The 67,881-nt window shown below is 41.4% G+C and overlaps 3 protein-coding genes across 3 annotated transcripts; all 3 read left to right on the forward strand.

Annotated features, from left to right (window-relative positions):
- Positions 1-29: 29 nt before the first annotated feature.
- On the forward strand, positions 30-4,183 carry LOC117438503 (transmembrane protein 45B-like; the record flags this gene model as incomplete). The annotated part of the gene is made up of 3 exons (XM_034073994.1): positions 30-156; positions 2,236-2,381; positions 4,132-4,183. Coding segments are annotated over 3 exons (325 nt in total), but the record flags the coding sequence as incomplete, so codon positions are not given.
- A 28,409-nt stretch (positions 4,184-32,592) lies between these two features.
- Positions 32,593-43,502, forward strand: LOC106023520 (adhesion G-protein coupled receptor G7). Its single transcript, XM_034073996.1, is given in 9 exon segments — positions 32,593-32,602; positions 32,974-33,123; positions 37,241-37,403; positions 38,821-38,968; positions 40,240-40,286; positions 40,288-40,341; positions 41,457-41,818; positions 43,287-43,434; positions 43,436-43,502. Coding segments are annotated over 9 exon segments (1,149 nt in total).
- Positions 43,503-44,571: 1,069 nt separating this feature from the next.
- Positions 44,572-59,676, forward strand: LOC117438504 (uncharacterized; the record flags this gene model as incomplete). The annotated part of the gene is made up of 5 exons (XM_034073997.1): positions 44,572-44,587; positions 45,787-46,056; positions 46,156-46,393; positions 49,674-49,754; positions 59,468-59,676. Coding segments are annotated over exons 1-5 (814 nt in total), but the record flags the coding sequence as incomplete, so codon positions are not given.
- Between the last annotated feature and the right edge of the window lie 8,205 nt (positions 59,677-67,881).

Genomic DNA, 67,881 nt, shown 5'->3' on the forward strand with positions numbered 1-67,881 from the left:
AGCCATGCTGGATGTTTCATGTTCATCAGTTCACCTCTGTTTGCTATCTTTGGAGCTTGCTGTTTGCATATTTCTGGAATTTTCTTCCGTGGCAGTATTGTGCTAGAGATGCTTCGTACAAGCCTTTGCATATTACAAGGCAGCTGGTTCTGGCAGGTAGGTCTCTTTTCTGCCTTAGGAACTTCTTCTTTCACCAAAATTAGTGATTTAGCCCTTCGGAGATGTTTCATAGGGGATGTAATACTCCTTTTAAACACAGACCGAAAAGGACTCATAGAAAACAATGCCCTCTTAATGTCCCTTTAAAGAGATAAAAGTATTCTTTGTATCAATTTTACAGAAGAAGAAGCAGAAGCCATTTTACTTCTTGTGCATTTTATCAGTAAAAAAGCTAAGGAGGTTTTCTTGAGCTCTCCCTTGTTCACTGACCATTCTTTCTGACCCCTATAATATCCCACTCCAAATCCAAAGCCAAATGGCAGTGTTTTTAGAGCCAGGCAATATATACTGTTTATGAAGACTATCTCCAGTCAGCTGCTGGAGCAGTGAATAGATGCCCAGCGGGGTACTGGATGAGTGGAACAATGCGCTCATTGACATTGCCCAGCTCAAAAGATATTTAAGCTCCCAATCTGTATTAAAAAACTGGGTGATGCAAAGACTCCTTCTTTTCCAGGGCTCTGGAAACTGAGCAGAATTAAAACCAGCTGAAACTGTGATATTTCGAGATGTGGCTCCCAAAAGGACTCTTCAAAATGCAGCTTCCATGCCCTCACTTGCTTGTGATTCTATCTAGTTAACAGATATTTGATAGTGACCCTGTCTCTACTGTCAGACAAGAGAAAGAATTTAATGAATCGCTGTGATCTCATAACAAAGAAATAGGAGTGCTAGTGCTGATGTGTGTTTCATCTTACAGTGGAGAACTGAGGTCACTCCAGAGGTTTTTCTTTCCAGCATGTCTAGACTGGCTTTCCTTTTTTATATGCTGGCCAGACATGATGAAAAAAAAAATGTTTGCTGTTTCTTAGGAGAACTGGATACTCAGCACCAATCAAATACCTAAATACTTGCTCTGGCAAGAAGACAGACCTCCTCAACAGCAGTATTTTTCTATAAGTGAACTCAAGAACCTGGTGCTGAAGCACTTTGTGGTTTTTTTTCTTGTTTGTACACTTTTTTTTGTGATTTAAGAAGCTTTACATAAGAGGAATTAGACACAACCATTTATTCTTTGCTGTCTGTCCAGTCTAATTTTAGAGCAATTCAGACAATGTGTTTTTTGTTTAAAGTGAAAAATTGAAGAACTAAAATACGAGCAATTTAAAGTGTGGCTTTTTTCACACCCGCAGGAGACTTCAATCATATGTGTGACTGAAAACCATGCTGGCTGCAGCATGACAGATTTGTAAAAAGTAAAGGGACCTTCTGCATCACTAACTCCCTCGTTCATTGAATTATCTGCATGGAAATGCAAAATGCACTCATTCCATCCTCCTTCCTCTTCTCTTCCCAGGTCCTAAATTCTCAGCTGAACTGCTGAGCCATGACTCTGAAGAGTATTAGTCAGTACAGGGACTAGTGCTTGCCATGCAGACCCTTGTGTAGCCACAGGATTCCTAGCTTCCCACCTTATGCATTAATATAAATTTGATCTTTTCCAACTCTGAATATACAAATTAGCTATGTATTTCACATGGCCTTATAGCCTTGGGTGACGGCTCAATTTTGAGTAATTTCAAAACTGACCTTTTCACTGGATGGCCTAGAAGAAATAGACTTATGTTCACCTTTATTTATTAATTTATTATTCATCTTCAGAACCATGTAGCACATTCCCAGACACTTGGGAAGAAGTGAGTCATGCAAACGGCTGGTAGGTTTTCTTGTTATTGATGTGTTTGTAGTTCAGACCACACAAGGCTGAGCACTGGCCCTTTCATACAGTACATAGCTGTGATTGTTGTGGGAACTTTTTGGGCAGGGTCTTTAATTCTCTGGGCAAGAGCAGGGGTTTCCTGGGACAGGCTCTGCATCTTCAAAGGCACTTCTGCACAGAACTGTGTAAAATAATCCATTGCATTCGAGTATGACTGCAAAATAGTTTTTAATTATAACCACGTCAGCACTTATTAAAAAAGAAATGTCTGCCTTGTGATAGGTAGCATAAAACATGATACAGCAAAGATACACACATCAGATGACTTTTGCTAAATATCTGTTATTTTATTACAGATTGGCTTTGTGCTTTATCCTCCAAATGGGAGGCCAGAGTGGAATCAAATGGATCATACCAATATGATGTTCCTGACCATGTGCTATTGCTGGCATTATGCCTTTGCTTTTCTTATACTTGCAGTCAATTATACAATCGTCAACTGGTAAGTTATTTGAAATACTAAAACTTTGGAAACTTGTCTATTTAGTCTAGCAGAAACTTAATTTTAGAAATGTCTCACTGACAAATCAAGTTTTCTACAAAGTAATTAATTGTCTTGCAAGGTAAAATAAAAATAGGTATTGCTAATCAATGAAGACAACATGACTCACTGCTTCAGTAGAAAGGGGAAAATATTCATGAAGCATAGCTCTGAAAGGATAATGCTTCTCACTTAAAAGGAGCTCTTTCTTAATGTGTTCCATATATGTAAGTGCATATGAAGTCAGAAGTAGGAGAAGTCTTTTTCCTACAGCATCTTCTCTCCCAGTGGTCATCTCTAATTCCAAGTGACTTAGTCAGCAGCTTCATGACTTTGAAGATTATTGGACAGGTTTCATTGCTAGCAATTCCTGTGATCAGACCTGATTTCTTTTCCACTAGCCAGTTTCATCCCCCCATTTCTAAAGTTAGCCTTTTTTCTCGTGTTAATGCTGATAAAATTACAACCACAGTGTTAAATTAGTTATGAAAATGAGCCTGATTCTGCTATGTGTGATCACCTGCCTGCAGGACTTTACCAAGCCTTTGCCTGCACTGTTCTAAACATGCTTCTCACCCCTCGGTTTACCTTTACCATCCTAATAGCCCTGTGTTATCAGGCTTTGGTCACATGCAGTTCTTGCAGTCTTGCGAGAACTGAGAAGCCAGTTCTTTTTGGATCTTTTGTCTGAAAGGCACTGGCATTCAAGGCTGAGTAACTGGTTTGTTGTGTGAAGGATGGCAACTATAGAGTAGGTGACAGCAATCCTACATCCCTTCTGATGATGGAAATGGCAGCTGCTGCAGCATGTCTTACAAACAGTATGTTCAGGTAGTATCATTAAAGGTAGCACATACTAATGTCATGGTACATGTTTGTTTTATTTAAGTTGTCACTCATGCTAACATACAGCTATTTACAACCAAGGCCTGTGGTTGAATACTGCCCAGATTCTGCTTGAAAGCAGAAGCCATCTTTACAATGTCTTCACAGTGTCCCACTACAAGTCTTCATACACCAGTCACCCTAACTCCCTGATGAGGTGCAGGAGTTAAACAGTTTTTAACCATATAAAAATGGCCAGATAAGCCTTTGAGTTTGTCCTGGTTTCAGCAGTAGCAGTCATTTGTTTCTCCTTAGTAGCTGGTGCAGTGCTGTGTTTTGACTTTCGGCCTGGGAACAGTGCTGATAACACCAATGTTTTCAGTTGTTGCTAGGTCATGTTTACTCTGACCAAGGACTTTGTGAGTCTCTTGCTCTGTCAGGGAGGAGGGGAAACCAGGAGGAAGCAGAGACAGGACACCTGACCCAAACTAGCCAAGGGGTATTCCATACCACAGCACGTCATGCTCACTATGTAAACTGGGGGTAGTTACCTGGAAGGGCTAGATCAATGTTCAGTCAGACTAGGTATCAGTCAGCGGGTGGTGAGCAGTTGTATTCTCTTCCCTTGTTATTTCTCATTATTATTATTGGTGGCAGCAGTGGTGGTTTGTGTTATACCTTAGTTACTGGACTGCTCTTATCTGAACCCATGGGAGTTACGTTCTTTCAATTCTCACCCCCATCCCTCCAGGAGCAGGGGGAGGAAAGGGGGGGGGGGAGGTGTGTGTGTGAAAGAGCAGGCTGTGTGTTTTTTTTCTGCGTTGCCAGTTGGGCTTAAACCACGACAGAGTTACTATTGACAGCTCTCATTTTTTGTTGTTTTCAGGGCAGTTCGTTCAAAGGTTAAACAGTCCCAGTCCATGAAATGGGATTACTGAAGACATCTGAACGAGATCAGGAATCAGAAGATGAAATTTAGTATGAATATGGCTTGACTAGTTTACCTGCTCCACCATTAGGCTAACTGATACCTCATTTATGGAATTTTTCAACATCTTATTCATTCTTTACTACAACTTGCTATGCAAATATCATCCACGAGTACTGTCTACATCTGCACAGTTACATCTTTATTTGTGGGGGTAAGCTTTGTATTGATTTGCAGCAGTTGCACTAGTACCTAGCTTACCACATGCTTCAAAGAAAACCAGACTAATATTAGACAGACTGGAACTGATAAGGTGGCATGATGAAGTCTGTGTGTTTGCCTCCTTAATAGCTAAGTAAAATGCTTTCTGGCTGCTGCTGAATGGACCCAAGTTTCCATAGTTAGGGTGTTCAAGTAAGTATGTTTGTTGCTCTGCAAGTAACTGTGCATAATAACTCTACAGACCTGGAAGGAGTAGTACAAGATGAAAAATCAGAGTTTTGCAGCTGTTTTATGTAACACTCCTGTGTCTGCTTGTGGCTTTATGCTGAAGATAGTCTGTTGAAAAGCAGAGGTGCTCTCTCCTGTTGAAAAGAGAGGTGCTCTCCCCCATGCTTGCTATTGTTTGGGATGTGCTCCAACCTCAACAAAAGGGAAATAACAGATACGGCAAAAGTCATCAGAAGATGATGTTGCATGTAAGCACACTGCCTCTAAAGGGCAGACTTTCGAATCATCACTCTCTCTCTAATATGTCTTTTCAAAAGACTGCCATGGGCAGCTTGTGGTACAGCAGCACTTACACTTTGTTTTCTGAAGGATTGAGAATGGAATTTATGCTGGTGGCCAGTGGCCATTTTACACATGCATCAGTGATAGGTGGTCATGGTAAGATGGTCATTCTGGAAAACAGACTCTTCCCTTTAAAACTCCTTCTAAAGATACTATTTTCTTATTATTTTCCGAAACAGGCTAATGTAGGACAACAAAATTCTGTTCAAGTAATGCCTGTTCATCAGGTTTGGTGCTGTGAAAGTGTGTTTCTTTTATTATTCAAATGTTTCCAGATGCTCCTAAGGGAACGCAGAGCTGAACTCTAATAGATGAATGAGATTTGTAGGATCTGGTCCCTCCACTTTTCAGCTTCCTTTAAATTTTTTCAGTGTGAACCAGAAAAATTAGTAGCATAGAATTACTAATTGCAGTGAGAAGGTTGCTTAATTTAGGTAATAATATAGTTTGTAGCTCAAACGGATCTCAGGACTCAGAGAAAAAAAGGAAAGAAAAATTAAAGGCTTTTTCTAAAGCTGTTTAACCTTCAATACAACATAAACATTCACTTCATTTTAAAGATCTGCCTTTTATCTCCCATTTTTCAAGGAGTACCTTCCTTAGCTGCATATGCTATTAATGCTGAATTTTAGACTGCCAGATTTATCAATGTGTTTCTGAAATCAGTGGTGCTATTTATTTTGAAGGACATCTTCAGAAAGTGCTTTGTTTCTCATATGCAGGAGCAATACAAGTTTCTTCACTGCTCTTCTTGATAAATATATTTGATACTGTGCAAATATTAAGGTGCTGTATCTCTAAAATAAAGGGATAGCCTCAGAAGAAAAGCATAATAAACGGAGCTTTCTTAGAACATTTAGAAGACTTCAGTTGGTAATTCTTTAGATTATTTTAGATATTTGCCAAGTATTGTGAAATGACACTTGTAATCAGTGTCAAATTGTCCACATGAACCTATTTTGGAAAGCAAGAATAGTTGGCTTACAGGCATTTCTACATTTACAAATGTAAAATGGGAAACTGCAGTTTGCTAAGCAAAGATCACCACTTTTCTTAATAATTGTTGTCCTTTTCTAAGTACCTTTCTCTGAAGGGTCTTGGAGATTGTGGTGAACTTTAAGGAAGCCCATCTCAGGACACTCTTGTAAGCTAGGTTTTGGTATGGCATTTTTGTAGCTCCATGTCTCAGCTTTACAGTGATCTCACTATAAACTCTGAATTCTTTTTTACTCCACTCTGCAAATCTAAGACTTCAGTTTCATTGCTGTGGCTCCATTAAAACTGGATTTTCTGTTGGCATAAGCAAGAGGGAAGATCCGTGGCTTTGCTGAGGAGCTTATCTGTTAATTGCAGCAGGGATACGCTGGCAAAATACAGTGTGTTATTACACCCAACTATAATCTTACCTTCATTATACCACATTATTCTTGTTTGTAAATTGTTGGGACTATTGTAAAGGGCAGATTTTTTTCTGGTTAGAATGCTTGGGGTACAAAGCTTCTGCAGTGCTGTGAAGACGATGGTTATGTACCAAAGAGAACTTGGGAATTATTACAGAAGTCTGTTGTGATAAGCCAAAATCAGTTAACAAAGTGAGCCTCGTGGGATTCAGTGATCTGAGTGAACATGGAGAGTGCTCAGCAAACTCCTTTTGAAAAAACTGCTTTTTCAGAAACAAGAAGTGCCAGTACTTGAATGTCATGGCCAGAAGAGTGGCTGCCTGACACGGTTCCCTTGTGACTGCCTCAGCCTGGTGGTTCTGGCTCTGTCTGTATTTAAATTCAGCAGTGGCTGCAGGGGTGTGCATTTTCTTTGCAGAAAACATGAGCAGGACTCTCAGCCTCCTGAGAGGTATCACTTTTGTCTCCCTGCTGTGAATCTCCCATAAACGATCGGACAACTGAACAAATAAGGCCATCAGACGCATCTGCTGGTTTTGGTGCAACCATGCTTTACAAAGATGCTTTTGAAGAAGCTCATCCTGGAGTCTAATGCAGTCTGTGACACAGAACTGTAGGGCAGGCTTCTTACAAAAACTCTCTTTGCATTGAGGAAAGTGGTATTGCATTATTAAGCTTGAAGAAATGCAAGGAAAAACAAATCCTGAAGCCTCAAATAAATGGTAGTCTCTTGGATTTTACTTGTAATGCTCTTGTGCCTGCTATATTTTTGGTGCCACAAAGGAAAGAAACACCCCCGTTTCATGGTGGGTTTTTGCTACACAGAACACTTCACCCATTCTTCTCAAGCACTGTTCAAAAGAGATGCTCAGGGACAGTAAGGTAACTATTACAAGTTAGAAGGTACAACATTCAGCATTTCACTGGCAACAGATTTTTCTTGAGTTGAATGAGTGAAGTCGGACAAGTTTACAGACACCACTCAGAAAAAAAGTAGCTGCTCTCAAGAAAATTGACATTATTGTGAAATATTGGTGCTTTTGAAAAACTGCATGGTAGTTTATAATAGACAAGATATGCCTATAATATTATTTAAATAAAATTGATTTATTCATATAAGATGTCTGTCATGTTTCAGGGAAAAAATATATGCATTTATAGGTTATGATAGACGTATTACTCTCATAGCCAGAGAACTGTTGCAGTCAAATTCAGGAAAGGTCAGTGCTGCCTTGTCAAAATCCCTTGATTCTGTTATTTATTCATAATTTACAACACAGTTGAAAGTAACTCTTCTTGAGGTCTGGGGAGTACAATCCGTGAAAGTCAAATGCTGTGGAAAAAGGAGGACCCAGATCTGGACCTGGTCTCCTGTATCATACATAATGGAGCAGCCAGCAACCGAGTAAACAGAACTGCATGAATGGATCTTTCTGTTTTGGCAAGCTTTATAATAGGAATATTTATGATTTTATTTGACTTTGCTCCCTTTTTCTTTTAAAGAAAAAAACACTTTTTTTTCTGCTGTAAGGTGAAAATGCATTCTGAAAGAAAAAACTGACATACTTCAAGAAATGTTGGCAATTACAGATTTTGTCATTTTCATATTTTTCACCAGTTTCTAAAATTAAGACTAGGGGCCATACCTGACAAAAAGTAGCAAATAAATTTGTCCACTCTCAGACTGCATTTTAGGGATAAATTCATTAAACTTTATAGTTCTGTGGGCTTGATACCACTTTGCTACATATTTGACAGAGAGTGTTTTTTAGAATGGGATGCACTTACCTGTGTGTAAGAAACTTGTCTAGGGCCAAGTAAGGGATAGAAAGTCAGCACTTCCCAATTTCCCATTTTATCTGGTTGTTCACAAATCTGAAAGAGCCGCATAAGACTTCTGAAAAACTATCAGTCAAAAACTTTTAAAACTAGAAGTAGCTTTAAGTAAACCAATTTGGGAATTAACCAGTTTGCATTAGAAAGTCAAATGTACCAATGTCACTGTACACCCTCTGGCTATCTCCAGCCACACTGCCAGTGTGACTGCTTACTGTCATGGTAAACCTTGAAAATCTGGTGACAAGATACATGCCCCATCCCTTTCAGGCAATTATGTAAAATGCACATTTTTGCATTGGCTCTGGGTGAGACAGATTAACTTCAGTGTGTGGCAGAAGCTTGGCTCACAATGGGAAGGTGTTTCTGCCTGTGTGGATGACTCAGGACCTCATGGTTACATTGGTATTGGGGTGAGGCATGGAGTGAGTCCCTCATGCACCATATGGGGAGTCTGGTCTTGGAACAGTACTGCCTGAGCTCAGGAAGTTCACTCAGTGTTGTCAGTGGGCTGCAAAGAAGTCAGAAGCCCAAACGAAAGGGTGCTGAAACCACCCCCTGGACAAAAAGGGAAGAAGATGTCCTGGGGGAAAAAAGAGAATCTCCAAGGTGGCAGCATAAAGGCAAGGCTGCTCTTGCAGTTCCTGGGCCCATGACAACAACACTGGCATTTTAATCTGGATCAAGAGAGCACTTTGGATCTTAGCTGCTCATCCTAACTTAAATGTCCAGGTTTGCATCATGGAGTGGAGTCAGAGCATGGGATCCAGAGTTCCTTCACAGGAAATGAAGTTCAGTGGTGGTGTCCAGCATTGATCCTTGTTTGCTTCAAGCACTAACGGGGATCTGCATCCCTGGACAAAACTAGAGTTTCAAAATGTGTGGAATGTTTGTGCTGTACAGGTATACTCCTTTGGCACCACTGATGCATAAGGTGAGGAGTTTGGTTAGCAGAAGGGAAGGGAACCTGTTTAAGTTTTATCATGATGGTTAAACATGACTTTCTCTCATTTATGCTACCTGCGTGTCTGGAAAGCTCAGTAAGTGTGATATTTGTTTTATATTGTGTAAATAACCTTTTTTTTTCCCTTGCATCTAAACCTAGCTTGAACTAAGAGTAAATTTGAAGCAAGGAATTTCAATCCTAGAGGCTCATTCACCCTTAAAACTGAGGCACACCAGCACTTAGGTGTATCTGGTACCTTAACATCCTCCTTCCACATGTTTCAGTTCCTCTGAACTAAAACAGTTGGGGTAGGAATTACTAGTACAGAAGTTGGTGGAAGAAAACAGAAGAATTTTTTATCCAAAAAGCTCTTTAGCATGTGCTGTAGCATAAAGAAGCCTGACCAAGGACTGAGCAACACACAGCATCTGTGAAAAGGGAGAAAGGCAACTGGAAAACTGCTGGGCACTTGCTTTTAAGATCTATTCTGGGTAAAATATGTGCTTGCTCAAAATATGCGGAAGTAAAAAGCCTAATATTTGTCCAGTAAGGCATATTTGTTGTCAGATGAATTTTTCAGAATAGTAATTTCTAACACTTTTCCTGTGTAGTTGTTACAGTTCACTGATTTCTGTATTTGATACACTTCTTAGAATGAAAATGCATTTAAAAAGTAGTTTAAAAAACATTATCTAAATACTAAAGAATACTTCAGTTTGATTCAGAAGGAGAGCTCTTGCTTATAGATCACTACCATTTAATGGCAAAATATTCTTCAGGGGATGGTACCTTAGAGGTCACAGTAAGACATGAAATTGGAAAATAAATGGTTTCATCTACATACCAGACAGTGCCTCCCCGAGGAGAAGAAAGAAAAAATGGAAAATACACTGCAGATCTATATAAATGAATAGCAATTAAGAAAATAGAAAACATTCCCAGCACTCTTTGACTATGGGAGGGAAAGCTGCATTCATGGCCTACAGCATTCCAATCTGCCTTCAGTGTTACTTATCAGGGACAAGGTTCTCAGACACACTCTGGGATTTTTTATAGCTCATGTGTGGCAGGCGCAGAAGCAGTAATGCTCCTGATGGGAATGACAGCAGGAGTGAAAGCCTGCACTGCTTTGCTAGAATTTTACTGGTCTGTGACTCCAACTCAGACAGATGCAATTGAAACATAAAAAAAAGTCAAAGATAATATTCACTGTTGGCACCACATTTCATTCAGGCTTGAAAACAAACAAATAAAGAAAGGATATAAGAAACATCTGGCTCTAATTAAGGCTTAAAAGAAATGGAGGAAAGCAAAAAAACATATCTAGCCACTCAAGAATGGTTTGTCTCCTTGCAGCTGCATCACATATACAAATTTGCAAGTAATAAGTTTTTTTTTTTCCCTTTGATTATTCTATCATATAAACATAGCTTATTATTTTCATAAATAAAAGTGTATTATGAATTAGGATGTATTTATTGATTTGTTTTGGTTTTGCCATCTGGTTCCTATGCTGCTTTTTTTTTTTTTCCCTTAGGATTTATACAAAATATCCGTGTGAAGTTAGAAGTTCCCAGTCGTTTTAGCTCACAATCTTACTTCCACTTCCCAGCTGACAAACTTGTCTTCCATTTGCAAACTTGGGCTTGCAACCCAAGGTTTTGGACTCATGGTATTTTATATATCTAAACACAACATGCTTCTTGTTATAAATTGAGACCACAGCGGATCATAATCCAATTAGGATTTTATTAATTATAGCAAGTAGAATATGAGCAAAGACAGCGCTGGACGGCAGGGGAGTCTGCGCTCCGCCAACTGCCGTACTGAGCAGTTCAAAAAGCCCTCCCTTATACATCTTTTACTTCCGTGTTCATGACGTAGTTGAGGTACTCTGCGCATGCTTCAGCTGTTGCTAGGGGGTCGACCTCTGCCTCCCGGTGGTCGGTGAGGCCGAAGTAAGAAGTCTTCCTCCTTTGTTCCATAGTTGACCCTTCATTTATGTCCTTATATGGAGTGGTTTGTCTTATTTCTGCCAGTTCCTGGAACATCTTGCAAGCCAGTTTCTGTAACACCTTGTGGTCATCTTATGTTTGCATAAACGGTTTCTGGTTTAATTGGTGTAAGCGATTGTGGTTCACCTTATCTTGCATAAACTGTGTCCGTTAACTGTGTGCATAAGCAATTTCATATCTTTTGTTGTCTAACCTTTATATTGGGCTTAACATATATATATACCTAACATATATCTTAATAAACAATACCTTATTCTTTAGTTTTTCACAATCCCCCCTTTTTCTTTTTATCCTATTATTGTTTATTAGATGCTGCTTTCATTCTCAGCACTGCAAATAAACCTTTTTCTACAATCCCAACATTTATCAGAACACACACAGGGTAATACCTCACAATTACAATCAGTGTAGCCCCTACGTGACATAATATATTCACAACAATCTTCATCCTCATCAATAGATACACTCTTATAATTTGCCCCAGACCTCATAGTTAAAATAAGCAGTTTAGCTATGTCAAATCGTTCCCTAATAAAGTGTAAAATATAGCATAATATACAAGGCCCAAATATAAGTCCCAAAATCAACATGATAAGCAGTCCTGCTAAAGTGGACAACAAAGTGGTTAGCCAAGGTGAAACATTAAACCAGTTTTCATACCATGACCTGCCCGCCTCACGATCTTTCTTACGTTGATCTAACCTTTTCCGGAGTTCAGACATGGTGTCCTGGACTACTCCAGTATGGTCAGCAAAAGAACAACATTCTTCATTGAGAGCTACACATAACCCTCCTTCTTTTAAGAACAATAGATCTAATCCTAAACAGCAATCACTAAGATTAAATTTTCCACAGACCACTCCTTCTTGAGCCAACAGGCAATCTAAAACCACACGATTCTGATATATTGCAGTTTTCATTTTAGTATTTTGCTTTGCAATTAATCCTAATACATTTTCTGTTTTATTTACTACTATTTCTACCACAGTTTGTGACCTTATAATTCTATTCAACATACATATAGGAGTTCTGTATCCCCAGATGCATCTTCTGCCCAAGTTGCCAAATCATAATAGATTATTCATTCAGGTGGCCACTCATTGTCTTTCCATTTTGTAACTCTCTTTTATATTGTTTTCTCCTTAATAAGAAGAAATTAGGTCTGATCATTCCTAATATACATGAACCTGTCCAATTTTGGGGTAAAAATGCAAAAGTTATTTTACCACAGATTCAATAATATCCATTTGGAGTAGGCCAACTGTTTGGTATGTTAGTTTCATTAGTCCAGTTACTGAATTGGTGATTTATTTCTATGGGATTTCCCCATCTTCCCAGTCTTTCTTTGCTCTCTTCCACATATAACCCCCTTCACAAAGTAAATTTCCTATTGGTTTTACACCATTTTCTAAATTTTGCCAACAACTTTTTCCGATTATACCCATTTGCAAGATCCATTGTTGTCTCCTTTTGTTTCCTTTTCGATTTTTCCAGATTGTAGGGTCGCTTATATTACTCTCCATTGCCTCCCAGGCCCATCTCTTTCCCTGGTTAGTTCCCCTACAAACATAGCAGTTAGTTACATTCAATGCTTTAGATATATTTTCAGCAAGATTTACAAGGAGATTTTTAGCAACTGTGAGAATTTCATATTGGACTCCAGTTTTTTTTTTTTTTTTTTTTTTGATCTTAATACTAATAATCACAGCTGGGTCTTCCCCAGTTCCATATATTTTAAGTCCAATTTTAGTTACTTGCTTCTGTTTCCATTTTTTTTTTTTTTTTTTTTTTTTTTTTTAAATCTATGAGAGTTAAATTTATTGGATTGCAGGCACGGGTTGTACAGTTATTGTTTGTTTGCATTCTTGCTATTGAAGCTTGTAAAGTCTTACATTGATAATCACATCCCTAGCCTGCAGTATCCAGCATACACAAGACCATCCTTTTCTTCCACAGAGGTGTGATGACTGATACCTAGCTGTTTGATTAGGTACATAATCAGGATTTATATGACATTGGTATCCACCTGGGCAAATATATTTTGGTTGGCTACTGTAGTACTGCCTCCACTCTGAACTTCCACTATTAGTATCTAAATCATCATCTATAATATCACATGCATCAAAAATTATTGACAGTGAGGTACTCAAATTGGTTATAACTTCACTTGTTCCAATTAATTTCCCTTCTTCTGAATTTGTTCTCATTTCTACCCCAATACAAGGTTGGAAGTTCCTTTGGATCATAACACACAGTTTTGCTTGTTTTTCCTGACACAATTCATACTGGGTTTGATTATATATGCAACTGCCTATCTTTGTTCCTTTGCATTCATAAACAGTGTGATATACCAAGGTTTTAGAGGTTATTCTCCCTCATCTAGGTGTGGTAATACATTCAACTATAGTTGTTGTGAATGTTTTTAAAAGCCACCGCATCTTCCCATATGGTTCCTATCAGAACCGACACCAAAAGAGGTCCGGTCAGGATCATAGTGCTCAGCGGTCACAGCCCCAGGGGTTGCAGCCCTCGGCAGACCTTTTCAGCTGCAGCACCGACTCCCTCCGGTCTTGCCCTCTCTGGTAGGTTAAAGGTATATTCCCAGTCGGCTACTATGACAGTAGTATTTGACCCACAACAACTGTTCCAACGAGGTGGTAATTCACATTCACACTGAATGCAAAAAGAACTGTAACAGATTTCTCAAAAATTGTTCATGGTCTCTCCTATGAGTAATAATATGCTTCAAACAATTGGGACACTTGGCTCTAATATACAAATTGCAGTGTTTGCATATAGGAGGACATGGACTAATACTGGCCCTTATCCTATGGTTTCTTAAAATAATTTCAACTATATCTTCATTTCCATATCAGATTTACAGGAGTCAATATGAATTCTCTCAGTTACTTATCCAAGTCCTCTAGAGGGTCAGCTTGGTGTCTCTGGGTTCAGTCACAACTTTCCATTTTTTATGGGTCCTTTTACTCGAGACGCCTGTGTCCACCTTTTTTCAGCAGCTCTTATCGCCGTTTCTGTAGTTAAAAGAACAAGAAATGGTCCCTCCCAACGAGGGGATAAACTCTCTTCTTTTCAGCTTTTATGTAATTCTAGTTCTAATTCATTCACTGCAGCAGCCCCATGGCACTCCCCTCCAGGGCAGTCTCACTTCCAGGGTCCAGATTCCCCATAGCACACACACAGATCCGGTTCCACAGAAGAGCCTACTCCCCCACCTCTGTTCAACATTCCTTCTCCACCAGTTTTAAAGCAACCGCTTTCTTTTTATCCACTTTCCATGTTTCCTCCTTTACTCCCAGTCCACATTTATCCAACAACCCTTCAGTCCCATCTATCAACATGTCTGTTTCCATTTGTTTGCCTATCCCGGCACCCATCCCATGCTCAAACACAGGAGCTGCTCGAGCTTCCTCCTTTCATCTTAACTTCTTAACATCTTTCCCCAGTATCACAATCTGAACAACATCTCTTTAGCTTTTAGTTTTTCCTGTCCTTTTCCAAATCCAAAATTAAGGGATCAGGAAGAGGTATATTAATTTTGCACTCTGTCATATCTGCATACATTACTTCATTCCATTTTCCTTATCACCTCAAAAACAACATTAATTATAACAATGTATAATAATTCAAAGTTCCATTTTAGGTAATTTTTCCTGATCTTCTAAAGTGTATGAATGTCAGCATTGGTTATAATATTTTACCAACGTTTTTCTTGTTTACAGAGGCCCCAGAAAACCCTCTCAGTTCTTTCCAATGTGCCAAAATGTAACCCAATGGGCTTTTCTTCAGAATTTCCTTGTCTTGACCGGCTCCCATTTCAGCCAATCTTTTACAAATCTCTATAGCTTCTCTTTCCCAGTACTCTGCAAATGCACTTATGAAAATGAGAGCACCTACACACAAGTTGTATGATATTTTTAAGGGGGTCAGTACAATAATATCTCTGGGTTCTGAAGATCGGCTCCCCTGTTGTTAGATCATAGTTTCGGTACAGCAAAATTTCCTTTACAATCATGCCTCTTCAAATTTTCTTTGATACTTTTTTTTTTTTTTTTTTTTTTTTTTTTTTACAAACCCTTTCCCATTTTCTTTTTTAACCTCCCAGAACTTTTGTGGCTTTTTCCACAAAATAATCATTTTATTTCTGTTCTCAGAGAATTACCGATTGGGTATCTATAATTTAATGGCTGTACACACACAAGAAGATGCACAGGACAGAAAAAAAGCAGCGAGAGGGGCAGCCGGACACTCCCCCTCCGCCCTTTTCTAAGCTGCTCACAGACAGGACACACACAGGGTTACACAGACAGGACAGCGGGAGGGCAGCCAGGCCCCCGCTCACAGACAGGATACACAGGTCCAAAAAAATATAGACGCTTCGTCCGTCTCCGGCCGCTCTCCCCGCGGAGACACGGAACCGCGGACCGGGACTCCACACTCGCTTTGTAGCTATGCTACGTCTCAGTCACACAGAAACACAAAGTTACACATGGGATCCCTCACTCACACTATGGTTCCGCTTACTCTCCTCACGGTTCTCAGAATCTGAGATACAAGAAAACCTGGTGGGTTCGCTTACCCTTCACCTGCCCCCCTAGCAGGTCCGTCCTGGCTCCCAAAACTTGGGATACAGCGAAAACCTGGGCTCACCCGATCCGCCTATACATATGTATTATCTATCCCCCCTTCGTATTATAATGAGCCAGAAGGTCCTTTGCACTTGCGCAGTGCCCCTTCTGATCATGGGCAGGGGTTTCAGGATGAAGTAAATGAGTCTCCCTCTTTTTAACCTTTACACCTTTTAATCTCCAGACATGGACTTAGGGTTAGTCGGCGCCCAGTCTGCTTCTCCTGCCGCTTATTAATAGGACCAAACACCTGTGTTTTTGTCATGGTCTTAAGGCTTGATCGCCCAGTCTGCCTCTCCCGGCTTATCAGCAGGACCTTTCATCTGCTTTTGTCAATAGAATTAGCATCTGCTTCTTCCCCTCCAGCAGTAATCAATGCCTTGGCAAGATGGCAATGGCAGGTATTTAGGACAGACAATACTTTTGTTTAAGCAAAGGAATTCCTTAACTCCCTTATACAATTTCTCTGTATTACCTCCCTGTACATTGGTTACCCGTGTATCAGTTTCCCCTTTTTTCTATAAAGTGAGTAAATTCTTTTTACTCTATTATTTATGACAGACCTATCCATGTTACCTGGAGAAGGCCTTGTTAAGTATATCTCTGAACCATCCAGTAACTCCTTATCCAATCCACTTCCAACAATTTTAAGCTTTTGCATATTCTCCTGCAGTTTTCCCAGCTTAGTATGGATTGATTCAGAATGGTCAGATTACTTTCATGCAGCACATACCTTTGAAATCCTCAAACCTTTTCTGCAAGACACCCACTGTATCTTGCAGGATTCAGACCATCAGATGTCTGCTGCCTAAAAACCAAACTTTTTCTACGAGACACCCACTGTGTCTTGCAGGATCCTAACTACAAGATGCCCACTGCCTCCTGTGATTGTAAACCATAGGACGCCCGCTGCCTCTTGTGCATAAAACCTTTTTGTACAAGACACCCACTGTGTCTTGCGGACCCAAATATCGGGTCGAATTTTTTTTTTCTTTTGCCCATACTTTCATACAGTAATTGACCATTTTTTTCCTTATTCTTTTTTCCTTCCTGGGACGGCTGAATGTCCCAGTACTTTATCATTAACCCCAGGGGACCGTCCGGTGGTGCATCCGGTGGGCTGCTCCCTGCTTTATTCTTAGGATCTCTCCTTGGATCCTTTTCTGGGTTAAATTACGACTCTTACTCTGACCCATTGTCTTACTCCGGGGACCTCTACCTGGGCCCCGTCTTCCCTCCCCATATCTTAGTACAATATTCTATCATTTTTTTTGCTTATCTTTCCCTAGGGTTTCAGGGAAATCTCTCCAATTATCTAAGGGGTATTCATGTGAGTCGAAGGCTTGCTGCCCTTCGCCCCCCATCTTCTGGAATATCCACAAATATACACTCACTCGCTCCCCCTTGTTCCTGGCCCAGTCCCTCGCGGGAGATGGAAAACGCAGTACTTAAGGGTCCACACTCGCTTGGTTCAGTATATCGAACCTCTCATTCGTTATATTCCAGGAAACCCAATCCCGCCCGAACGGCAAACCTGCGAACAATTTCGCCGCGAACAATTCCGCTCTGCGAATTTCGCAAAATACTTACGCGTCCTGAGTCTTCGTCCGGACTCCCGTGCACAGAATTTTTATGGGATTTTACCGGTTTTTCCTTTGCTCATTATTCTAGAATTTAGGTTCGTCGGTAAGGTTGAGGTAGGCTGTTGGTCGCGGGGCCGCGAAATGTCGCGGGGCGCCTCCCCGGAGGACCAAAGCTCACCGTTCCTTATCCGAGTCACGGCACCAGAAATTGTTATAAATTGAGACCACAGCGGATCATAATCCAATTAGGATTTTATTAATTATAGCAAGTAGAATATGAGCAAAGACAGCGCTGGACGGCAGGGGAGTCTGCGCTCCGCCAACTGCCGTACTGAGCAGTTCAAAAAGCCCTCACTTATACATCTTTTACTTCCGTGTTCATGACGTAGTTGAGGTACTCTGCGCATGCTTCAGCTGTTGCTAGGGGGTCGACCTCTGCCTCCCGGTGGTCGGTGAGGCCGAAGTAAGAAGTCTTCCTCCTTTGTTCCATAGTTGACCCTTCATTTATGTCCTTATATGGAGTGGTTTGTCTTATTTCTGCCAGTTCCTGGAACATCTTGCAAGCCAGTTTCTGTAACACCTTGTGGTCATCTTATGTTTGCATAAACGGTTTCTGGTTTAATTGGTGTAAGCGATTGTGGTTCACCTTATCTTGCATAAACTGTGTCCGTTAACTGTGTGCATAAGCAATTTCATATCTTTTGTTGTCTAACCTTTATATTGGGCTTAACATATATATATACCTAACATATATCTTAAGAAACAATACCTTATTCTTTAGTTTTTCACACTTCTCAAAGACATCCATGATGATGTTAGCTATATAAAGGAATGAAAGCAGGGTTGTTATTTCCATTGAATAGAATGGCCGATGTTAGTAACCACAAGAATTAATTTTTATTTCTTTCCTACTTTGCAAAATGATCTAGCAGCATTCCTACTAGCAAAGGACCCAGACCTGTGATTCAGAAGCTAGGTATGCTTTTAATATACTTGTAAATCTCAGTCCTGCTTCCTCTCAGCTCCTCTGACATCTTGCAGCTTACTGACAGCATCCCACAGCTCAGCCACCTGCTGCAGGAGGACCTCCATCACGGAGCACCGTGTGCAGCCCTGCCCATTCTGCACCTTTCCCTCACCAGACCAGTGCAGGCACTCTCTACACTCCAAGCTCTGCACCGCAGCCTTGCCTCTTACCGGCTCCGTCTGGGTGCCTATGCTGGCCACCACCGGGGCAGCCAAGGCAGAGCTCCCAGGCCGGGCCCTCGTCACGTGGCGAGTGCTCACTATCCCTCCCCCCCGCGCGAACTGCCACGCAGGCTGCCTCCACCCGCTCTGTTCGCCCACTCTGGTTGCCGTGTTCCCTGGGCAGGTTTTTAACCACTCAGAGTTGGTGCCGCTCCTCCTGGCTCCGCCCCCGGTGAGTCAGCTCCTTGCATGAGCTGAGCTGCCAGCTCCTGGGCAAGTCCTGTCGAGGACTTGAGGCTCCCTCCTCAGTGGCTCTTGCCGCTCTGAGGTGAGGATCCTGGATGCTGATCTCCCCCTGCTCCACTCAGGTGTTGCAGACGTCCTCTCTCAAGCTACTCACCTCAGCGACTCAATTGCTCTGACCTGGCTCTCAAGAGGGTCATCTATAATTTTTGCTGAGGTGGGGCATGATAATTATCACTACCTTTCTCTTACTGTCATTTCTGGGGAAAAATACTGGTAGTGAGGAAAATAATATACTAAATCCCAATACATGCACACACTCCAAATGGGCAGGCTTTTAGTTTTTAATAACACTAAAAAAGAAACAGTAACACCTAGGACATTTACAGTTAGGAGGAAGTCAGAGTATAAGAGGTTGGCTGGACTTTTGTCTTCAGATCCAGGTTTTGGATTCCGTTTCTTTAGCTCTCTTTTACCGAACTAGAGAGATTTCATCCAAGTGATTTAAATTACTGGTCTTAATTGTTATTCAAATGAGGAAGCAAAAATCCTGGATTATAAAATATATATATATATATATGTATTTATATATATTTGTTCTTGATTCTATACATTTTATTTAAGATCAAGAGAGACTGATTTGATATCTCTCTGATTTGATCATCAAGGGAGACTAATGACATAACATGGAATGTCATGATTGTGTACTTAATATTGAAGAAACGTATCTTTTATTAAGACAAGCTGTGTGTTTAATCTAGCTCTCTTGAGGAAAGTGTTATGTTTAAGACTTCAATTACTTGATCACATTGTTTTTCCACAGGATCGTTGTCTGAAACAGTTAAAAGAAATGACAGTGACCAGTTAATGAGCTTTTCAGTGTTTGTATTATTTTTATTGTCACTGTTGCGTGTGTAGGACTACCTGATATATCTGTTTGATTATTTTCTAGTCCTTGTGAGTGGACTGAATGATTCATTTCCTTGTGGGCTCGTATATGAATGATGTTCAGAATTCTGATGTCTAAGTGCTCCACAAACTTCACCTTCATTATACTCTTGTGCTGTGATGTCCTCAGAGGGACTGAGGAGAAGTCTTCTGGTTTCAGGTGCCCAGTCTGAAACTTGTGATTTTTAGTATGACATAGGAATGTGCATGTTCAAAGCTCAACTCCCCAACACTCACCAGCTTCTGCAGCAAATGAAGCAGAGGGTTGCTGGGTTTTTTTTTGGTATTTATGGTAGTGTTTTGGTTTTGCTTGGTTTGGGGGATTTTTTTGGTTGTTTTGCTTTTTTTTCTTCAGAGCAACACCAATTTATCCTCTAAGCACTGCAGAGGATAAGTAATGGATTCTGGAAAAATAATGTATGACTGTGCCATTAAAGACTATTCCAATACGTAGGTGTGAAGATGTGTATGTCCTGGCTGACACCTGACAGTTGTCATGGGTTCAACAGTAGCTCATGCTCTGCCAGGGAGGAGGGAGAGATAGGGCGCCTGGTCTGGGCTAGTCGGGGAGGTATTCCATACCACAGCACGTCCTGCTCGGGGAGGGGACTGGAAGCTGGCTGGAAGGGAAGGGGTTAACACTCCGGGCTGGGCTCAGGGAGGCAACTGGAAGCTGGCCAGGAGGGGTGGGGGGAGCTCTCTCTCTTCTGGGCTGGCCTCCTGGCGGCGGGTGGTATCGTATTCTCTCTCCCTGTTTGTCTCCTCTAAAATTGATTTGTTATTGGTACCGGTAGTTATTTCTGTTATACCTTGATTGCTGGATTGATTTTGCCTCAATCCATGGGAGCTGCATTCCTCTGGCTCTCCTTCCCATCCCTCCGGGAGTGGGAAGGTGAGGGGGGGAGGGTAAACAAAGGGGGAACTGTGCAAATTTAGTTTAAACCACGACAGTTTTTGGCGCCCAGCATGGGGCACAAACCCACGAAATAACAACAAATCTGACAGGATTTTATAGTCATTTGTCACAATGCTGTTTTATTGGCTCTCACAGTTTTTTCTCTTGATCTCACGGTTTCAGGATTTTACCAATTACTTTTCATATATATTAGCTGTGTTAGTGTTTATCAAGTATGGGGTTTGGGCTAAGGTTCTGGTCTCATTGTACTTTATGTTAATGACTTGTAATATAATAGAAGCATTGATCGTGAAACTGATCTGGTTTATGCTCCCGGTATGGTCACCAACTTTATATTTTGGGAGGTATATAATAGAAGTGCTTAGGAATTTCACATCTTTTTTCTCCTTCTCGGGTGGTCAACCTGTGAGGGAGACATTCTTCTATCCTCCCAGTGTTCTCTCCAGATGGTCTACAACATCATTTGAGGGTTTTGAAGTTTTTGAATGGCCTTTTAATACTGTTGAGACTTGTATGCTGATTGTGATGGGGATCACCATAGTAGCACACGTACAGAGTGCGTTTTGCTCACAGTTATTTCATCTGATTTCAAGAGTTAAGCGGAGTCAGGTCTGGTCCTGTATTGGGGTTAAACGACGAAATAGGAGGACCAGGAGATCTTCCCAGAGGCTGGACAGTCATGAGTGGCAGGGTGTGTGGGATAGTATGGGCAAGCATCTAGGTCAGTGGGCCCCTCCAGTACTTTGGAATTTTACTCCTGAACAAGTGAAGAATCCGGAAGAATTAGTAAAACACCTAAATGAGGTGTGTTGTCGTCCTGGCCATACCAGAGATGGACAAATTGCAGCAACGTGCTGGGGCTTGGCCTATGCTTATAGGGCCTTGATCGACACTATCCAACACCTTCAAAAGGAAAAAAATGTCCCTGGATCTGAGAGCAACACAGAAGTCAGTGCAGCTGTTCCAACTCCAAGTACAGCAGCTACACCATCCTCAGCGGCAAGTACAGTTGCTACCCAAACTTCAGCTGTGACAGACAGTGCAGCTACCCCAGTAACGAGTACAGCGGCTATTCAACCCCTCGACTGCGACAGACAGTGCAGCTACCCAAGCAACAAGTACAGTTGCTACTCAAACTGCAGTGATAATCACTGCATCTGAACTAGAGGACCAATTCGTACCAATATCGGTTGCTCCTATACACAAGAGGAAAACCAGAAAGGAGGCAAGAAGGAAGAGGCAGGATGAAGAAACTATGCATCCACTACCTGGTCTAGTATCTGATCAGGGGTCATCATCACACAACGAAGAAGAAGAGGTGACTTCTCGATCTCGGACCTCAACTGAGCTGTGGAATATGCGAAAAGATTTCACCCGTCAATCAGGGGAGCACATCATCACCTGGCTGCTCCGATGTTGGGATAATGGAGCCGATGGTCATGAACTAGCAGGTACAGAAGCCAAGCAGCTGGGATCACTTGCTAGAGAAGGGGGAATTGACAAAGCAATTGCAAGAGAGAAAAAGTCCCTCAGTCTTTGGAGGCGGCTTTTGGCAGCTGTGAAAGAGAGGTTCCCATACAAGGATGATGTTATGAGTCGTTTGGCCAAGTCGACTACTATAGACAAAGGTATCCAGTCCCTGAGGGAATCAGCTATCGTAGAGATGATCTACCACACCAAGCCGAATAATGGGAATGTACCCATAGACCCAGATGAAGTCGAATGCACACGACCCATGTGGCGAAAACTTACAACGAAAACGCACCGTCGTCATATGCCCATCCATTGGCAACAGTAACCTGGAATGACATAGCACCATTAACAGTGGATAAAATGGTTCATAAACTCTGAGAATTTCGAAGACAATCTTACCCCTTCCATCATCTCAGCTGTGGAAAAACTGTCTTATGATCTCAAACAGTTGAGGGACGATCTGTCTGATTTATCTAGGCTCCTCACGTGTGCCCAACACGCGTTTCAGCTATTAACAAAAAGGCGTCCTATTGCTCGAGAGAGAAAAGATATAACATACACACCACGGGCCACCCTATGGTTTACCTGCGGGATCATGGAGAAGACATAAGAAAGTGGGATGGAAACCTACTTCAGCCTTGGAGGAACGTGTGAGTGAATTGAGAGAGGAGCAAGGGCCATGACTGATCGCCCCATGAGAGCTGCAGCTTCAGTCTCTGGTGAACAGGTTCCCAGATGGAGTGGAAGAGCTGATTTTACTTCAGCTCTTGTAATAAAGAAGAATAATCCCTTTCCAACACGACTTAGGTGTCCAAGATTGTGACGACGATGACTATTAGAGGGGCCCTGCCTCCAGCCAGGTTGAGGTAGGGGACAATTGTATTTACTGGACTGTGTGGATCAAATGGCCTGGCACATCGGCCCCACAGAAGTATAGGCTCTAGCAGATACCGGTGCACAGTGTACCCTGATGCCATCGAACTGTCAAGGGGTGGAAACCATCTATATTTCTTGAGTGACAGGAGGGTCCCAAGAGTTGACTGTACTAGAGGCTGAAATTAGCCTGACTGGGAAGAAATGGCAGAAAGCACCCCATTGTGACTGGTCCAGAGGCTCCATGCATCCTCGGCATGGACTACCTCAGGAGAGGGTACTTCAAAGACCCAAAAGGGTACCGGTGGGCTTTTGGTATTGCTGCTTTGGAGGACGGAGGAAATTGAGTAGCTGTCCACCTTGCCTGGTCTCTCAGAGGATCCTTCTGTTGTGGGGTTGCTGAAAGTCGAAGAACAACAAGTGCCAGTTGCGACCACAACAGTGCACCGGCAGCAATATCACACCAATCGAGACTCCCTGATTCCCATCCATAATCTGATCCGTAGACTGGAGAGGCAGGGAGTGATCAGCAGGACCCACTCACCTTTTAATAGCCCCATATGGCCAGTGCGAAAGTCTAACGGAGAGTGGAGACTAACAGTAGACTATCGTGGCCTGAATGAAGTCACACCACCATTGAGTGCTGCCGTGCCGGACATGTTAGAGCTGCAGTATGAATTAGAGTCAAAGGCAGCCAAGTGGTATGCCATGATTGATATTGCCAATGGATTTTTCTCAATTCCTTTGTCGGCAGAGTGCAGGCCACAGTTCACTTTTCCTTGGAGGGGTGTCCAGTTCACTTGGAACCGACTGCCCCAGGGGTGGAAACACAGCCCACCATCTGCCACGGACTGATCCAGACTACACTGGAACAGGGGCAATCTCCAGAACACTTGCAATACATCAATGACATTATTGTGTGGGGTGATACAGCAGAAGAAGTTTTTGAGAAAGGGAGGGAAATATCCAAATCCTGCTGAAAGCTGGTTTTGCCATAAAGCGGAAATAAAGTCAAGGGACCTGCACGGGAAATTCAATTTTTGGGAATAAAATGGCAAGATGGACGTAGACATATCCCTACAGAAATAATCAATAAGATAACAGCAATGTCTCCACCAACTGATAAGAAAGGAAACACAAGCTTTCTTGGGTGCTGTGGGGTTCTGGAGAATGCACATCCCAAATTACAGTTCAATTGTAAGCCCTCTCTATCATTTGACCTGGAAAAAGAATGATTTTCAAATGGGGTCCTGAGCAACAAACAAGCCTTCGAGCAAATTAAACGCGAGATAGTTCAGGCAGTGGCCCTTGGACCAGTCCGGACTGGTCCAGATGTGAAAAATGTACTGTACACCGCAGCTGGGGAGAATGGTCCTACCTGGAGCCATCTGGCAGAAAACTCCAGAGGAGACTCGAGGTCGACCCCTTGGTTTGTGGAGTCCAGGATACAAAGGCTCGGAGGCCAGCTACACCGCAACGGAGAAAGAGATATTGGCAGCTTATGAAGGGGTTCGAGCTGCTTCGGAAGTGATTGGCACTGAAACACAGCTCCTTTTTGGCACCCCGCTTGCCAGTGCTGGGCTGGATGTTCAAAGGCAGGGTCTCCTCTACACATCATGCAACTGATGCTACTTGGAGGTAAATGGGCTGCACTAATTACACAACAAGCTCGGATAGGAAATCCCAGTCCGTCCAGGCATTCTGGAAGTCATCATGGACTGGCCAGAGGGCAAAGATTTTGGAATGTCACCAGAGAAGGAGGTGATGCGTGCCGAAGAGGCACCACCATATAATAAATTGTCAGAAAGTGAAAAGCAGTATGCCTTGTTCACTGACGGGTCCTGCCGTATTGTGGGAAAGCATGGGGAGATGGAAGTCAGCTGTATGGAGTCCCTCAGTGACAAGTTGCTGAAACTGCTGAAGGAGAGGGTGAATCGAGTCAGTTTGCCGAGGTGAAGAGCCATCCAGCTGGCCCTGGACATTGCTGAGCAAGAAAGGTGGCCAGTACTCTACCTTTATACTGACTCATGGATGGTGGCAAATGCCCTGTGGGGGTGGTTGCAGCAATGGGAAGCAGAGCAACTGGCAACGCAGAGGTAAACCCATCTTGGCTGCTGCAATTATGGGCAAGATATCGCTGCCCCGGAGTGCAGAAGCTGGTGGTGAGGGTACGCCATGTAGATGCCCACATACCTAAGAGTCGGGCCACTGAGGAACACCACAATAACCAACAAGTGGATAAAGCTGCTAAGATTGAAGTAGCTCAGATGGACTTAGATTGGCAACATAAAGGCGAATTATTTTTGGCCCGGTGGGCCCACAACACTTCAGGCCATCAGGGCAGAGACGCAAACGTACAAATGGGCTCGTGATGGAGGGGTGGACTTAACAATGGACACTATCGCCCAGGTTATTCGTGAGTGTGAGGACATGTGCTGCAATTAAACAAGCTGAACGGTTTAAAACCTCTTTGGTATGGAGGACGAATGGCTGAAGTATAAATATGGGGAGGCCTGTCAAATTGACTATATCACACTCCCACCAACCCGCCAAGGCAAGCGCTATGTGCTTACCATGGTGGAAACAACCACAGGATGGCTGGAAATATATGCTGTTGCCCCACGCCACTGCCCGGAACACTATCCTGGGCCTTGAGAACCAGATTTTGTGGCGACATGGCACCCCAGAGAGAATTGAGTCAGACAATGGGACTCATTTTTGAACAACCTTATAGGCACTTAGGCCAAAGAACATGGCATTGAGTGGGTATATCACATCCCCTACCATGCACCAGCCTCTGGGAAAATGGAACGGTACAATGGGCTGTTAAAAACTACACTGAGAGCAATGGGTGGGGGAACTTTCAAGCATTGGGATACACATTTACCAAAGGGCACCTGGTTGGTCAACACCAGAGATCTGCTAACAGGGCTGGCCCGGCCCCAGTCAGAACTTTTACATATTGTAGAGGGGGACAAGGTTCCTGTAGTGCACATGAGGAATTTGCTAGGGAAGACAGTCTGGGTTACTCCTGTTTCAGGCCAAGGCAAACCCACTCGTGGGATTGCTTTTGCTCAAGGACCCGGATATACTTGGTGGGTAATGCAGGAAGATGGGGAAGTCGATGTATACCTCAAGGGGATTTGATTTTAGGGGAAAACAGCCAATGAACTTAATTATACGTTGTTGCTTGCTGTGTAATATTTTTATAGTCCATCAACTAGATGTCTTCAGGTCACCAGCGACTGGCCCTGACTTCCCTCTAACCATCGTCCCAGCAGAGAATGAACTTTGATAGAACCAGATGAGTTCTGCAGTAAAGGGATGATCAACATCGGCAGGCAACAATCCAGCACTGCACACAGACTCTCCTGCTACAAAGAACTATTACAAACTTAACATCATGGACCTCAATTGCATTATATTTTATTATATATTATTTATTTATTATTTATTATATATTTATTATATATTGTATTATATATTATGTATTAAGAAAATGATTTCTTTCTATTTGTCTGGGTGTATGCAGATGTATATATATATATATATAGGTATAGTTGAAAATGTGGGATCTGAGCATGACGTGAATGGTATGGAATAGGGGTGGATAAAAAAAACTGTCGTGGTTTAAACTAAATCTGCACAGTTCCCCCTTTGTTTACCCTCCCCCCCTCACCTTCCCACTCCCGGAGGGATGGGAAGGAGAGCCAGAGGAATACAACTCCACGGATTGAGGTAAAAATCAGTCCAGCAATCAAGGTATAACAGAAATCACTACCGGTACCAATAACAAATCAATGTTAGAGGAGACAAACAGGGAGAGAGAATACGATACCACCCGCCGCCAGGAGGCCAGCCCAGAAGAGAGAGAGCTTCCCCCCTCCCCTCCTGGCCAGCTTCCAGTTGCCTCCCTGAGCCCAGCCCGGAGTGTTAACCCCTTCCCTTCCAGCCAGCTTCCAGTCCCCTCCCCGAGCAGGACGTGCTGTGGTATGGAATACCTCCCCGACTAGCCCAGACCAGGCGCCCTATCTCTCCCTCCTCCCTGGCAGAGCATGAGCTACTGCTTAACCCATGACACAGTAATGGTAATTTTAGTTAAAATGATTGATATTTTGATTTCAGGCAAAATAAATATGTACTAACTCTTGATGTCTGTGGAGGTATTGTCAAAGCTTCATTACATTGTCAATTTTAGAAAACAAAACAAATTAAAAAGTCCCAAACACCAAAAGCATTCTAGCCATTACATCTCATTCAGCATGTGCATTTCTTGTACCATATGGCATCACTATGCATAAAAAGAATGTAATTGTTTATATAGGCTAAGAGTTTGGACTGTTTGGGTTTTTTTTTTCCAAAGGAGATTTTTAGTGGATATTCATTCAAAATTTTACCAGGCACAGTTTTCAGTAGGGGAAAGAACTTACTGTGATCTATAATGTTAAATGGTATATGAACTTCAGTACTGGTGTCAGCAATCAGCCCAGGGACATTTTCCTGTATTTCTAGTTTTGTTGGCTGATAATATCCCAGTGTTGTATCTGCAAAAATTTGCAGTGGGTGCATTAGAATTTATGATACATACTGCCTTTTCTAGGTTAATCCAACAACACACACAGAGTTACCCCTCTGTGCTGAAAACAGAATTATAGAGGAGCTTAATTTCAGTGGAGCAGACTGGATTGCAAATGGTCTGTGAGATGTTGCCAGTCAAAGAAAATTCCTCCACTGTTTTTGTGAGGCTGTATTGAAATAAAGAGTGGAAAAAAGTTACCATTATTTGTTAAGATATAGCTACAGTTCCAGTTTCCAGCTTCCCTCTCTGATTTGGTTATCCAGCAGGAACTTTTCCTCATTCCCTGTTCTTATCCTTTCTCCAAAGCAGAAAAATCAATCCAGAATTGTTTATGCCAGTATAAATCTCCTGAATCAATAAAATTCCATATTGGGCTTGAAACACTAAAAAGCGTTTTCACTTGTCCATGAACTGCTTTCATCCTGTAACAGAAGGAAAAATGCAGTTTACTACATCTAAAAAAAAATGGCAAAAGCTAAAGTTACCTTGTTGTAACATTAACAAGATTATGTTGGTTGAATTCTGTTTCATTGTCATCCAAGAGCTGACTTACTGTAGCCACTGCTGCCACAGATACCTGATACAAGAAGGGAAAAAAAGGCAGTATTCAAATGCAATTAAAATAAATCATCCCATGTGCTACATAGTGGATGGACAAAGAACACTCCATAAGCATTGATTGAAAGTACACACCACAGAGTACACCAAACACAGGATGCCATTTGAGAGAACCCAGACTTTGCACCAATAAGTTCATAAATACCACACTTTTATTAATTTAAACAGTAAGGATTACCTGATAAACATCCAACAATGCTAATATTAAAATTTCAGGTATATGCAAGTCTAACATATATCTAACAGTCTAAACAGCTGGTAAGAAACAAATTTACACTCAGCTCAGAACTGTTCCTTCTGCTGGTAGAGAGGGGAGAGGATTGACATCCCAAATATGAACCCACAAAAGTCTTATTTTAGTCTTAGTAAGTCTCACCTGAGAGTCTTTCTGATACATTGGGTGTTTTTATAACCTGCGCTGTGATGCTTGCAGCAGCATAAATGTTCTGTGGTCAGTTGTTCTGGCATGGAGGTGAGGATTTTCACTGTTACTTGCAATAGCTGCAATATTGCTGGAGTTCAGAGTTTCAATCTGTCAGGAAAATGCCCATTCAACAGAAAGAAAATGAAGAAAGTAAAAAGTCACCGCTTTTATAACATTCTCACATAAGATCAAAATACGCAAGAAATTGGTGGTCTAAATTGTTTCTGTTTGTGTCAAGTATTCAGTATTTGCAATTTCTCCCTAGGGAATGATTTCATAGACTTCCAGAGTAGCTTGGGTTGGAAGGGTACTTTGGAGGTCCCCTAAACCAACAAGGCTGAGACCAGGCTGCTCAGGGGCTCATTTTGAATATTCACAATCTCCTTCAGAAACCTGCTTGTATTTGACCAGCATTGAGGGAAAGAATTTTCTCTTATATAATTGGAATTTCCCATGTTGCCACTTGTCTCTATTACTGCTCGTCCTAAAACCATGCACCTAGAAGAGCCTGACCTCATTGTTCAAACCTTGCTGTGAAATAACTCCATTTTGTCTTGAGTTCATTGAGCATCTGAGTCTATAAGCTTCTGTACACCTTTCACTATTCCTTAAATAACCAGAATGGGATTTTTTGAAAAGCCACCAGAGAAATCTAATCTGGAATATTTGTGCTTCTCAACACAGCACTCTTAACCTGCACTGAGAAACCTATCCTCACTTCAGTATATTGTATATAGTGTCAGCTTGGAATAAATGTAAAAAAAAATAAATAAATCTGATGCTGGAGATACTAACAAGAATTTCTAGAAGCACTGGCTGTGTCCAGTTTGAGTCAGTTAGCACTGTAGAGTGTAAATGTCTACAGTATCTTAAAAGTCCTAAACAAAAAAAAAGATGAGGCTTTAGCTTTATGTTATATGAAGGTATAGCTAGGTAACAGTAAGACTTAAGGAGATGAAAAACCTGCTTATCATCACGAGAATTTCCCTTGTAGTCTATGAAGACAAACTAAACAGTGTATCAAGTCATACCTTATCTAATCCAGTCAATGAATATCTTAAATAAGTAGCTTCAATAACTGAACTGTTCTCAAATCTTTATGTTGAGAAGCTATCAAAATCAAGATTAGTTCACTCATGCAGCTTTGAAGTGTTCATAAAGCTTGGAATGGTAGGAAAGAAAGGTGAAGGCATTACATAGGGAGGAAAGAAATTTATGTCTATTATCCCAAGAGATTATATTATTTGATTTGAAAACATGTGCATATACACCATGACAAACAGTACATCATGAACGCATATTTTCACTATTCTTACTTATGACTTTTAGCATGACCTTGGATTCAAAGCAGATACTGATATTTAAAAGGCATAAAATCCTTTTAAACCTGGACTCTGGTTCACTAACACCTGTGGAGCCACATACGCAGCAGTGGCTAGCAGAGCGTGGAATTGAGGACATGGTGACCTTGGAGGAAAGCTACTGGCAAGTTCAGCAGAAAGAAAAATGTTCAGTAAGCAAGATAAAAAGAAGCTGGGATTCACTGAGTGATGGGAACTGTGAACTGTTGGCGAGCATACGAGGTCAAGTTCTCACACCTGTGTTTAACCAATCATGAGCTCAGCTTTTGCAATATGTATGAGTTAATTAAGTATGTTATAAAAACATGTGTATGCTTATCAAAAACAGAACTCTGCCGACCTTACATGAGGGTGCAGTTTTCCCTCCGCTGTCTTTCCCTCAACAAATGGTGCACCCCGATGTGATCCGCAGGACGGTTTCGAATTACAAGGAAAGAAAGAGGAGTTTTGTGTTCCCTGGGTCCCTGAAGCTGGAATCAGGCTAGGGGTCGGTCGAAGCACTTTCGAGTGCTGGACCCCACGAGCGGATTACGCCGTGGCCGGAAGATTGTGTTCCCTGGGTCCCTGAAGCTGGAATCAGGCTAGGGGTCGGTCGAAGCACTCGTTGATCGAGTGCCGGACCCCACGAGCGAATTACGCCGTGGCCGGAAGACTTGATAGCTGCGTCAAGGTTTGAAAGACTCTTTTGTGTAGATTTAGATTTATATTAGTACTGAGGTAGATGGAGCGACAGGCGGCATTAACGCTGCTAACTCAGTTTTTAAAACAACGAGGAGTTACAGAGATTAATTCTGATTTATGGATGTTTTCAGTCCTTCTTAAGATGAAGGCAGCAACCCTTAAAGAGACAGACTTAAAGTTAATGTTGAAATGGTCGAAGACACGTTACACAGAAATTTATGAGTCTACCGGATTAGAGATGTCTTTGTGGAATGGGGCAGGAGTTAAGCTGTGGAATGCAGTCACGAAAGGCAATGAAGCTGTGAAAAGTTTGTTAGTCATTTGGAGAACTGTTTTAGAGACGTTAAAGTCAAAAAATGAGATCATGGAGACCAGCGTGCCCCCCCCTCCCGAACCTCCTCCGGTTGCCGCTGCAGCAGCGAAGACTGAGGACGGGGATGAAGACGATCCTTTCGACCTGAGCCCTATTGACCCCAAGAAGGAGCCTGTGCACGTTCATCAGTTTGTTGTTGCTGATCCTGAGATTCGGACACCTGATAATGCCGATGCTGACCTGGATGGTGCTCTTGACCTGGAGCCTATTCATCCGGAAAAGAAGCCTGATTTATATTCCCCATATCCTCATGATAAATGGGTAGCTGTAAAGGGAGAAGTGAGATGGGTGGGGGATGTGGATGTATTGCACAGTTTCCTGGGGTGTGTGTGTTGATACAGTCTCTCTGTGATACTCATGTACTAGAAGTTGGTAAATATAAGTATGTCCATGTTTCTATTGACCCTTGCAGACCTTTATAGATATTGCTGGCAACTTCTTCCAACATAGGCTGGCCACCTGTGTCGGAACGAGTGTGCATTTTAGTTAGTATAAAAGCCCAAGCCTCATGTGATGTGAGGGAGGCAGAGCCTCTGCGGGGACGCCCGCTAAGGTTGAGCCTGCCACCCCACACTGCAATGATGCTTCTCGGAGCTGATTTCCTGATACTCTTCACAAGGTCCTTGTGTTATGCTCTCTATGTGAGACTGTGTAGAGGGAGTAATGATTGTATGGATTTTGTGTTTCAAATATTGTAGTTGTGTGGAGTGTGCTTGTGGGATCCCATGTGCATATATGTGTGTGTCTGTGTGTGTGATGAGGGCAGACAGTGTTCTGTATATTTTTTGTTGTCAGGTTTATGTAAAAGTTTTAACGGGTAGCAGTTTAACACTTTGGGGATACCCTTCGAACATTGGAACTAAGGGCAGTTGTTTGGGTATTAAGTGAATTTGTTCAGGCTGTTAATATTGTTACTGACTCATTGTATGTAGTAGGAGTGGTACAGAGAATTGAAAATGCATGTGTGAAGGAAGTTAAGAATGAAATGTTGGGAATGTTGTTTTTACAATTGCGATCAACAGTTCAAAACAGGACAGCTGACTATTTTATTATGCACATTAGGAGTCATCAAAACATAGGGGGACTAGGTTATGGAAATCGAAAAGCAGATAATCTTGTTTCTCTACCTGCATTGACACCAAAAGACCCCTTTCAGGAAGCAAGACTAGCACATGAATTGTTCCATCAGAATGCAAAAGGGTTAAAATATGAAATTTGGCATCTCTAGAACAGAAGCAGAAAATATTGTCCGTGCATGTCCACGATGTAGTTTGCATAATAATGGAGTAGGCCTAGGAATAGGAGTTAATCCTAGAGGATTAGCCTCAAACCAAATCTGGCAGATGGACGTTACACACATTTCAGAATTTGGGAGATTGAAATACGTGCATGTTACCATAGATACTTATAGCAAGTTTCTCTGGGCAACTGCACAAACTGGAGAACGGGCTTTGCATGTGATTAGACACTTGACGAGTGCTTTTGCTGTTATGGGAGTACCGCAACAGATTAAGTCGGATAATGGACCAGCGTATGTAGGAATGAAGGTGCAGAGATTTTTGAAACAGTGGGGAGTGAAGCATGTTACAGGTATACCTCACTCTCCAACAGGACATGCTATTGTAGAAAGAGCGCATCAAATATTGAAAAGTTATGTGAGGAAACAGGACGTTGAGGATGTTTATGAGAAATTAGCACGAACTCTGTTTGTTATGAACCATTTGTGTGTATTTGGGGATGCAATGACCCCTCCAGCTGTTACACATTTTCATCAAGAACCTAAAGAAAAGCAGGTTGAACAACCTTTAGTTCAATATAAGAATCCCAAAACAGGATTGTGGGAGGGACCGGTTCCAGTATTATATTGGGGCCAAGGTTATGTTGCTGTCTCTACCCCCACAGGACCAAGGTGGATTCCAGCCAAGTGGGTCAAGATTAGCCATGCCACAATGCCTAAAAGTGACAGTGTTCAGAATCGGAACGATGATGACATTCATGACGGGAATGATGTCGAATCCGTTGTTTCTGAAGCCCCCCAGGGAAAACATCTGGGTAACAATAGCTAATATAACCAGACAATCATCTATCTGATTAGCCTTAGGGTCTGTAACTTCTCCATTCCGCACTTGTTTGATAGGGACCCCCACATGGGAGCCCAATGAGTTTAAAGCATTTGTAAGTAATGTATCTGTTCTCAATTTTACCACAGTGAAGGCCTTTTTACCTCCAGCTGCTAACACGGCTGCAAAACAAGACGGTGGCTGGCAATGTCAAATAGTGTTAAATCTGAATAAAACATTGTATGGGGAACCACAGGAATTAGAGCTTTTTGGCAGCTTAAACACCACCAATAGTACACAAGGAGGTGGATGGTTCAGTTTTATACTAAGAAATGACAATCAATGGAACACAACTCATACCTTAAATTCTTTTTTAACCTTGAACGATGTTAATCAAGCATTATACTCAAATTGTAATGCCACCAACATTACCCGACCACATGCTCTGCCACCAGGAATACTTTTGATTTGTGGAGACAGAGCTTGGAACGGAGTGCCCAGCAATTTACAGGGAGGACCATGTTATCTAGGGAAATTGGTATTATTTCACCCCAATATAAGTATGCTACAAAATTGGACTCGCAAAAGAAACGAACGTGATTTACATGACCTGGAATGTGAGGGCATAGGCGATCCTGTTTTTTGGTCAGAATTTCGAAGTGTTGCAACTGCGGTGCTCCTTCCGGGAGCCACAGCTCGAAAAGCATTGTATTTAGCAAAACAAATGGCTTGTTGGACAAAAAAATGAAATTAATCGAACTTCAGAAGTTTTAGATTTATTATCTCAAGATTCAGTTAGCATGCAACATGCTGTATTGCAAAATAGAGCTGCCATAGATTTTTTGCTTTTAGCACAGGGCCATGGGTGTGAAGAATTTGAAGGTATGTGCTGTATGGAATTAAGCAATCACTCTCAATCTATATATGCTCGCATTAATGAATTGAGAAACCATCTAAATGATTTGAAGGAACAAAATGGGTGGGATCTTTCTGCTCTTTTACGAGGTTTGGGAATCTCAGGGTGGTTACAAGGACTGCTCAAAGAAGGGTTACGCTTGTTATTTGTTATCATTATTATGATTGTTGGCTTTAAAATTGTTATGGCATGTATTACCAAGCAAATTACGAAAATAGCAGGGGTTGCTGTACCACAAGAAAACGGGGGAAATGTGGAGCCACATATTCAGCAGTGGCTAGCAGAGTGCGGAATTGAGGACATGGTGACCTTGGAGGAAAGCTACTGGCAAGTTCAGCAGAAAGAAAATGTTCAGTAAGCAGGATAAAAAGAAGCTGGGGATTCACGAAGTGCTGGGAACTGTGAACTGTTGGCAAGCATACGAGGTCAAGTTCTCACACCTGTGCTTAACCAATCATGAGCTCAGCTTTTGCAATATGTATGAGCTAATTAAGTATGTTATAAAAACATGTGTATGCTTATCAATAAACGGAACTCTGCCGACCTTACATGAGGATGCAGTTTTCCCTCCGCCGTCTTTCCCTCAACAAACACCTCCTTCTCCTCCCATTAACTAGCATCTCTGGGCTCACTAGGTGGCAGCACCACATCATGAATCCAACAATAAAATCCCAAAACGCTAACGGAAGCAGCATACCCTTCTGTTGCATCCTGATGTTGCATCTTGTTAGCATTATAAATATGTACTACCAGTAGTATATATTGATCTAGAGCAGTGATCACGAGATGGTCGAATTCGAGGTCCTCAGGACAGTGAGAAGAGCGTGCAGCAAGCTCACTGCCCTGGACTTCAAGTGAGCAGACTTTGGCCTCTTCAGGAACCTGCTTAGCAAGGTTCCATGGGATATAGTCCTAGAGGGCAGAGGGGCCCAAGACTCTTGGTTAATATTCAAGGATCACCTGCTACAAGCTCAGGAGTGTTGCATCCCGACTAGAAGGAAGTGCAGCAGGAGGGCCAGGAGACCTCCTTGGATGGATAAGGAGCTGCTGAGAAAAATTCACAGGAAAAAAGAGGCTTATAAAAGGTGGAAGCAAGGACAGGTGGCCTGGGAGGAATACAGGGGTGTTGTCTGGAAAGTTAGGAACTGGGTTAGGAAAGCTAAGGCCCAGTTAGAGTTAAACCTGGCTAGGGATGTTAAAGATAATAGGAAGGGATTTTATAGGTATGTAGTGGCTAAAAAACAGACTAGAGACAACGTAGGCCCGCTCCGGAAGCTTTCGGGAGAACTGGCTGCACAGGATTTGGAGAAGGCTGAGGTTCTAAATGACTTCTTTGCCTTGGTCTTCACTGGCAAAGGCTCTGGTTGAACCACTCAAGTCTTGGAAGGCGAACGCAGGGACTGTGAAAATCTAGACCTTGGGCCCACTGTACGAGAGGATCTGGTCTGAGACCATCTTAAGAACCTGAATGTACACAAGTCCATGAGACCTGATGAAATCCATCCACGGGTCCTGAAGGAGCTGGCGAATGAAGTTACTAAGCCACTGGCTATCATATTTGAAAAATCATGGCAGACAGGTGAAGTTCCCAATGACTGGAAAAAGGCAAATATAACCCCCATTTTCAAGAAAGGGAAAATGCATGACCCAGGGAATTACAGACCAGTCAGTCTCACCTCTATGCCTGGCAAAATCTTGGAGCAGATTCTCCTGGAAGGCATGCTAGGGCACATGAAAAACAACAAGGTGCTTGGTGACAGCCAGCATGGCTTCACTAAGGGGAAATCCTGCCTGACCAATTTGGTGGCCTTCTATGATGGGGCTACAAAAGTGATGGACAGGGGTGGAGCAGTTGATGTCATCTACCTGGACTTGTGCAAAGCATTCGACAGTGTCGCACATGACATCCTTGTCTCTAAGTTGGAGAGCATTATTTGATAGGTGGACCATTCAGTGGATAAGGAACTGGCTGGATGGCCGCACGCAAAGAGTTGTGGTCAACGGTTTAATGTCCGGCTGGAGACCAGTAACAAGTGGTGTCCCTCAGGGACTGGTGTTGGGACTGGTCTTGTTTAACATCTTTGTCGGTGACATGGACAGTGGGATTGAGTGTGCCCTCAGCAAGTTTGCCAATGACACCAAGCTGTGTGGTTTGGTTGATACGCTAGAGGGAAGGAATGCCATACGGAGGGACCTTGACACACTTGTGAGGTGGGCTGATGCCAACCTCATGAAGTTTAACCATGACAAGTGCAAGGTCCTACACCTGGGTCGGAGCAATCCCAGGCACAGCTACAGGTTGAGCAAAAAGGAAATTCAGTGCAGTCCTGTGGAAAAGGACTTGGGGGTGTTAGTCAATGAGAAAATGACCATGAGCCAGCTTCAGTGTGCACTCACAGCCCAGAAAGCCAACCGTATCCTGGGCTGCATCAAAAGAAGCATTACCAGCAGGTCAAAGGAGGTGATCCTGCCCCTCTACTCTGCTCTTGTGAGACCTCACTTGGGAGTATTGTGTGCAGTTCTGGTGTCCTCAACATAAAAAGGACATGGTACTGTTAGAACAAGCCCAGAGGAGGGCCACGAGGATGATCAGGGGACTGGAGCACCTCCCATATGAAGACAGGCTGAGAAAGTTGGGGCTGTTCAGCCTGGAGAAGAGAAGGCTGCGTGGAGACCTCATAGCAGCCTTCCAGTATCTGAAGGGGGCCTACAGGGATGCTGGAGAGGGACTATTCATTAGGGATTGTAGTGATAGGACAAGGTGTAATGGGTTGAAACTTAAACAGCAGGGGTTTAGACTGGATATAAGGAAGAAATTCTTTACTGTTAGGGTGGTGAGGTGCTGGAATGGGTTGCCCAGGGAAGTTGTGAATGCTCCATCCCTGGCAGTGTTCAAGACCAGGTTGGATGAAGCCTTGGATGATATGGTTTAGTGTGAGGTGTCCCTGCCCATGGAGAGGGGTTGGAACTAGATGATCTTAAGGTCCTTTCCAACCCTAGTTATTCTATGATCCTATGATTCATGGGAAAAAAAAGCTCTTCTTTTTTTCTTAAATGGATTCTAAATAAACATCTAAGCAAAAGTCTGCTGTAAATACTGGATGTGTGAAACAGCATACTGTAGGCTTCTACAAAGGCACCAGCTTCTCTGATATATGCTATTCATACCTTCTTTTCTGTTTGCCTTGGGAAGGTTCATCAGGTAATGGAAGAGTTGGCTTTGCCCTGTATCAGAAAGACAAACTTTTCCAGTCAAGGATTTATCAGACTCGCTCTAATTCCTCTAGACAAATTATCTCTGGCAACATTGATGGTGGAAGGACCAGCAGCACCGAAATAGCCTTCAGTCCCAAGGTAAGCCCCAAGTAAAAATGTATTGGTAAGTCTGAACCACAGGCTTCTCTTGCTCTACTACCTGTCTTCAGACCTTAGAGAAAGACACTCAAGCAGAGGGTTTTCTTTTGCATACTGCCTTGATTTCTGTCAATAAGCTGTTGAGAGATCTTGTGGGATGCATAGGTGATGTAAGTGAATAAAACAGTTTTCATCTTTAGTGTCTAACACCTTGTGTTACTGATTCAGTACTGCTAAACTAGGATGTCTGCAAGCAAAACTGTATTCCATAAAAAGTTATAGGTATACCAGAGCGGATTTGTCCTTGGGTACATTAGTCCTAAAGCAAGAATTTAAAAAGCTAGGATGCTAGAGGACAATTTTTCTTTCCAGAAGACTATTATAATTATTGGAATAAATAAAAAGTCAACATGACTGGTATAGCCCAACACACCCATCAATGTGGGAAGTGTTAATTTTTCATGCCATCTTCTAACTCCTGTTTCCAGTTAAAATCATTGTGCATTTTATATTGACTTCCTTACCCAGGAACTGATTCCAGATGTCGCTGCTTTCTTGCAAGAAATGCTCTATGTGAGTGCCCATTTGCTTAAATAACCAAAGTTTTAGGTAATATATCCTCATGTTTTGAATGGTTTCTCCAGAAAACGGCTTCTTCTTATAATATTTAACAAGGTTTTAAGCTCAAATACATGCTTAGATCACTAATCACCATTATGGATCCACACACTTAAGTGATCTGGAAAACACATGTAAATTTTAAGGAAATTGCTAAACCAAACTTCTAATTGATTTTACTCCTGCTTTTATCCCTCATTTTTAATTGAATTACCTAGTACCATCAATAGTTGCTTTCACCACTTATTTCTATTTCAAGCTGCTCATAGCTTATTAAAAAGCTGTTTTAATTGCAGTACCCTGTAGAGCTATGTTGTCTCAAAATGACTGCATGCAGTTTGACATATGAGTGCACAAGCACTGCAATGCTGCAGGACAGGAGAGGATAGTTCATGGCGTTCATCGTTGTTTACTTCCCATTCCAGTGTGGATTCAGCTTCAGTTGGCAGTAATTTGATGCTACTAATATCTGAGAGCTATTCTTTGGCTTATGCAGAATTCATTTGGCAGTTTTTTAATGACTGGTCTGTGTGCATCTGAACTGTACTTACCTGAATAATTTACAGAAATGGCTAATTTCTTTGGCAATCTTAACTGAGAAAGGCACACAAAAGTAACTTCAAAATGCCAAATTACGCTGTTATTAATATCGTTCATAAGGTTTACTGGAAACCCTGTAAATCCCTAAGTAGCTGTCAGCTCCCTTTTCAGAGGACAATTATCAGTACACACTATTTGCCATTGCATACCTCTTTATGTTTCTGTAACCACTTTTTCTCCTTGCATTCCCAATCTATAATAAAACATATTCAAACTGTTGCTGTGTTATCATGCCTGTGTCTTTTGGGACTATATTGTCAATGACTGAGGCACTGCAGGCTGCAGAAAAGGAAGAGGCCAGTTCTTGAGATGCAGGTGTAATCACATGATTAATTTTGCTGTTCTGATGGTAGGGTGTTGTGCTACCTCAAATGAGGAGAGTTCGTGTTTTTTCTCTTTCATTTGTTTGGTTGTTTCCAACTGTTATTACCAGCATGCCAATGTAAAGGCATATATGTGCCGAGCTAGAAGGCCCAGGATTTAAGATGTTCCCATGTACTTGTTTTTGACCTGTGGCACAGCTGGCACTGGGACATACAAGTTGTCCCTAGGCTGCTGGAAAGCTAAGCATATAGGTGAGTCCTGGCTTCCTCTGACACACGTTGTGGCTGTGCCCACCTGCTGGGCACCCCAGCAGCAGGGAAGGGCTGGCACAGCTCATTCCCCTTGCTCAGCTCTGGTAGTCTCCAGCTCTGCATCTCTATTGCTACAGCTGATTGTTAAGTGAATGTACATCTTGAACCAAAAGTGCCCCAAGACCAATAGTAGAGAGCTTGGGATCTGAACTAGCTGTGACACTGCCTTGGGCTGGCTAAATGACTCAAAAGTACCTAGGATTAACTACTTCCTTTGCTTATGTTTATAAAACACAATCTATCTGTTACCAGTAAGTTTCAACTATTGCCCTCTTGTATTAACAAGGCTATTCTGGAATGACTGTCTCCAACATTCCTTATTCTTTCAATATTTGTTTCAGCTTCTCTAAACAAAACACTCCCTGGGTAAATCACATCTATGGTCACTGACTTCAGCAGTGTCAGGATTTTAAAGCTTCTTTTTATTTTGTCTCCAGAAAACAGCATTTCTATATTTGTAATATTTACTTGTTTCTGCATTTCTCTTTATCTTATGCATGTCCTTACTGCACAAAATGACTATATTATAGAGAAGATTCCCATCCATTTATGCAAATATAACATTATTTGCTTTTTCACTAAATACATTTATATTTACCTGCTGCTTTATTGTCACTATACAAACAAAGACTGATTTTGATTTGCATTCTGTGTAATATCTTACTGTAGGCCTTACCCTCAGAAGCCAAAATTCACAATGCACATCAGTACAAAAAGTTGAAGCTACTTTTTTCAGTCTGTGTCACCTTGTATTTTTCTCTGAATATTTTAATCTGCTATTTTGTTAAATATTGACTGACATTGTGGAGTCTGTGTGGAGTTCTGCACAATCTTCTCTAGTTTTGAGGTCCATAATAATTCTATGTGATCTGAAAATTCTGGCAGTCAGAACTTCACTAAAACATTTTATTTTCTATGTGCAACACAAATTTTAGAGAGAAATCTATCTCTTCTCATCCTATAACTGATGCAATTTGCTTCCTAGGCCTTTCAGATCAAACATAAATATGCAAAGCCTTTGGAGTATATTTCTTGGATTGTCCATGGCTGATGTGAACATTATCATTTTGTTTCAAAAATTCAGTAGGTAAGAGGGAAGATGTAAAACTGCAAGTATTTAATTCTAAGTTACAATATTTTGCTTTTTATGTATTTTGAGAAAAACAAAGAGAATAGTGAGTTTGGAACATATTTGTCACCTAGATGAAACTTTAACCTGTTTATGTCAATATTTCAATGTGAGAATACATATATATGCATATATGTTTATTATTCAATAAATCCACTTTCAAAAATGCAAGCTTTGAAAATAAATGGTACCACAGAGTACAGAATACTCCAGTATGGTGAAAGGCCAAGCCTTTCATAGGAAACACTGGGCATGGCTGCTGACAAGAAAAATCTTTCCATTGCTTTGACAGGGCTTTCTGTTACCTATTTGATAGTTTCTATACTCTATTGCTTTCTGTTTATAAACTGTCTGTAGGGAACAGATGATTTCAAAGCACCATGATTATACAGCAAGGTAGGTTATGTGCACTGCTTGTGCTACAGTTTTATTGTGAGTGACTTAATTCAAATACAACTGCAGCAGATTTCCTTGATGGACATGCCTGTGATAAATGGTGTCGTGTGATTCCCCCTTGAACAAGGAGCAAAGTATTGCCAACAGAGTTGTAGTTATTGTAGATGAATGCATGCTTCTCATTCTGCTTGCACTAATGTAAGTTTGGAGCAACTCCATGAAGGTCAATGTATTTAAGACTGTAGGAGCCTCCAGACTGCCTTTTAAAGGCATTTATAAGAAAGAGTTTGGAAGTGGAGGTTTATTATTCTCTTGGACCTTGAAGAGTGTTTAGAAATACTTGTCTTATCCTATTTCACCTCTTAACACTTAAGAAAAGGATTCTAAAAGGAGCAGTGTGGAAAACAGAAAATGCATCCCAACTGCTGGTGGAAAAGCCTAACCCTAAAACGTACTGGGTATTCTCTGTTCTAGCTGAAACTGGACAAAACTGATGGATTTATTAAGTTGTCTGACAGTAATGATGGTGTAAAATTCTGCAAACAGGTTATTGCTTTGTTTTGTCTCTGTATTAAAGACGTACTCTACCCTGCCTTTAATATCAGTTGAAATGAAGAGACATTTTACAGTTTTAATTATTTTGCTTTACTTTTTTTCTCCTATATTCCTACCAATAGGAAAACTTGAAAGTTATCTGTGATGTGAATGTGAGTCTCTTGTTCCTCTATGCTAATTTTTAACATCATCTTCATCACTGAAATTGAAAACCGAAGTGCGAGGAATCACAGTGACAGTACAACCAGTCACTACCAGCAATACCTTCCTTATGATACCATCAGTAACACCTTACTCACATCTGACTTGGTAGATCCTCCCGCAGACTCCTGGTGTACAGCTGTGGCTGTCCTACTGCACTATTTTTTGTTGGCGACATTTATGTGGTCAGCACTCACTTCTGCACAGCTGTACTTCCTGCTGCTTAGAGCCATGAAGCCCCTGCCTGAACACTTCCTTATAACCATGTCAGTAATCAGATGGGGTAAGATTTAAAGTCATATGGCATTGAAAGTGATAGCTTGTTCACTGGCACAACAATACAAGTCTGTTGTGTGCTGGAGAAATTTTCCCAGCAGTTAAGGCTTTCAACAACCTGCTTCTGTGAACTAAGTAAAAAACACTTTCAGATATAGTCATTGCACATATGGACTCCAATTCTTAATTTAGATATCTCTGAAATTCCTCATGACCTCAAGCCAGAGCCTTGCATACATCCAAAAGCAAGGAGTGACTGACATGAATTGATACAGTAATTCTGAGCCTAATAACAGAGATAATGGAAAAAAAAAGAGTCAGATCTATTTGTTCTATAGGTTGGTAAGTTAGTATAGCCTGGGATCTTGTTCGAAAGCAGTTACAGGGATTCAGAATTTTTGTTCAGAAAGGGATGCTATCCTTCTGCTCTGTCACTCATAAAATTCTTCCAGTTGTACAAATCAATGTGGGATTTTATTTCAAAGTCACCTCTGAAAGGACCTTCCTGTCTGAGTAGCGTATCTTCTATCTGATCATAGATAAAATCATATTCAGAATGAGTATCAGGAAAAAACTTCTCTATCAGCTGTGGGAAAGACTCTCAGGGAAGTAATTAGAACTTCATTGCCTGAGACTTTTCATGATGATCCTGGATAAAAGCCTACAGAAAAACACCTGCCTCTGCCCACAGTCCTGCTGGATTATTGGCTTTATAGTCATATATGGCATATGAAGTACAAAGTACGTGGATCAATGGATCCTTCATTATTACACTACTGAATATATTCTACAAAATAGCTAATTGGAAATATGTGAAAATCCGCCCATATCGAAATGATGTTTATTACCAGTTTAATCTAAGAAAAACGGAGCGCCTGTACACTAGCGTGGATCAGATCTGCAAACTCTCTGTGCAAAAAGTCCTGAAGTGATTATTACTACACTGATGGATGGATTAGGCCCATCCTGATCATGTGTTCCTGGAATTGTGATCAGGGAACAGAGATCCTTTTATTTAGAACTATGAGCTTTTTTTTTTTTTTTTTTTTTTTAACCCCAAGATACTCCCAATTAGTTCTTGAAATGAGAATTTATAAGAATAGAACAAGTACAGAAATTTTGAAGTCCTGCTTCTACCCATGTGTCTGATTGAAGTGCTGACATGACACACCAGCCACATGTAATGCTTATAGCATGCTCAAGCAGGTTTTTACCTTCATCTTACGTAGCAGAGGTATATGATCCTGACACATAGCTAATCCATTATAATGTGCAAATGAGGCAACTATAGTTGCAAATCCATAGCTACATGGAATATCTTTACTATTCAAAGTACTTCTTGTATTTCAAGGTATTAATGTCATTGTTAGGGGTTACTGAAAATTGTTTCATGGTTGCTTTTCAAGACAAATAATATTGACTAATCTTTTCTGGATTTAAAAGGAAAATATTAACTCCACTTTTTAATTTACAAGGACTTCAGATCTGTATTCTCCACACTTTCAGATCACCAGCCTTCAAAACCAAAGTTTCCAAGGTGTTTCCTTTTATTTGGGTGCCAAGGGTATCCCAGTATCTGCATTCAAAAACTTACTGCGTTTCAAAAATACACCCTGAAAAACTCACAGGAAACTTTCTGATCAACACAGACTTTATCAGAGAATATTTCCTTGTCTACTTTCCTTAACTAAAGTTAGGAACCTGTAATTTGTGAAACATAATCCTGCATTTTTCATGGTTTGCTTTATGTAGATCTCACGGATATCTTGAATGACATTATACTACTACAACTGCAGGTAGCTTGAAATAGATCATAAGCCAAGACCACCAGGAGTCAAAAGCAGGACCACACACTAGCAAGACAGTGTGATTGTTATCCCATAGTGCAGTGCTAGATTCTCTGGCTGCTACTTGTGCTGCATGTCACTGAGGAAGGTCTTTCAAAGGAGCTGAGGTTATTACAGTTTTATATTACAGTACAGGTGTACAGAAATTGTGCTATTTATGCCCTTCTCATTTTTCAGGCCTGTTGAACATGTTTATTTAGCCTATGCACTGTAGCTCTCCCTTTTGTAAGAACAGTTTTAATTTAATTAGAAACCAAAATATAAACAAGCAAATAGCACAGTTCTTACAGTTCTTATAGGCTCTGGGCCCGAATTCTATTTACTACTTCAGTAATATGTTGGCTTGGTCTTTCCAGAAGAAAATCTGTATCTTACAATGGTTTTCTACATTTCTTAGCTAAAACATCTTTATTATAAATTGTAATTAGACAAAATATTCTGTTTTCATATGGCAAAGTGAAAAAAAAAAGAGTGAGATGCTTGAAAAAAACAGGCAAGAAAAGAAGTTCTTTGTAAGTATGAAACATAGACCCTACCACATCACCCCCAGTGATGTGTGATAGGAAGACTGTTTGCTTTTGGAGGCATATTGGTGTTACCAGAGTAGCAGCTGGAGTGTGTGTTAGCACTCTGCTCTCAACTGACTTTTTTTTTTTTTCTCTGTCTCTATGTCCTTTGGTTTTAAGGGGACCTTAGAAGAGAGGTCTCTTGACCTGTGCATTAAGAGTTTGGTTTCTAAACTTAAGCTACAAGTAAATATAACCCTCTCCCTTCTCCACCCACCTTTTATTGATACTATTCAGTACAGAAAGGTTGAAAGCAATGTCAAAGGGAGAGAAGAGTTTCTGGATGTTGAAGTGAGGAGCAAGAGAAGTGCATGTTGGCTTGAAGTGCAAGCAGCTCCTCCCACTTGATGACTGAGCAAAGTGGTAAGGTTCACTGCAGTGGGATCTTGTACAACAAATGGAAATAGTTATGCTGACTCATCCCATTCTTGCCTGCGTGAGAAAAAAAAATAAGATATTTAGACACGCAATTTTTTAAAAAAACCTTCTTTATTCTGTCCTCTCATGTTTGTATGTTTTGCTATGTCTGATTTTAATAATAAGAAAACACTGTTGAATTTTCAATAATCTGGTTAAGTGTGGTCAGATTTACCTCCTGCTTTCATTTTTTTCTGAAAATGAATGTGGTGTCTTTTGAGAACTTCCAAGCTGCTCCAAATAAAGTCATGGCATGATCAAATGCAGTGGCTGAACACTTAGCACCTCTGAATACAGTGGGCAACTTCTATAAAACTTTCTGAATATCTCCAGAGAAGTGTTTCAGCTGTCCTGAAAAGTTCTCTGCATCTTAAAAATCCATGTTCTCCTTATAAAGCAGAAATTAAGTGTTCTCTATCATTGATAAGTCTCCAATAAGTACACTCACATCAGATACAAGGTTGAAGCTCATCACCACTGATTGATAAAAAGCAAAGGTAATTAAAGTTATCTAGGAAGGGTAATTGATGCTACATTTTACTAGTTACATTAAACATCCTATATGTATAACAGATGTTAATAAAATGCTGTTATGGCCAACACTGAGATGTCTCACCTAACATGAAACATTTTCAGCATAAAAAAAATCACACAAAATACATTTTGTTTGTTTGGGGTTTTTTTTGTTTATTTTTTAATCCAGGGAATCCTGATTTCAAAAATCAGACAAAGGAATATGATCTTTTTCATGATATATGCTTAATTGTCACAGGAACAACAGTTCTTATCTACATGTGGAATATATTGAACCTAATAATGCAGCGAACTTTAGTATTCTTTGTGATGTGTAGGCTTTAAGGATCATAAAGTTTCCTCGTTAACACTTTGGAAACACTAGAGAAGGGCTGAATCATCAGTACAAAGGTATGAAATATGAGTGGCAGAGACAGTAATGGATAGAAAAGTCCTGTTTTCCAGATTGCTTTCCTGTATTTTTAGAAGCAAAGACACTTTTTCTTTTTGCATTGAAAATAACCTTATTTCAAAATCTTTTCTAAAATTTATCAACCTCCTGAACCACACCCCTCCTCCTCAGTAGGGAAAAATCAGTAAATCAGCTTCAGATTCCTGTTTTTCTCCCTCAGGTAGACAAACTCCTAATGCAAGGCGGAGGCCGAGGGGGATAGCCGTGAGCGCTTGGAAGGACAGTCTGTCAGGGCAACGACTGATCGGGGACGAACACACTCTCAGTGTGATGCTGCCGGCATCTGACGAGCACTCTGGAACTTTATGTCCGGTTTTTCATCCCTGCACCGTCATCCTCTGCGGGTCCAAGCTCACGTTTCGAAACAAACGCCCTCTCACAGAGAGGCTTCACTCCAGAACCCAACTCACACATACCATCCGCTATCTCGGTGCCAAAGGCACGCGATAGGCCCGGTGGGGGAGGGGGAAAGGCCGATCCCCCTGACACCCATAAAAGACAACCTCTCGCACTACCACAACCCCGCCAGAGTCAGGGCTGACGCGTTGGTCCACGGGAGAGCGAGGCGGAGCCGCGCTGCGGGAGCATGCGTGCTGCGGCGCTTGCCGCTGGAGTGCGCATGCGGATGACTCGCGCAGGCTCGGCAGTTGCAGCCGTCCGTCCAGCCCCTTCTTTTCCCTGCCACGTACGGGCGGCGGTGGCCCTACCTGGGGTCCGATTCTGTCGGGGCGGGGGGTGTCCACCAGCGGGACCGCGGAGAAGCCAGAGTAAGAGAATGGGGCTGCTCACCCCGCGCTGTTGCCGCGGTAGTCGCTGCTGCGTGTGCGAAGGCGGCGGGAGGGGTGGCTGCGGGCTAGGGGTGAGCCTTCGCCGCCGCCCTTCGGTTCCAAGCGCGACGCGGTCCCTGGCAGAGAGGCGGGGAGACCCCTTGCTTCCCTCTGGGAGTGTCTGAGTGAGGCTGGAACTGCCTCCCGGGGTTTTCGGCCTGGGGACACGGGGTGAGGGCTGGCAGAGGTCTCCCGTCGCTCCCTCACGTCGCAATGCTCTTGATTGTCAACCCCTGCTCACCAAGCCTTGTCCCCTTTGAGAGCCAGAGGAACTGCAGACTCCTCGCTTACCGACAGGGAATAGCTATGATTTCTGCTCCCCACTGAGTCGGTCCTATGCTTTTCAGAGCTGGAGAAAACAAAAAAGAGCTCTTCTTTCTGCTCCCATTCCCTTTGACCTTTGTTTTGAGAAAACTCATCACTCTGGCGAGTGGGGTTTGGGATGCAGTGCTGCTTGATTCTGTGTGCTTCACCTTGTTCTTTTCCTTGTTTTGACAGAGGGGAAAGTGAAGCAGGAATGCCTGTTATTCCCTTGCTTAGACAAGGCTGATTTTCTTAGCTGAAATGCAAAAAGGGTAGTGAAATCCAGCATGGTTATGATGTCACAGCTTAAGGAAGGATCATGAAGTGACTGACATAGATTGGGCAGTTGCTGTCCACACACACCATTTAGATTGGTGCGTGGTATGAATAGAAAGTGAGACGAGAGGAAACAATCTGTGCCTCCAAAATGCACGTGGTACCTCAGGAAGGATAGAAAGATGTCAGTTTTTTACGAAAAACAGCCTTTCTGAAACAGGAAAATGCTAGTGCATTGATTCTGTTTGTTTGGTGTTTTCCCCTCAATAAAGTAGACACAGTGATTGGTTCTGTCAAAAAGCTCATTTTGTGTATTCTGGATGTCTTTGCTGAAAAACTTGATTCATCCATTCAGCTATGTCACAGTGAGGGAAGAAAAGCTTGAGTGCTGTGTAATTTAGTAAGTAGAAGATTGTACATACTTTCCTGTAACAGCTGCAACCAGTTGCAGTGTTTAGAATCTGTCTCTTAAAATCTAAATGCCTTCAAGCAGAATGAAGAACAGCTGGACAAAAAAAAGTGCATTTAAATGCAACCTTTTCATAATCACTGGTAGATACACAGTGGATTTCTGCAAGTAATACTGGTAAATAAGACATAGGTCTGCAGGTACATTATAGTAGTAGGTTTCCTTGCACAAAGATACAAATGATGCATTCAGTCTGTTGAAAGACCACAGGAGCTCAGATATGTCCATAGAAATGTGTATCTTTAGGAATTACAGATGAGGTTCAATTCTTACTGTCCCGGTTTCCAAGTACCTTACACTGTAATGCTAAAGAAGCAATACCAGTGCCCAGTTGTAATGCTTAAACAACACAAGATGGTGGCTAAATGAACTCTCTTAAGTTGAACCACTCTTAGGTACATTATCTGTATCCTGTACTTGTGCATTGCAGTAAATTTTATCTGGAGCTGTAGTGAGATTTGGGTGAAAGAGAATTCATTACTCATTCATACAAGATGAGTGAGGAAACAGAAGAGCAGTCTCTTCCTGTTCACCTGGTTAGTATGTCACAACAGTCTTACCCTCTCCCACCCAGGAGTGAGTACAGCTCTTTTTAAAGGTGAACATTTCATGCCCAGAATGAGGGGAGCAGCTGCCAACCTGTGAAAACCAGAGGAGAGGGGCTTTGTTCTCTGGGATTTGCTTGTCTTGTATGTCATGTCTCTGTTTTGTATGTCTGTATCTGACTTGTATGTCATGTATCTTCTATGTCATGTATCTATCCCAGTTTACTTCCAGTTAAGTTAAAAGAGGAGAGCTGTGGAGGCCAGTTTAATGTGGATGAGAGGAACCTACTTTTCATCTTTGATTTATATATATATATGTATATGAGATGAGTGATGGTATATTGAAAAATGTAGGATCTGAGCATGAGGTGAATGGTATGCAATAAGGGGTGGATATTGTCCTGGGTTCAGCAGTAGCAGTCATTTTTCTCAGTCTTAGTAGCTGGTGCAGTCCTGTGTTTTTGACTTTCAGCCTGGGAACAATGCTGATGGTTTTAGTTGTTGGTAGAGTAATGTTTACTCATTTCTGGAACAATCTTATAGACACTTGGGCCAAAGAGCATGGCATTGAGTGGGTATATCATGTCCCCTACCATGCACCAGTCTCTGGGAAAATCAAAATCCAATGGGGCTTCCCCGCACAGGATAATGACAGACACACTCATGACATTGCTTTTGCTCAGGGACCTGGATATACTTGGTAGGTAATGTGGAAAGATGGCGAAGTCTGATGTGTACCTCAAGGGGATTTGATTTTATGGTGAATGATTGAAAAATCGTATCATGGGTGTTTGAGATTGAAATTGTGTCATGCATGTGAATGAGAGGCAAGGAGAAGAGTGCCAACTAGTTCCTGTTGTTTGGGAGGGAGGAGCAGAATTACATTCTCTATTGGACTGGTCTGTTTACTAAATCGTTGTCTTATAGTTCTGGATATTAAACACTTGTAGTAAAGAGGTGAATTGCAGAAACTTCATGCAACCCATCATGTTGGCTTTCCAGCAGAAAAAAAAAACATAAGCTGATTTCAAGGTAGATCATAGTTTAAAGTGGTTATGTATTTTGGATTGCATTTCCTTCTTGCGCAGTTTGGTGGCTTTTCCTGTGGGAAGGTGGCATTACTAACTCCTTTCTTCTTGTCCTAATTGCAGAGTTTCCTTGAAGACACACTACTTAATGCCACAAATGCTTCATCTTTAAGCAAAGAAATGAGTTTCCAGATTTTTGTACTGCTAAATCAATGAAAGTTTATTTTTCTTAACCTGGAGTTTTAAGAAAAAGGCTGTACAAATGAGTATTTTGAGACTGCCAAAGAGCATTGTCCTGTAAAGGGACACCTTACTGTTAGAAATTCCTACATGCAATTACAAAATTTAGAAAAAATAAGCTTTTATTATGAAATTACAACTCTTGTTCAAGATCTCTGTTTTAGTTAAACTTCAAACGCTATGCTACTCAAAATGTGATTGTTACATTATGGATAAAGCAGTGACTTTTTAATCGTGTATATTCATTGCAATGTTCTAAAGTGAAAGACTGATGTTAAATGTATAATTCTAAGGAACTGAAATGAAATAATGTTTTTATTTTCACTTCTATGTATCTTCCTGTTTTCTGGCACTGGTAGTGTGTGGCGGCTTATCCTTACTCAGTTCTCAAGTGAGGTGGAAAATCTGCCCAATAATCCAGCATCAGTAAGACAGACAAGGTAATGGCAACTGTATATTTTTGGAAAGGAGGTGAAAGAAAACCTATGCATGGCTGCTGTTCTGTCTTTCTAATAAATGCTTTCAATAGAGAAAAATAAACAAAAAACCAAACAACTTCTGCAAAGCACTATGCTTTTACAACCAACTTAGTGTTAATTAGACTGAGTTGATGTGCTCGCAGTCAAGACTGCTGTGTTGCAAAACATGAATAATGTATTAGCGTTAATGATACTATAAACTTCACTGTTTCATTGTAATGTCTCAGCAGCCACATGGCTGTGTTAATTGTAGGTCCCTTTTCTCTGCAGTGAGGCTGTATCTACCTACCTCCTGTTTTGTCTGGTTAGGAGAATGAGTTTTGTTCAGTAGTTGCTTGTCTTTTTTTGGATGCTGTCCTGGGTTCAGCAGTAGCAGTCATTTTTCTCAGTCTTCGTAGCTGGTGCAGTGCTGTGTTTTTGACTTTTGGCCTGGGAACAATGCTGATAACACTGATGTTTTTAGTTGTTGCTAAGTAATGTTTACTCTGACCAAGGACTTTTCTGAGTCTCATGCTCTGCCAGGGAGGGGGGGAAGCCAGAAGGAAGCAGAGACAGGACACCTGACCCAGACTAACCAAAGAGGTATTCCATACCACAGCACGTCATGTCCAGTATATAAACAGGGGAACTTACCCGTTCACTGCTCATGTGAGGCTGCGTATCGATCGGCAGGTGGTGAGCGGTTGTATTCTCCTCCCTTGTTATTTCCCTTACCATTATTATTAGTGGTTTAGTGTTATACGTTAGTTACTGGACTGTTCTTATCTCAACCTGTGGGAGTCACATTCTTTTGATTCTCCTCCCCATCCATCCGGGAGCAGGGAGAAGAAGGGGAGGGAGTGAGTGAGCAGCTGTGTGGTTCTGGGTTACTGGCTGGGCTTAAACCATGACAGTTCTTTGTGGTGCCCAATGTGGGGCACAAAGGGTTGAGATAATGACACATCTGACCGGCATGTGTCTAACTGTATTTGTGATAAGCATTCATTTCTTCGGATTAATAGTCACTCGTCACAATGTTGATTTATTGACTCTCAAAGTTGTTGCTCTTGATCTTGGAGTTTCAGCATGCTGTACCTTACTTACAGATGGTATTTGCTGTTTTAGTGTTTATAGGCTAGGGGACCTGGGCTAAGGTTCTTGTTTCACTGTACTTTATGGTAATGACTTGTAATACAATAGACTCAGTGATCATGAAAAATATTCTGGCTTGCGTTCCCAGTGTTGTCGTTACTTCTATAGTTTGGGAGGTATATAATGGAAGTGTTTAGCAATTACACCTCTTTTTTCACCTCCTCGGGTGGTCAGCCTATGAAGGAGACAATCCCTTACAATCCCAGCCTCCCCACCAGACTATTACACCATCCTTTGAGAGTTCTGAAGGTTTTGAACGGCCTTTGGGTACCCTTGAGACCTGCCTGCTGAATGTGATGGGGATCATCATGTTGGCACACATGCAGAGTGTGTTTTACCCACAACCATTTCATCTGATCTCGAAAGTTAAGCAGAGTTGGGTTTGGATCTTGTCTAGGGCTAGATGACGATATAGGAGGACCAACAAATTTTCCTCAAGGCTGGATAGTCATGAGTGGCAGGGTGCGGGGAATAGTATGGGCAAGTATCTAGGCCAGTGGGCCCCTCCAGTGCTTTGGAACTTCACCACTGAACAAGTGCAAAATCCAGAAAAATTAGTAAAACACTTAAATGAGGTGTGTTGTCATCCTGGTCATACCAGAGACGGACAAATCATGGCAACGTGCTGGGGCTTGGCCTATTCTTACAGAGCCTTGTTCAACACTATCTACACCTTCAAAGGAAAAAAATATGTTTCTGGATCTGATGGCAAAGCAAAAGACAATGCAGCTACTCAAACTCCAAATACAGTAGCTACTCAAACTCTTGACTACAGCAGATAATGCAGCTACTCCAACTCCAAGTACAGCAGCTACTCAAACTCTGACTGCAACAAACATTGCAGTGACTCCAGCTCCAAGCACAGCAGCTGCATCAGCCCCAGTGACAAGTACAGCAGCTACCCAATTTCTTGACTACAACAGACAATACAGCTTAATCCAATTCCAAGCATAGCAACTACACCAACCCCAGCAACAAGAACAGCAGCTACCCAAACCCTGACAACAGATATTGCAACCACAGTGATAATCACTGTAGCTAAACCAGAGGACCAATTTGTGCCAATATCAGTTGCCCCTGTACGCAAGGTGAAAAGCAAAAAAGAGGCAAGAAAGATGAAGACAAATGGAAGAAACAATGCACTTACTACACAGGACAGCATCTGATCAGGAGTTATTATTGCATGAATCAGAGGAAGAAGAGGTGACTTCTTGACTCTGGACCTCAACTGAGCTACGGAATATGCGAAAAGATTTTACCTGTCAACCAGGGGTGCACATCATCACCTGGTTGCTCCAATGCTGGCGCAATGGGGCTGATGGTCATGAACTAGAAGGTAGGGAAGCCAAGCTGCTGGGATCACTTGCTAGGAAAGGAGGAATTGACAAAGCAATTGCAAAAGAGAAACAGTCCCTCAGCCTTTGGAGGTGGCTCTTGGCAGCTGTGAAATAAAGGTTTCTATACAAGAACGATGTTATGAGTCATTCAGCCAAGTGAACTACTCTAGAGAAAGGCATCCAGTCTCTGAGGGAATCAGCCATCATAGAGATGATCGATCACAGGCCAGATGATAGGAATGCACCCATAGATCCAGACAAAGTCAAACGTACACAACCCATGTGGCTGAAACTTACACAGAATGCACCGTCATCATAAGCCCACTCATTGGCAGCAATAACCTGGAACGGCGTAGCACCACCAACTGTGGATTAAATGATTCGTCGGCTCTGAGAGTTTGAAGACAATCTCACCCCTTCCGTCACTTCATCTGTGGAAAAACTGTCCCAGGACCTCAAACTATTGAGAGATGATGTGTCCGACCTATCCAGCTCCCCAGGTGTACCAGCCCATGTCTCAGCTATTAACAAAAGGTGTCCTGCTGCTTAAGAGAGAAGATACAGAAAGTGTACGCCATGGGCCACCCTATGGTTTTACCTGTGGGATCATGGAGAAGACATAAGAAAGTGGGATGGAAAACTTACCTCAGCTCTGGAGGAATGGGTGCATGAATTGAAGAGGAGAAGAAAGGTTAAGGATGATCATCCCATGAAAGCTGCGCTTCAGTCTCTGGTGAGCAGGTTCCCAGATGGAGTGGAAGAGCTGATTCTACTCCAGCTGCTGCGGAAAAGAAAACTAATCCCTTTCTACAAGCCATAAGTGTCCGATGTTGTGATCACTATTAGGGGGGCCCTGCCTCCAGCGAGGTGGAGGTAGGGGACAATCAGATTTACTGGACTGTGTGGATCAGATGGCCTGGCGCATCAGTCCCACAGAAGTATAAGGCTCTAGCAGATACCGGTGCACAGTGTACCCTGATGCCATCAAGCTGTCAAGGGTGGAACCCATCTATATTTCTGGAGTGACAGGAGGATCCCAAGAATTGACTGTACTAGAGGCTGAGATCAGCCTGACTGGGAGGAAGTGACAAAAGCACTCCGTTGTCACTGGTCCAGAGGTTCCATGCATCCTTGGCATAGACTAACTCAGGAGAGGGTACTTCAAAGACCCAAAAGGATACCGATGGACTTTTGGTATTGCTGCTTTGGAGACTGAGGAAATTAAGCGGCTGTCCACCTTGCCTGGTCTCTCAGAGGATCCTTCTGTTGTGGGGTTGCTGAAGGTTGAAGAACAGCAAGTGCCAATCGCGACCACAACAGTGCACTGATGGCAATATCACACCAACCAAGACTCCCTGATTCCCATCCATAAGCTGATCAGTAGACTGGAGAGTCAAGGAGTGACCAGTAGGACCTGCTCATCCTTTAACAGCCCCATATGGCCAGTGCAGAAGTCTAAAGGAGAGTGCAGACTAACAGTAGACTATCGTGGCCTGAATGAAGTCACACCACCCTTGAGTGCTGCCGTACCGGACATGCTAGAACTTTATTATGAACTGAAGTCAAAGGCAGCCAAGTGGTATGCCACGATTGATATTGCCAATGCATTTTTCTCAATTCCTTTGGCAGCAGAGTGCAGGCCACAGTTTGCTTTTATTTGGAGGGGTGTCCAGTTCACTTGGAACCGACTGCCCCAGGGGTGGAAACACAGCCCTGCCATGGGCTGATCCAGATGGCACTGGAACGGGAGTAACCTCCTGAACACCTGCAATACATCGATGACATTATCGTGTGGGGCAATACAGCGGAAGAAGTCTTTGAGAAAGGGACGACAATAATCCAAATCCTGCTGAAAGCCGGTTTGGCCATAAAATGGAGTAAGGTCAAGGGACCTGCACAGGAGATTCAATTTTTGGGAATAAAATGGCAAGATGGACGTCACCAGATCCCCACAGATGTGATCAACAAGATAACAACGTCTCCACCAACTGATAAGAAAGAAACGCAAGCTTTCTTAGGTGTTGTGCATTCTCCAGAACCCCACATCCCAAATTACAGTTTGATTATAAGCTCTTTCTATCATTTGACCCAGAAGAAGAGTGATTTTTAAATGGGGCCCTGAGCAAGAACAAGTCTTCGAACAAATTAAGTGAGATACAGTTCATGCAGGAGCCCTTGGACCAGGCTGGACCGGGCCAGATGTAAACCCGCAGCCGGGGATAATGGTCCTACCTGGAGCCTCTGGCAGAAAGCTTCAGGGGAGACTCGAGGTCGACCCTTCAGCTTTTAGAGTTGGGGATACAGGGAATCTGAGGCCAGCTATACCCCAACGGAGAAAGAGATACTGGCAGCCTATGAAGGGGTTTGAGCTGCTTCAGAAGTGATTGGCACTGAGGCACACCTTCTCCTGGCACCCTGGCTGCTTGTGCTGGGCTTGATGTTCAAAAGGCAGGGTCTCTTCTGCACATCATGCAACCGATACTACATGGAGTAGTATCTACTACAAGTAGGCTGCACTAGTTATACAATGAGCTCGAATAGGAAATCCCAGTGATCCAGGAATTCTAAAAGTCATCATGGACTGGCCAGAGGGCAAAGATTTTGGAATGTCACCAGAGGAGGAGGTGATGCGTGCTGAAGAGGCCCCACCATATAATTGTCAGAAAGTGAAAAGCAATATGCCTTGTTTACTGATGGGTCCTCCTGTATTTTCGGAAAGCATCAGAGATGGAAGGCAGCTGTATGGAGTCCCCAGCAACAAGTTGCAGAAACTGCTGAAGGAGAGGGTGAATCAGGTCAGTTTGCTGATGTCAAAGCCATCCAAAGTCAGTTTGACCAAGGCCAAAGCCGAGGTCCGAGCCAGCTGGCCCTGGACATTGCTGAACGAGAAAAGTGGCCAGTACTTTATCCCTATACTGATTCATGGATGGTTTCAAATGCCTGGTGGGGGTGGTTGCAGCAATGGAAGCAGATTATCTTCTTGCACTGCGGCAAGATATCGCTGACCGGGTGCAGAACCTGGTGGCCACATAGATGCTCATGTACCCAAGTCAGGCCACTAAGGAGCACTAGAACAACTAACAAGTGGATAAAGCTGCCAAGATTGAAGTGGCTCAGATGGACTTAGATTGGCAACATAAGGGTGAATTATTTTGACCTGAGCCCATGACACTTCAGGCCATCAGGGCAGAGATGCAACATATAGATAGGCCCATGATCGAGGGGTGGACTTAACAGTGGACACTATAGCCCAGGTTATTCACGACTGTGAAATGTGCTGCAGTTAAGCAAGCCAAGTGGTTAAAGCCTCTCTGATATGGAGGATAATGGCTGAAGTACAAATATGAGGGGATGCCTGGCAACCCACCAACCCACTAAGGCAAGCACCATGTGCTTACCAGGGTGGAAGCAACCATCGGATGGCTGGAAACATAACTGTTCCCTACGCCACTTCCCAAAACACTATCCTAGGCCTTGAGAAACAGATTTTGTGGTGACACGGCACCCCAGAGGGAATTGAGTCAGACAATGGGACTCATTTCCGGAACAAGCTGATAGATACTTGGGCCAAAGAGCATGGCATTGAGTGGGTATATCACATTCCCTACCACGGACTAGCCTCTGGGAAAATTGAACAGTACAATGGGCTGTTAAAAACTACACTGAGAGCAGCGGGTGGGGAAACTTTCAAGCATTGTGATACAGATGTACCAAAGGCCACCTGGTTGGTCAACCCCAGAGGATCTGCCAACAGGGCTCGCCCAGCCAGAACTGTTATGTACTGTAGAGGGGGATGAAGTTCCTGTGGTGCACATAAAGAATTTGCTGGGAAAGACAGGCTGGCTTATTGTCATGGGTTCAGCCGTGGCAGTCATTTTTTCTCCTTATTGTGGCTGGTGCAGTGCTGTGTTTTGACTTCTGGGCTGGGAACAGTTGCTTGATAGCGAGCATGTTTTGAGGGTGTTTTTGTTCAGGGCCTTTTCTAAGCACGTGCTCCAGCCAGGTGGAGGAGGGGAGGCCGGGAGGAAGGAGAGACGGGACACCTGACCCAGGCTGGCCAATGAGGTATTCCATACCATAGCACCTGATGCCCAGGATGCAACTGGGAGAGAGAGCTGGAGGGGTGGAGCGCTGGAGGAAAATGGAGGAGGGAGCACGCGGTGCTCGGCTGGGCAGGGTGGAGTGAGTTATGGGTCGGTGGCTGGTGGGGTGTTGTATTCTCTTCACGTGTTGTTTGCTGTATCATTATTATTTGTAGTAGTAATGGCAGTGGTGATTTATGTTATGCCTTAGCTATTAAACCGTTCTTATCTCAACCCGTGGGGGCTACATTCCTTGGATTCTCCTTCCTAATTTTCCGGGAGTTGGGAGACTTGGTTTAAACCACGACACTTATCCTTGCTTCAGGTAAAGGCAAGCCCACTGGTGGTAGTGCTTTTGCTCAGGGACCTGTATATACCTTGTGGGTAATGCAGGAAGATGGGGAAGTCTGTTGTGTACCTCGAGGGGATTTGATTTTAGGGGAAAACAGCCAATGACCTCAATTGTATGCTGTTGCCTGCTATGTAGCACTTCTATAGCCCATCAACTAGATGTCTTCAGGTCACCAGCGACTAGCCCTGACTTCCCTCTGACCATCATTCCAGCAAAGAATGAGCTTTGACGAAACCAGACGAGCTCAGTAGTGACCAGACTGGTTCCAGTCTCATCAGCAGGCAATAATCCAACACTGCACGCTCTCTCCTACTCTGAGATATTGTTACAAGAGATGGAGCCTGACATGATGGACTGGATGAACTCAGCAGCTTTATAGGGATTGGTCCATGCAGTAAGGAATGGTATCTGTGTGTGTGTGGATGTATAATATATATTTATGAGACAAGAGTGATGGTATATTGAAAAATGTGGGATCAGAGCATGGTGTGAATGGTATGGATTAAGGGGTGGATACTGTCCTGGGTTCAGCAGTAGTAGTAATTTTTCTCAGTCTTTGTAGCTGGTGCAGTGTTGTGTTTTTGATTTCCAGCCTGGGAACAATGCTGATAACACTGATGTTTTTAGTTGTTGCTTAGTAATGTTTACTCTGACCAAGGACTCTGAGTTTCATTCTCTGCCAGGGAGGAGGGGAAGCTGGGAGGAAGCAGAGACAGGACACCTGACCCACAGCAAGTCATGCCCAGTATATAAATGGGGGCAGTTACCTGGAAGGGCTAGATCACTGCTCAGTTGGACTGGGTATCGGTCAGTGAGTGGTGAGCGGTTGTGTTCTCTTCCCTTGTTATTTCCCTTATCATTATTATTATTGGTTGCAGCAGTAGTGGTTTGTGTTACACCTTAGTTACTGGACTGTTCCTATCTCAACCCGTGGGAGTTACATTCTTTTGATTCTCCCCCCCATCCCTCTGGGAGCAGGGGGAGGAAACAGGGGGAGGTGAGAGAGCGGACTGCGTGGTTCTGGGTTGCTGGCTGGGCTGAAGCCAGGACATATGCCATTAGGCTAATCAAAGGGATTTGCATGAAATGTTTGCTTTATATTAAGTTCATGATCCAAACCCCCAGAAATTGAATTGCAATCTAGAGATAACATCATACTACATCTTTTTAATGCAAAACATTGCCATCATAATAGCAGATATACATATACAGATGCGTCAATGTATGATGTATTAAAGGTTTTAGCTGAGTGTCCTATTTCTCTGGTAGGAAAGAAGTAAATCTCAGTGCAGTACTTTAAAAATAGACTGACAAAGCAGAATTCAGTTTTCTCATAAAGCACTATGTTACAACATCGGTAAAGGTAGGTGAGAGATACCTACATATCTCTACCAAGAATTCTTTTTGCGTAAGAGAGCGAACAGCATGTTTCACTGCATGTGGCTTTGGAAATGCCAGTTTTGATGCGTAGGGCTGCCTGCAGTTAAGATCTCCAATATTTATGCTTCAGATGTTAAAGTAACTGCTTCCTTAATTGCTCCTTATTCCAGATCGATTGTTTTGGCCCTGTCCAAAACAGTGAAGAAAGAAGTGGACATTTGACTAGCTATCCAGATGTTTGTGGTTTTTATTTTTATTTTTCATTCCTCTGCTGAGTAGCTTCTCTCAAGTTTCTGGTTTTCTTTTAACATATGGTCTTTGTGGTTTTTAACAAGAGGGATGCCTTATACAAAGTGATAGTTTTTCAATTGTCTTACATAAAGTGTTAAAGATATAACTGAAGTATATGCTGTGTGCTGCTTTGGTACAAGATGGCTTTTTTGCACTTCCTTTGGGATGGTTGTCCCCCTCTCTTAAACCACAGAGTGTAAATGACTGTTCAGACTATTTGCATAACAAATCTGTGACTCTCAGTCTAATGAGTAGCTAATATGTGGTTTAATAAGCAGCTTTTAAAAATCTAAAATCTTTGTTAAAACATCTCAGTCAAAATTTCAAAGAAAGGAAAAATTTTATCATCTTCCTTTTGGGAGAGGAACCCTCAATGTGTTCTAATCATGCTTATGATAAACCATCATTTAGCTCTTCATTTATTTGTTCATGAAATAGTGCATGATTCAACTTGATCTCCTTAGTAAAGCCCCCATACTACCTGTAATCATTGGCATAAAAGATTATATTATGGCGGTCTTTTCTTAAATGGGGAAGAAAAGAAAGCGCCCTTTGCTGGTTATCATAATTATGGGGAATGTAAAAATAATTTAAAGAGTTGATAATATAACCAATATAATGTTGTAAGGCTGACATCGTTTGCTGGAATTTCACTTTTCCCATGACAGATGTATGCATATATCTCAAAAGCAAATCCCAGGGATTATTAGTTCTCTTATAGGTGTTTTTCATGACAGTTTACGGCTGATACCTTACAGAAAAACCCACTCAAGTTTGAAATTTCTAGATGTCACACACATTTAAAAGCTGTATGACTTAAAAAAAAAAACAACTTTTAAATTCTGAGCACTGGGAACTGTGATAACTGTTCATTTGACGGATCTTACAGAGCTGTTCTTTGCCTTTAAGCTCAGTTTAAGTATTAATGCACTTTATTGTTTGAGAAATTCATGCATCATAGAATGTGTCTAATAGGGGTTCTCTGGAGAGCTAAACAGTAATGCTTTCCAAAGATGGAAAGCTTCATAATTGTCATCAGATACATTTAAATAATGTACAGTTTAGTTTTCTAAAATGCTTTTAATGTTTTATTGTTAACAGGTCTGCAGGTGATAAGGAATTCACCATGAATGGGCAGCTGGATTTAAGTGGGAAGCTGATCATCAAAGCTCAGCTTGGGGAAGATATTAGGAGAATTCCTATTCATAATGAAGATATCACCTATGATGAATTGGTGCTAATGATGCAGAGAGTTTTTAGAGGAAAACTTCTGAGCAATGACGAAGTCACAATAAAATACAAAGATGAAGGTAATACTTGATGACTGCTGTTAAGGTTTAGTTACTTCTCTTGCTCTAGTATAATGTATCTATGGACAGAAACTCTGAAATTCACCTCTTCAGAATTGTCCAAATTCATTGGCAATTGCAAGTGATTTCTTGTGAAATTCTTTGAGTCAGATAATAGAAGCTGCATTTCTTGTGCTTATGCTGTCGTAACATAGCTGATCTTTCAGAAATAATGGAGGAAGTACTACCTGAAAGTTCAGTTTTTGCTGTTACAGGAAGCTGGTGCTATCACAGTTTTCTGCCTACTCATTCTCTTGTGTTTTCAATGATAAAGTGGGTTTGAAGTAGAGGAGGGAATAAACACATATGACTTAAAGCAAGCTCTTACAAGTCTTGGAAAACTTCACTTCTGTAGTAGTAATTCTTAATTATGTTTTTCCCCATCAGTAAAGATTACAAGGCACTATTAACCTGAAATATTTATTAAAAATAATCTTTTGCCTGAGTAATGTTTGAATCTGTTGGACATGGACATCTGCTTGTTACAAAAAAAAAATCTTGATCATTAATCTTAAATATAACCATAAGAAGAGCTTCTGCAGAATGAAAAGGGCCTTGCTTGAGATGTGTAGAAAGAGAGTTGTAGATTGGAGGGTTTTCATCTTGGAATGTCAGAATGTTGTTATTCATAAAATGAAAGTCAGAATGAAGTAATAAAATCCCCAGTCTTTTAGTCAGTTCAAAGGCTGTGTGATGATTCTGCTGGTGTACAGTAAAAAAGCTACATTTCTGAAGCATTCAGGTTCTTAATAGCACTGACTGTGGTCCTTAAATAACTTTTGTTAATACATCTAGGCTATAAAATTTCACTTTGAGTGACTCGGAGACAGTGTTTTTGGGGTCCATGAAGCTTTTGAGAAACACTGCTCAACAAATTGATGTACAGTGAAGAACTAATATTTTGGGTCTTGATTGCTACACGAGAACTCAATAGATTTGTGGTAGTATTTGTTTTCTTTTTACCACATTATCAATTTCTTTTTTCCTTCTGGAATGAGGAAAGGTGAAAGTAAATAGATGGGTGCTTTTTCATTTGGTTAAAGCTTCTAATTCCTGTTCTTTAAGTATAGTTCTCTGGTTTTGTGTATGCTTCTGTCTCTCTCTTCTTTTGAAGAAGATAATTACAGTCTCCATCATACACCATTATGGTTTTATTCTTCTGTTGTCTTTCACAGCTGAGAGGCCTCCTACTGTTAATTTTAGCTTTCTCAGAATGTGCTACTTCTCCGCCGAGATGTGAAATTTCAGTGTATCTCCACCGAGATGTGAAATTTCAGTGTATGTCATCCTGGCTGATCATCACTACTAAGAAGGTTTAAACATTGTTTACTACCAGAGGAGGTTGCAAGTGATTAAGGAAAAAGTTAACAGAACTAGGTTTCAGTTTGACTGCCAGATGAGGACTCTGGTATTCTTGACTTTGTTTCAAGTAATAAAAGATTCTTTAAATCTATTTCAGTTGTTAGAAGCATTGAAATGTATACATTGTAGTTATTTCTGTTTTGTTATTTATCCCTCCAGACCTGGAGGAATGTCTGTCCTCGTCTATTGTGAGGAGATACCTTAAGGTGGTCTAAGGATTTCCACTACTTCTACAACCTCGATCTGAATCTTCTCAGAATTCATGTGCACACTCTTTAGGTGTTTAGAAGAATGCTTAATCTGTCCCTCCTGGCTTTGTTTCTTGTTGCTGTAGCATGTGAAGCTAGTGATATAAAGGCCTGGATGTGGGATTTTCTACTTAAAATTTTGCAAAATACCATGGCTTTGTATCTTCATCACACTGTGATGATCCATGAATCTTAACACATTTGGGGTTTTTCCTTTTTTTTTTTTTTTCCCCCAAATGTGTATGCCTAATTGGGGAGACTATAAAACTTTAAATCCCAAACCTTTTGTCTCTGGATTTTGCAGTCTAACATAGTTGGAAGCATATTCTTAAGTTATATTTAGGTTACATGACACTTTTATTAATTACTATGGAAAAGAAGTTTGTGTTAGATTACTGCCTTGTAGAGTTAGATTTTATATTCAAGTTGGTCATCTTTCAGACTTCTGAATTAAGGAAATTGTTTCTACTAGGTGTGAAAACATTTTCATGTACTGCTTAAGGTTCTTGAATACGTAGTAAAACCTGATGTCTGAAAAATCCCCAAACCCAAGCAAACCACTGAGGACTGCCAGCAGTGAATTAACATGAATCAAAGAGTAGAACTGCATCTTAAAACACTGTGTTACTAAGTTATGTATGCTACAGGGTCTATGGAGCTAATAATAGAAACTACTTTTCTTTATAAAGTTAGGCTTGAATTTCAAACTAGTGCTTAATGTGTGGTCGGCCTGTTCATTCTTGTTCTTGATCACCTTGCAGTAGAAGTTGATGCCTTTGTCTCAGAGTTAATAATGAGTTATTAACGCATACTGCTAATCAGTAATGTCTCTACCTTTGGTAAACTTACCAAGATGAAGAAAAACTACATTTTTTGGCAGTGGGTATTTTTTGTTTTTCCCCAAATGAAATAGGGGAAAAAAAAAAAGAAAGGAAATACAAGGAAGACAAAGCTTTTGTTTCAGCTTGCTATCATGTCTATTATGACTATTTGTACTGAAGCATTCGTTTATTTGAAAACTTTGACTATAACTTTTACACAGTTGAAGCTTTGTCACCATAAGGAATAGCTCAGAATTTGCAGGCAGTAATTTGTAATTAAAAAGATGTTTCTGTGTCTGTCCACAAAAATTTTAGAGAGGAACATTGCTAGCCTGGTGTCAGCTTTGTTCCAAGCTATGTGTCATCTAGCACTGTTGCTTCTGAATGTAAAGCTTCACTAGATAAGGTCCTCATCTCAGTTTCCAGTTGCCAAGCTGTTCCAGAAGGAAGTGGTCCTGCTATCCCCTTCTCTTTTCCATGTTTACATGTCTACACGTGCATTCCTCATAGTGCTTTCCCACTCTTTCCTTTGTGCTACTTAATTTGTGTTCATGTAATCTATTAATAATCTGTTGCATATGTTAAACCAGCAGAAAATCTGTCCTGCTAAAGAGAATAGTCATCTGTAACCTTGTTGAATAAGTAAAAGATGTTCATGTGGATTTGTCTTGACTGAGTATAAAAATTGTCAAAGACAAGGCTTAATGGGGGCGTGGTGTCTCTTTGGGTATTAATAGTATTAAAGGTATTCAGTGCTTTATGCACAACCCTTTGTATCTTAAGAATAAAGGATCCCATACAGTTCTAATACAGTTCCTGTGACTGATGGCAATGTGCACATTCATTAGTATGCATTGGTATGGGAGTTGCTCTGAAACCTGGCACGCAAAAATAAATGAGCATTGAGGCTTCATGTCAGATTCCTGGTTTGAGAGAAAAGTTTTATTCTGGCTACTTTGACATCTTCATGTCTTCATTCCTATTTGTGTATAAAGCTGATAGATATTTCTACTGTACAATTTACACTGGAACTTTACTGTTAACTGGAACTTTATTGTTGAAAATTCAGTCTTGCACCTCAGTGTTCTGAGTAAAACCTGAGAAAAATGTTCTAGTCACTTAAAATTTTCTCTTGGTAGTGTGCGTATTTTGTATTTTAAAAATTGAATTGGAATTGCCTTGTGCCATGTACCTTCAGCCTCCTCCTGTCTGTACATGAACAGCACAGTTTTGGACCCAGTTGGAACAGGCATATAACTTAACTGGCAGCATCATTCTTTCTGGTGTTGGACTACGCAAACTTTGTAGCTCCACTGTTTCATCCTGTATGTAAACAGACAAGAATGGTGAGTTCTATGAAACTTTCAAAGGGATAATGTCAGAAGACTCACTTTTCTAGCCAGTCATGCTTCTGTCTTACTTTCCTGTGGATAAGTTCCCAGAACACTGATTCTTGGGCTAAAATAATAAACTTTTTTCCTAGTAACTTCAGAATCAAATAGGGAAAATTATTTGTGAGTAATGAAGTAACACTTCTGCCCTGCCATGAAGGTCAGTAGTTAAAAGGCTTGCTTTTAATGTAACTTTTTTTCATGTCCTTTTCAGATGGAGATCTATAACAATTTTTGATAGCTCAGATCTTTCCTTTGCAATTCAATGCAGTAGGATACTTAAGCTGACATTGTTTGGTAAGTATAGAAGCTTGTCTCTTCTTTTAATAATGTTTATTAAAATTCTGGCAGTGGACTTCACTCTAAGGTACTAAAAACTTTCAGCTTTCACCTTAGAAAAATGAAATCAGTAAATTAAAAATACGGTCTTAATACATGATATTAATTTCTCTGTTTCATATGACATCTGAACTTAGGGTAACTGAAACTATTTCTCTTCATAAGCTTGCTTAATGTATGTTATATGCATATTATATATATATATACACACACACACGTATTGTTTTTTTCTTGATATTATTTTCCGTGTTAACCCCACTCTAGCATTTTTGATGTTTTCTTCACAGGTGCATGAGAAATCTAAGATAATGGTCATTCTGCACTGTTACTAGTACACTGCTAAAAAACTAACATTAGTTGCTTAAAGCTGAATAGACTTCAATATTTATCTGTCAGCCATTGTATGAAATAGTCCTTTATTTTCAAGCTACTATTGGTAAAATTAGCACATAGTTCCAAGGAATAGCAAGCAGCTGTTAACTTGGACACTGACCTTATTCATGAACTGCAGCAGTTGTGTTTACTTTACATTAATTCTAAAGGCATTTTCTAAAGGGACGGCTTTCTGCAACCAAGTAGTATGTTCCTGGAAATGAGGAAACAATGCAGAAGACTTTACTCTGCAGTTCTGGTACTGTGGATTATGCTGAACTGAGATAATATTAAAGGAACAGTAAACTCCCGAATGAGTTCAGTCTGTGTTGACTAAACTTTGAAGTTTGTCACTTTAAACTCCACAGAGGATGATGATGCTACAAGCAAGTAAAAGTTGGATTTTTATTTTTTTAACTGGATTTCAAAATATTACTGCAGACTTAAATTTATCTAATTGCTGTTTTGCAGTGAACGGGACAACCAAGGACCCTTAGAATCTAATCAGGTGAAATATCTGCGTCGAGAGCTGATAGAACTTCGCAATAAAGTAAATCGTTTACTGGACTGTTTAGAACCACCAGCTGAACCAGGCCCTTTCCACTAACTTGCCTGACAGTGGTAGGTAGCCTGGCAAAGCATTGTTTGGTTTGATTTGCAGAGCTGGGTGCTGTTTAACAAAGTAAAAAATTGAGTCTTGAATATTGGTTGTGATCATTTGTAATTGTTGCTTGATGGTTCAGAACATAATATTTAATGCTTTCTATTTGAGAGACAGAATTTTTATACAAATTACCTGGAGTAAAGCACTAAGCTAATTTGGGAATAAAACTGAAGTCTTGAGTTTTCTGTGCCATGTATCAAAATGCTTTAACTAACACTTGTGAGTCACAACATTTTGAGAGACCTTTGAGCTGAATTAACAGCTTGTTGTTGCTGAAGAGTTCTTGCTCCCAGCTTAGTACTCCCACTGCTTGCTCTGGACTAGCTCTAGTGCTTACCTTGTCATGTTGCTGGGAGAATTTGATGCACTAAAACAGTAAAAAGTGAATTCAGTGAAAATTATATCTACTTTCTTTGCCAGGTTAGGAAATTGAATCCACATATTTTGAGCTCAGACCAGCATCAGAGCTGTCTCAGGATAAACAGCACAAGTGTGCAGGTAGGGATGGGAAAGGCTTATAGGGGAGAGCAGAATGGGAAACGATTCTCCCAGTTATGAGGCAGTGGTCTCCTAGCTTAGGGCTGTTGTACTGTAAAAACTGTACCTCTGTGTGCAGATTCTGGGTAATCTGGGCACAGAAAACAATGGCACAAAGTCATGGAGTACAGCATTCTGAGTAAAGAGGCAAACCAAGAACTCCAACCTTTCTTTTAGGAAGCGCTGCTTTTGTATTTTAGAGTGTAAACAAAGCTAGCCAGTCTAAATTCTGTCTGCACTTGTTTTTAAGAGAAAATGTGGCACCTTACTATGTAAGGGGTTTCTGAGTGTTTCACTGATAGGTGTACAATTGCAAAATGATAAACTTTACCTCTCAGTTTAGGAAGAATTCAGGGAGAAGGGGATAGAACAAAAAAAAGCTGCTATAATAAACTGGAAGTACTATAAGTTATCTTAATTTTGAATTATCTGTAGGCAGGATGTACCACAACAGTATGTTTGAAGCAGGAACCTTGTTTCTTTGAATTGAGAGTGATACAAAGATGCTGATATTCCGCAGTGTCAGTGTGTCTTCAAGTAACTGCGTGATGGAACTTAAACTCTCTGATTCAGCACAGTTTGAGATACAACACTGATTCATCACTATTTATTGACATAAGCATTTCAAAAGTTAAAATGTTCCCTCAATCCCAAACTATGCAATTCAAAGTTGCTGTAGTACAGTGCACACATACGATTGTATTTCAGATCTTGGGAATTAATAACGGGGCATTTCGTTTTGTAGATGCTGTAGATGGGAGGGAAGAAAAGCTGCTGCTGCTGACTCTAGTGTTAAGCCATCTACTCAAGTCATAGCGGCAAGCATGTCCTGCATTTGATCCACTGAAGAACCAGGATGAAATCAGCAAGAATGTCATGTCAGCATTTGGATTGACAGATGATCAGGTGTCAGGTAAAAATATGTCTTACAAAAAGGAAGCAAAACCTGTTTGTAATCAGTGACTCGAATCTTGATTTGTAACAACGTATTTTATTTTGGATATATTAAGCTGTCTTCAGTATTTGCTATTTTCTTTTCAGAATTCCAAAACTTGGTATGTTAGAGGTGTTGTAACTGTGTTTGCTAACTTTTGTATACAAAATGTTGAAATTGTTGCTTTTGTTTTTAGCAGTGTGCTTTAGCTTGGAGTAGAAAATGGGCTTACTTAACTGTACTGAACAAAATATAAATACTTACTTAAATTTATTTATTGTGTAGACTAATTGAAGTGGTATCCTGCCAGTGATAGGAAAAGAGTATCCACTGCTCTGCTTTGGTTTGACCTTACTGTTCATGTTCTTGGCTTGTGTTTTGCTGTGTGGGTCAGTTGGAATGTTTTGTATGACCCTGCTTTTTTTCTCTGTTCCATTTCAAAAGTAAATATTGTTAACTTTTTTACTGTTAACAAAAAGAAATAATATTCTTGTCTGAACTGTGTTTATTCTTGAAGAGCTGCATGACTGCTGGCCCTACCTAGTAGTAGAATGCTAAACATAGAAAAACTGATTATGCTAAACTGAATGCAGTCAAGACAGGATACTGAAGTTAAAAAAGCAATGTAGGATATAATTGGGAGTGACACAGAATATAGAGAAGTGATTTTTCAGAAAATCTGTGAGTCTGACAAAGTTCATTGTAGCATTGAAACCTGAAGATGAAACTGCTTTTAGTGGTATGTGCTAGGTACTCTAAACTTTAGAGCAAATAAATTTTACGTGACGTATGAAGTAATGATGCAGGTGGGTAAAGGAATAGCAACCGGAGCTTGTTTCTGCAGTATAGCTGCCTTGGCAAAGGTGTGTGGTGGAAGGAAAGATTCTGCACTGTGTGATTGCAGCTGTGCAGGATCCAAAGTTGTGCCCACAGACAGAGTGGCTGTCTTCAGGTTGGGGTACTAGTCTGTGGATCAGGCTTATTGCATGATCTGTTCCTTCATGGCACATTTTTTTTTGTATTGTCACAACACAGTTATGTCACAAACCAGGTAAAGGTTTGATGCTTTTTGAAAACTTACACTGGGTTGTCTCTGAACAATGTAGTGATGAAATAGAGCATTCAGTACAACCAGTGTAAAATTGGAGCTTACTGTTGAAGGAGTAGTTTTGTCTTGTTGTAAAGCCTCAGTGCCACTTCATGCTTTGATCACAGCTTCAGTGTTTATGTGTCTCCATAAATTTTTCTGATTGAGTGGGCTTGACCATACTTCGAATGTATAAAGAACTTCACAGAGGATTAAGCAGGATATAAGAAATACCATTTCTAAAGCTATAATCCTGCAGTTATGTATATAAAGGCAAAACCAGAAATAGGCAGATTTGATTCCTTTTCTCCCTGATAAGGGTACCATGAAAACACGATTAATGCCTTGTTGGATCTGTATTTGTATTGTGTAAATAGAATGTTCTTAAAAGTGAACTTGCAGCAGTTCTAA

The sequence above is a fragment of the Melopsittacus undulatus genome, unplaced genomic scaffold (assembly GCF_012275295.1).
Source record: "Melopsittacus undulatus isolate bMelUnd1 unplaced genomic scaffold, bMelUnd1.mat.Z mat_scaffold_412_arrow_ctg1, whole genome shotgun sequence".
NCBI classification, from domain to species: Eukaryota; Metazoa; Chordata; class Aves; order Psittaciformes; family Psittaculidae; genus Melopsittacus; species Melopsittacus undulatus.